The sequence below is a fragment of the Herpailurus yagouaroundi genome, unplaced genomic scaffold (genome assembly GCF_014898765.1).
Source record: "Herpailurus yagouaroundi ecotype Mexico unplaced genomic scaffold, PumYag 161, whole genome shotgun sequence".
NCBI classification, from domain to species: Eukaryota; Metazoa; Chordata; class Mammalia; order Carnivora; family Felidae; genus Herpailurus; species Herpailurus yagouaroundi.
This window is the reverse complement of record NW_024412402.1, coordinates 20,084,933-20,154,271: the sequence shown is the minus strand read 5'-3', so window position 1 is coordinate 20,154,271 and position 69,339 is coordinate 20,084,933. Positions and strand designations below refer to the sequence as shown.

General features: G+C 47.2%; 1 protein-coding gene and 1 long non-coding RNA gene across 6 annotated transcripts in view; both read left to right on the top strand.

The window, feature by feature from the left end:
• Positions 1 to 20,803: 20,803 nt before the first annotated feature.
• On the top strand, positions 20,804 to 51,254 carry KCNJ1 (potassium inwardly rectifying channel subfamily J member 1). Of its 4 annotated transcripts, XM_040483520.1 has the most exons (5): positions 20,804 to 21,000; positions 23,372 to 23,427; positions 31,489 to 31,530; positions 32,603 to 32,754; positions 48,853 to 51,254. In XM_040483520.1, the coding sequence occupies exon 5, from the start codon at positions 48,874 to 48,876 to the stop codon at positions 49,990 to 49,992; it is 1,119 nt and encodes a 372-aa protein (XP_040339454.1). In that variant the 5' UTR covers positions 20,804 to 21,000; positions 23,372 to 23,427; positions 31,489 to 31,530; positions 32,603 to 32,754; positions 48,853 to 48,873; the 3' UTR covers positions 49,993 to 51,254. The 4 variants fall into 4 exon arrangements, 3 of the variants coding, with proteins under 3 accessions (XP_040339454.1, XP_040339455.1, XP_040339452.1); XM_040483521.1 differs by lacking the exon at positions 31,489 to 31,530; XR_005793001.1 differs by lacking the exons at positions 23,372 to 23,427; positions 31,489 to 31,530; positions 48,853 to 51,254 and adding an exon at positions 39,806 to 39,953.
• Positions 51,255 to 61,823: 10,569 nt separating this feature from the next.
• The window catches only part of LOC121035632 (uncharacterized), a 7,998-nt gene continuing 482 nt past the window's right edge, over positions 61,824 to 69,339 (top strand). Inside the window, exons 1-3 of one of the 2 annotated variants that reach the window (XR_005793000.1) lie at positions 61,824 to 61,996; positions 62,181 to 62,320; positions 64,129 to 64,223. This is a non-coding gene — a long non-coding RNA (uncharacterized LOC121035632). Of the gene's footprint in view, positions 61,997 to 62,180; positions 62,321 to 64,128; positions 67,515 to 69,339 lie in introns of those variants that run through there. The other variant, XR_005792999.1, reaches the window with a different exon arrangement.

Below are 69,339 nucleotides of genomic sequence, written 5' to 3'. Positions count from 1 at the left end.
CTGACTTTGAGGCAAAACATAGGGTGGTCTGGGAAATGTTGCTCTGTAAATATTCTCACAACGATGGGACCTTGGGCCAGGGGACAGAAAACCTGGGTCCAGTTCTTGGCCTGGATCTGAAAAATCAGAGATATGGGGGTTCTCGTCCTGACTGGTTTTTGCAAATTTAGGTGAGCCTTCACTTTTCCATATGCCCAAGTCTCCCAGAGAGCCCGGGCAACATCTGAGGATAAGAGATGCAATTGAAGAATGGCTCTGGGGGCTTGGAAGATGCTGGGTGCGTCTTTCAGTGTCCAAAAATTGATGAGGCAGTACTTGAAAGCACTGAGAATTCAAGGGTGTTATCACTGTTAATTAGAGTACTGCCTCCGTCCACCTTTATCAGCTTCTCTTACCTGCCTTCACTGAGTGGGAGGTGAGTCACAATTAAAGTTTTCTTTTTAGAATATGACACACAGGAAATTATCTTTTCTCCTATTTATAGAAATTCGATTTGCATTTATGAGGCTGGTAATGTCTCATAAATATTTCCGGCCAGCTAAAATATTAATTAAAAGAGCTCTACTCTGAAGTCCTAACTAAAACTCTTCTAAGACAAATATTGTAAGTGTTTTCACTCATGGCAGAAGATTTCCTCACATATTAGTTGGATATGTTAATAAGTCAACCTAGCAACAACAGACATGTGTCGACTAATGAGCATTAACTTGAAATAGTTAAGAATTCAAAATGGGGGGCGCTGGGTGGCGCAGTCGGTTAAGCGTCCGACTTCAGCCAGGTCACGATCTCGCGGTCTGGGAGTTCGAGCCCCGCGTCAGGCTCTGGGCTGATGGCTCAGAGCCTGGAGCCTGTTTCCGATTCTGTGTCTCCCTCTCTCTCTGCCCCTCCCCTGTTCATGCTCTGTCTCCCCCAGTCCCAAAAATAAATTAAAAAAAAAAAAAAAAGAATTCAAAATGGTATGAGAATAGTATCACAGATAATTGTGAAGATGCCACCCAGTCAAACAGCAAAACACAAGATTACCGAGATTGTGAACCCACCCTGGATTAGCTCCTCATCCTTCAAGAGAGAATCAATAGCCTGAGTTTGGTGTTTTTCTTTCTCATGATTTCTTTATGCTAAGACCACACACACACACACACACACACACACACACACTCTTATTCAATCAGTGAATATTGCCCACATATCAGTATTTTTTGCACTCATAAACTCCTCTGAGCACATTGATATGTGCTGTGAGAAAAGCTAATAAGTATAATGGCGGCTTTGATCTATGATGTCTCACCATTCAGTTGGGAGGGTCAGCCTCTATGCAGGAAAAGTTAGCAGACAAATTAACAACTTGGGTTCTACTTCATAGGTGCTAATTGGATGGGATGATGGTGTAGAATAGAGGGTAATGCTAACCAAGCTTGGAGAGTCGGAGCTGAGAGCTGACATCTGCCTAAGGACTGAAGGAGCATCTGATGTGAGCCCTGAAGTAAGACTAGGCTTTGAATATGGAGGGGAGTAGGGTTTGTATGAAGAAAGGCGAGGGAAGGCAAGGCTTACGTGTGTGTGTGTGTGTGTGTGTGTGTCAGGGACCTGAGGGAGAGACTGGTGTCAGGGGATAGGGCAGGGAAAGTGTGAGGGAGGGTTGATGTCAAGTGACTGTAATGAGCTGAGTGCCTATTACCTCTGAGTTCATCTTAAGACCCCAGGGGAAGGTAGTATCATCATCATTTCTCAGATGAGGAAACTGAGGCTCAGACAAGTCAAGTGTCCCCTTATGGGCACAGTCATTAATAGTGACTTTCATAACCCAGCTTTGTGAGATTCCAAAATCATATTCCTAACAGTTATGGGTGAATGGTGTTCCCCACCCCACTCCCCAGATTCGTATGTTGGAGCCTGAACCCCGAGTATACCCCCAGGGGTGCTGTATTTAGAGACAATGTTTTCAAGAGATGATTAGGTTAAAATGACGCTGTTGGGATAGACCCTGATCCAGTCTGCCTGGCGTCTTTATAAGAAGAGGAGATTGGGGCACGCAGACACCGGCGGGGGGGTGGGGTGCACGCAGAGAAACGGCCACGTGAGGACGCAGAGAGAAGACAGCTGTCCGCAAGCCGAGGAGAGAGGCCTCAGGAGAAACCAGCCGTGCTGGCCCCGTGATCTTGGACTTCATCCTCCAGACCCGTGAGAAGTAAATCTGCTGCTCAGGCCCCTCAGTGTGTGGTGTTTTGCTATGGGGGTTCTAGCACACCAACACACGAGCCATACTGGCTGCACCTGTGCCTCTCGGAAGCGCCTTGTGTCCCAAGCCACGGAGCGTGGACTTGCTTCGGCAGAGGGGAGATGACCGGTGAAGATTTCTGAGTCGGGGAGAAATAGGGGAAAGTCATTTCTCACGAAGATTTTCCCCGAGGCGTTTGGTACATAACTGATTCGCGTATTCGTTTCAGCGAATGATGACTGAGCACCGATCTTGGGACCTGTGCTGGCCTAGAGGTCGTGTTCGTGCTTTTCACCCCTACAAGCTCCGCTGGTCCCAGCTGCTGGTGCATAGTAGGCGACGAATCAAGTTTTGTCAAATGAGAAAACGGTTACGGGCTAGGTTCTGGGGATAGGAAAAAATGGCAAGACAAACACAGAGTTTGTCTTCAAGGAGCTTGGGGTCTGGTGAGGGCACCAGGCCGTATGTAACTAGTTCCGCCAGTGACCAGCCTAGGTGCAGAGAGAGTAAGCAGCGCCACCCAACGGAACTTTTGCCACGAAGGAAACATTCCATATCTGTTCTTCTATAACACGGCACGTGTGGTCGTTGAACATGTGAAACGTGGCTACTGCGAGTCACAAAATGACTTTTCAATCTGATCTCATTTCTTTTAAATAGGCACTATGGTTGGGGGCGGGGGGGTAGTGCGGGCTGCCGGATGGCACTGTCTAGGGGTCAGAGGCAGGGGTGCACGCTTGGGCTTTGGTGGTCGCAAGAAAGAACCCCACGACCCGTAGGGTGTTCACAGATCAGCGGTAGGAGCCCCACTCCGGGGAGCTTGTACGAACTACTGAACTCCAGCCTCCACCTCAGTCCTGCTCAGAGACCAGCTTCACTGAACAAAATCCCTAAGTGATGCCTACGCACGCTGGGGTCGGCGAGAGAACACGCGGTAGAAAACACAGCCGAGGCAGACTCAGCAGATCCAGTGCCTGGTAGCATCTGGGGAGCGGGGAGAAGAGAGGGTGGAACTGGATGGCTTGTCGCTGAGCTGTGCCAGGTAGGCTTCCCGGACTCCCCTGGGATCAGGAGAGCACCGTTCCCCTTCCGCTTCCCTCCGCTAAAGCCCTGATCGCGGGGTGCTGGGAGTTCCTTTACCTGTCTTCTTCCTCTGCCTACAATCTGCAAGTGTCTTGGGGGTGGGGACCTTGGGGTTTCAAATCCTTCCATTCCCAGTGTCTGGCGTCACGCCTTTTATTCAGCAAATGCTTACTGGATGTATGTGTGGCTCGTGAAGGGAATCAGGAGATCGGAAGGCACAGGTGGCCCGGGGAAAGAGAGACACAGAGTCTGATTGTAGACGAGGTGCCTGCTAACTTAAGCCTGACAAATCTCCTAAAGAAAATTGTCTGAGAAGAGGAAGGACTGAAGGCCTGAGTTGAGGAAGGAGTCAGGGACCCAAGTGCAGGTTTCCGGCTGTCATCTGCAGAGAGGACAAAGAGGCCAGAGCTGGGGACTGGGCTCACATCCGGCTTGAGGGAGGAGGAGGGGGAGGATCCAGAGCAGGACAAGATGGCTGGAGGGTAGCTCTGGGCGTGGGGGTGGGGGGTGCACCACGCTGAAAGGATGAGGGGCAGGAAAACATTGCGGTTCGTGTATCAGGTTCATTCATTAATAAAATATTTCTTTAGTGGTGCTTATCTTAGGAAGACTTGTGCTCAAGCACAGCAGAGTGTAAGAAATGTGTACCCACAGTTCCTGCAGACCACGGATCCAGAAGAGTCAAGGGAAACAGAACTAAGGGGGGGGGGGGGGAGAAACAACATCAATTGGGCTATCAAGGTGTCATTAGTAATTGCAGAATGTATCAAATAGGCCTTTCTTCATGCCTGATTTCCATGCCTATGTCTCTGCTTCCTGAATAGATAAGTATCCCAGCTGTCACTGGAGGATCCCAACTCCAGTTTTCTTTGAATTTCTTTGATTTCTGACATTGGCACCACCTGGCTCTTAGGCTTTCCTAAAACATTAGCTTCCCGTTCCTGAATTTCCTCTTATCCATGAGTCCAGGCCCCAGGGCCCGAGAGAGACATTTACCACAATTGGCTGCACAGTTGATTTTATTGAATCAGCATCTGTGCTCCTAGAAGGTGGGGCACTCAACAAGCTAGAAGGTTCTGGATTTTGTCCCCAGCGTCGCGTTTTCAATTGTCACACCACCGAAGGCAAGTGATTTTTTCATCCAGGTCCATGAAGAAGGATGATATTTGAAGATGAAAGAAGATAAACAACTTAATTTTTTTTCCTAGTTTTATTGATAAAATCTCATTCTGCTTTATGGAAAACTCCCTAGAAATGCCTGACCAGCGGGGGCCCTTTCCCAGGCCGGTTCCACAAGTGGCCAATAGCACCATCTAGTGGTTGGAAGAGATTTTTCTCTCTCTCTCTAGAACAATTAGGCGTTCATTCATTTTCATCTTTAGTTTTGTTTTATTAAAGTAATATGTGCGTATGTTCGAAGCACATGTGCATATGTTCTGGATAGTTAGGAAAACAGCCAGGCCGCCCCCTCCTCCTCCCCCATCTCCCAACCTGCAGACACTCCTACTTTCGTCTCTGCTGTTTTTTCCCCTTGGTTTCACCACACATCTCTAAATGACACACTTGTAGTAATACTTCTAGATGCTTCTGTTTTAGAGTCTCTCCAACTTCCCAGAAGTGTTGGATGGAACACTAAGATGGAACTTAGCTCCCATTCCTCCCCCACCTCTACCACATATGTTCTCCCTTCTCATTTCCCATTTTCCCAGTGGAGTTTTGTCAGAATTTCCATCAGACAGTCCATGTTAATACTCATATGTCTATAAAATTCTGGTTGGATTGTAGCTGATCTATGCAGTCAGACTACTTTTTCAATCTCGCACAAGTTTTGGGTTTCCCTGGCATCACTAACTCTTCTTGGTTGGCTCTTATCACCAACCTCGGTGAAAAAATTTCCACCTACACTTTCAAGCTCTTCTCAAGATGTCCCCAAATAAAAACAATTTTAAAAGATGAAAAAACAAATGTCCAGATACATCAGGTGTTCTGTTGGTTTCAGCCCTTGGGGAACTCTCCTCTGGAGTCTTGTGCTCCCTTTGGTCTACATGGGTGGCCCTCTCTGCTGGGGATATCTCTTGTCCCTTCCACTCTCTCTTACTGCACCCCATTTCCTGAGTCTCTTGTTTGCTTATTTCTTGGTTCACTCTCTCACTTTGGAGGAAAATATTCTACAGTTCTGTCCTGGGAAAGAGAGCACGTGAGGTACATTTTTTTTTTTTTTTTTTTTTTTTGGAGACTTTGCATACCTGAAATATCTCTATTCTGTTCGATTGACAGCTTGGCCAGGTATGGCATTCTAAATCAGAAATCATTTTCCTTGAGGGGCCCCTGGGTGGTTGCTCAGTCAGTTCAGCATCTTACTCTTGGTTTCAGCTTAGGTTATGATCTCAAGGCTCACGAGTTTGAGCCCCATGTGGAGCCTGCTTAGGATTCTCTCTCTCTCTCTCTCTCTCTCTCTCTCTCTCTCTCTCTCTTTTTCTCTCTCGCAAAATAAATAAATAAACTTTAAAAAAAGGAAACCATTTTCCTTCAGAATGTTACAGGGATGTCTTAATTTTCCTTCCATCTTTTGATGATGTTGAGATGTCCAAAGCCAGATTCATTTTTGATCCTTTTATATGTCCTCTTTTTCCTTTCTGAAAATGAGCATGATCTTCTCCTTGCCTGTAGTGTTCTGAAGTGTCCCAATGATGTGACTTGTGGTGGGACTATTTATATCCATTGTCCTGGGCATTAGGCAGACCGTTCCATCATTGCCTTCCATTCTGGGCCATTTTCTTGCAATGCTTCTTTGATGATTTTCTTCTTCTGTTTTCCCCATTCTCTTGTTCTGAAATTTCTGTCACTTAGATATTGGACCTCAGAAGCCTCATATTTCCTTATCTTTTCTCTTCCAATTTTATCTCTTTGTGTTTTTTGCTCTGTGTTCGGGAAGATTTCCTCAACTTTGCCTTTCGAACTATCCATTGAGATTTTGGGTTTTGCTATTGTATTTTAATTTCCAAGACCCCCCATTTTTATTCTCTTAAGATTCATTTCTTTTTCTTTTTTAAAATTTTTTTAAATCTTTATTTATTTTTGAAAGAGAGAGAAAGAGAGAGAGAGAGAGAGAGAGAGAGAGAGAGCATGAGCAGGGGAGAGGCAGAGAAAGGGAGACGGAGAATCTGAAGCAGGCTCCAGGCTCTGAGCTGACAGCACAGAGCCGGACGTGGAGCTTGAACTCACGGACAGTAAGATCATGACCTGAGCCAAACCAACTGAGCCACCCAGGTGTCCCTTAAGGTTCATTTCTTGAGGGTAGCATTCTTTCTACTTGAAGCTTTCTTCTTCCTACCTGGTCCCCACTTCCTCCAAGAGGCTTTTACGTGTCTGTCTGTTTTAGCTCCTTGGATATCGGGTAACCTGCTAAGAGGAAGCTCTGGGGCAGAAGATGGTGTTGACAAACTCTGGGCCATTTCGTTGCAGGAACCCCTGATAGCAGTTTTTTCTTTAGGACATGATCTGAGTTTTCAGGAGCAACTCTTTCAATCTCCTGTTTGGAGTGTCTGATAGCCTCTGAAGTCAGGCTGGGGAAGAGAACTGGAGACTATCTACTATGCATATGTTTACTTAGTTCTTCTTTTTTTCAGGGTATGATAAGCCCATCCTTAATGGTGCCATGTGTCCCTCTGTCTAGGGGCCATTTGCTTTACCATTTCGGGGAATAAATCTCCAGACCAGTGCAAGAGAAGGCCAGGAGAAATTTTTGTTTTTGTTTTTGTTTTTGCCTGGGCCTATGCAGGGAGGGGATCTGGAAATCTAACTGCTGTCTTTCCTGAACAGCCTCAATGAACCCTCCTTGTGTGAGCTGCTTCGTTCATCTCCTACCCCAACTTCTGGAGGTAGACAGTGTTATAGATAGCTAAATCTTTTGGGATTCTAAAGGGTGAATTTGCTGGTTCCTGTTTTTTTTCCTATACAAGCATAGAACACATCTGTTTTCTGGTTTTCAAAAATGTTGTTATTGTCTCTTGTCCAGTCTTCTTACCCTTGAGGGTTAATGCCTTTTCTAAAATTGTTATTTTATTGGGGTTTCAGGGGAGAACAAAAGTAGAAGCATTTCTTTAATTCACCCTCTTTATACTCAAGTCATGCATTCATTTTTAATCATCTATTCTGCAGACATTTGCTGACCCCTTGCTATGCAGAAGGCTCTGTGCCAGTTCTGGATGTGCAGTGATGAATGAGGCTATATTCTCTGCCTACAGAGGGGCCTACCCTCATGGTAACAAATAAATAATAAATAGTTATACAAGCGTATATGGAAAGAGAACACAGCTAATGGTGATGGTTGGGCGTCTCCTGTGAGGTTGAGTCTCCGTTGAGGAGGGCAGATCTCTGCCTTTCCAGAGACCCCAAAAAGTGACAAAGCTTAGAACATCTGTCAAGGTCCTTGCAAATTCAGTCACTTGATTTCAAGCACAGCCATCTCCCAAGGGCACCCATTAAAATCTAGCCTCTTAATGTCTAGACAAAAATGCTAACTTATTAATTCACAGTGAACACCAGAAACTAGAACTCACAGACGGCATGGTCAACGAATTTCTCCCTACAGGGAGAGACCTACATGGGAAGCCATATCATGATTGGAACATTGCTAAGTGCACCTGGAATCCAGTAAAGGGCGTTAGTTGTAGGTAGACTGGGTGGTTATTAGTCTTGGCTATTGAACAAGAAGGAAGGTCATAGTCAATGGACTAAGATATTGAAGTCTGCTGCCCTTCCCCTAGAAAATGCCTGATTCACAGTGCACTTGGGGTTGTTATTTTCTTTGCATACATCCATCACTCTTTGTGTGAAGACCCAAAGGTATTAGGCTTTTTCTAGAGTACTTTCAGACTCTCTCCTCCCTGCATTCCCCCTCTCCCTGCCCACAGATGCTCAGTTCTTCCCCTGACACTTTGGCAATGTTGACATTTTTATTGGGTCATGGGACATGGTCACTTACTAGATGGTGGGTTTTGGATGAGCTGCCCTAAATCTGTCTGATGGTGGGAACACCTGCTAGGGGATTGGAGAGTCATATGAAGTATCTGTCAAATTCTACAGGGACACAGAAGATCACCCTACTTCCTTTTGTAGTAACATTAGAAAATACTTACTGGGCAGTTTTAAGCTTCCCGTTATCTCAAGAGAACCTGATGATCATTTGCCCCAGTGTCCTTTTGTAAAAGAAGAAACCAAGCCCCAAAGCTGTTAGTGAGAGTGGCTGGGTGGGCTCTTTCTCCTCTGCTGAAGGATTTGCGGGCCAAGATAGGACTACAGCAGTGGGCATTCATAGCCTCTGTCTCATGAGCCAGGGAGGATGGGTGAGGTCAGGAGGAAAAGGGGCGGGGTTGCACAAATAAAGGTGGGAACAAGAATTGCCCATGCTCAAATCATTTGTTTTCCAGGACACCAGGGCTGCTCGGGTAATGAGGACAAGATTGTTAACCTAGCCTCGGGTCATGAGGCCGGGGTCATCACATGCCCTTCTCTGCAGCTACCTTCCTTTGTTTAGATGACCACATAACGTAAGGGTCATGAAAGTGTTTTTGGATGAGACAGATAAAGGGAAGCTACTGTGATGGTTGTGTTATAAAGCAATGCTAAGTCTTTTTCAAAGAGGAGAGCTCATTGCTGGGATTCTTTTACCTGAGGGTAGCAACAGCCTTATATCATACTACCTGAGCCTAGGTCAGGCCCTGTTTGTGTTCTTTAATCTCCAAAGAGCATCCCAGCCACCCACCACCCCCATTTCCACAGCCCCCGGCAGTCCCTGGGGCCACTGGGGACAGTTGTCCCCATCCTCACATCCCAGCTGGGGAAAGCATAGTGTGGCCTCCGCTGTGCATCGGTGGAGGACTTAGGACTCAAACCAGGATCTCTTACTCCCTGGTTAAATTTGATCTTAGTATTACACATGATAATAATAATACTAAGTGATGTTTATGTAGCACTTAGCAAGGAACTTGTACACAATATTGTGTAAATAAGGCAATTATAATTTGTCCCTTTTTCAAATGAAGAAGCTGAGACTCAGGGATTATGTAACCACCCCGTCATACTGCTATGACGTGGCAAAGGCAGACCTCAAACCCAGACTTCCTGGCTCCAAGTTCAGTGTTTTTCCTACTACCCAAGTTCCCTGAGGTTGTCACCCTGAAATTTGGGGCTCTTATTCTAAAGCACGTTTCCTCCCCTTGAATGAGATCCTCATTACCTACACCCAAGGTCACAGTGGGATCTAAGAAACAGCAGGGGCCTGGCTGGGAAGCCAGTGAAACCCACTCTTTGGGGTCCAAGTTCTGAGATATTCTGGGAGGGCCTGGGGTTTATGGTCCTATAAGCACTATGGGTACTGAAGGCTGAGCGACAGTATTAGTTGTGGGTAAATCTCTGAGCCATGTAGTGAGGACAGGGCTGGTCACCATGGTGGGAAAGGACTGTTCACGTCACATCAGCTAATGTGGTGGAAAGGCATCAACTTCAAGGTCACAGGACTGGCCCAGGATACTTGTGCTTTGTCATGGCAGAAGTTGGCAATTTCCAGAGCCCGGGTTTGTGCCTGAGTTCAGGAGCTGAGCCTCACAAATATGTGAGCCTGGGAAAAGTACCTGCCCGGTATCTGCGCAAGGGGAATTTTCTACCTGCCCACCCCTCCCCCCTTCCCCAGAGCATTCAGTGAGCACAGGGGTGACCAGCTGAACACATGCAAACTCATTTGTCTTGACTTCTGATTTTATGGGGACACCTGTGAGCAACCGAGAATCTAGAACAAAGTATCTGAGACATTGGCGTGAGAAACCCTGGAAAAGCAAAGGCCGGTGTTGCTGCAACATTGAAGCCCTTCCCTCTGCAAACATTTCCGGCATGACTCTGGTCCTCTGTCCTGCCGTGTCCCCAACCCAGACCTGCTCCCCAAACAGATGAGTATGAAAGGCAAGGTCATCCACCACCCCTTCCTTCTCTGGTCAGCTGTCTTGTCTTGAATTGCATGCTCTGTGGGGTTCTGGCAAGTCTGTACATGCCAGAGAGAGCGGTGAGGGTATCCTCCAAGAGTCTACTGGATACCACAGGGGCCGTAGCCCTAAGGGAAGAACGTTGGCGGGACTATGTAACAAACTAGTCACCGTTGGTCTTCAGAATAGAGGCATGGCCATGACCACTGTTGGGGGTGGGACACTCAGCGTTGTCCTTAGCTCATGGCATGGTATGGGGGGCCCTGTGTGTCATGGTGGCCCCCAGAAGGAAGGCACGGATTGCACGGTGGCCCCCAGTAGGAAGGCACTGAATGCATGAGGGCCCTTAGTAGGAAGGCACGGAGTGCATGACGGCCCCCAGTAGGGAGGCATGGAGTGCTCTGTGGATATGACGTCACTGCTGGGGTGCCGAGGCAACCGAAGAAGGAAAACTACAGATGCCACATACAGCTTGTGCCTGATCTCGAGCACACCGCCTGAAAGTCTTCCAAGAAAGTTTCTTTTGGAGGATGGTAGTGCTTGGCAGAGGAGGAGGCATCCAACGTTATAACAAGGTTATACGAGGCAAAGGAGGGACACTCAGGCTTAATCATTCATTCATTCTATGGACGAGCGATCAAGCTCTATAGCTTTGGAACTTGAGCAATTCTGGAGGATGGAATGAGGACTCCGATCAAGAACAGGTTTCCCGGGAACTTTGTGTCAGCAAGGGAGAGAGCCATGTTCATGGACGAAAGTGGTAAAAAAACAAAAAACAAAGTATTGACCAGGGACAGTAAGAGGGGAGAAAGATGTGTGCTGACTTGGGGTCTGAGATTCTTCTTGAGAAGTGCAAGGACAGAATCTTCTGGAGGCTGCCCTCTGTCTTCTCTCCTTGCTGGGGAGAGAGGTCTGGAAAGCAAGGATGCTGAGTCTTCAGAATGCAAAGCAGGATTTCTGTGGAAGCTTCCCCGGGGGCTCTTAAGCGGCTCCTTGCCCTATTCGTATTCATTGCTTCCGTCCACCAGACATCCTCTCTGCGCAAGTGCTAAGATGACCTATATCTATTTCGTCCTTTCTCAAGGATGTATTTTTATATATTTATTTTTTTATATATGTTGATACATAGTGAGCTGCCCACGTTTTTGTCTTTGTTTTTATTTTGCAGGAGTTATTATTTTATATATATAAGAACAACCAAACCCAAATGGTTCAAAAAGAAAAGAAATTTAAAAAAAGGGAAGAGAAGGGGCGCCTGGGTGGCTCAGTCGGTTAAGCATCCGACTTCGGCTCAGGTCATGATCTCATGGTCCGTGAGTTCGAGCCCTGTGTCGGGCTCTGTGCTGACAGCTCAGAGCCTGGAGCCTGTTTCAGATTCTGTGTCTCCCTCTCTCTCTGACCCTCCCCAGTTCATGCTCTGTCTCTCTCTGTCTCAAAAATAAATAAAACATTAAAAAAATAAATAAATAAAAATAAAAAAAGGGAAGAGGAGACTCTGTATAACCCGGATGTATACTCTCACTCTCAAGCCCAGGGCTCTGCCCCAGGCACTAAGGAGATGACTTCTTGGCTCCTTGAGGCTTACCGAGTTCCTTGCTTAGTTCCTGGAAGCTCAAAGAGCAGGGAGGATATTGGAGAAGGAGCTTTGTGATTTGTTTAATATTTATGCCTCCCCAGCACAGTGGAGTTAGAGTCTTGGATTTGAGTCCCAGTTCCTTCACATATCATCCGTGTGGTCAACTGAAAACAAGCCGTTCAAGGGCAGGCAGTGTGTGTGGGGGGGGATATGTGGATTATTTAGCATCTGTAAACAAAACAAAACTCATCTCCAGCTCAATGTGAATCACCCTATGAGTTCTAATGGGTGCTAATAAGAGCATGATGTCTACAACGAAGGAGGCAATGGTCCATTTCACCTGGGTTGGCTGGAGAGCACCTCTGGAATGCTGGGCTCCCAGGGCCATGTTTTTCAGAAGACTAAGAAGGCTGGAGTGTTTGGATAGATGTCATTGAGGGGAGAACACGTGGGAAATGTGGGCAAGTCAGAGTCCTTTTCTTTTTCTTTCTTATTTATTTTTATTAAACATTTTTTTAACATTTATTTATTTTTGAGAGAGAGACAGACAGAGCGCGAGCTGTAGGAAGGGCAGAGAGAGAGGGGGGGGGGGAGACAGAGTCTGAAGCAGGCTCTAGGCTCCAAGCTGTCAGCACAGAGCCCACCGTGGGGCTTGGACCCATAAACCATGAGATCATGACCCAAGCCAAAGTCCAACTGAGCCACCCAGGTGCCCCGCCAGATTCTCTTTCAATGCAGGGGGTTTGTGAATCTGGGAACCTCTTCTTCCATTCCAAGAAGGAAACTGCCTGACAAGATGGGGGTACAACACTTTTCAGGATGCCGGTCTGGTATCTAGCGATCAAAAATATCAGAACAGCCAAGTTCACATAGCAACTGAAGCCTGTCTCAACCCCAGGGCCAACTGCCAACACCAGGATCTTTCTGGGAAGGCCATTCAAGGCCCTATAGGAACTGGTCTTGCTAAGCCTCTGTTTCCTCACATCTAAAATGAGGATTAGAGGGGCACCTGGGTGGCACAGTTGATTTAGTGTCTGACTCTTGATCTCAGCTCAGGTCATGATCTCATAGTTTGTGAGTTCAAGCCCCAAATCAGGCTCTGTGTGGATGGCATGGAGCCTGCTTGGGATTCTCTCTCTTTCTCTCTGCCCCTCCCCTGCTTGTGCGCTCACATGCTCCCTCTCTCTCTCTCTCTCTCTCAAAAATAAAATACATAAATTTTAAAAATAAATAAATAAGTAAAATGAGGGTTAGAAAAAATACATGTCTGCCTCCTTTACACAGACACAGACAAGAGAGAACAGCAAAACGCCTTACCCACAGGCCAGAAAGATTATTCTCTTTACCTGAGGACCTTACCAGCCTCGAGCACTCCTGTGTTGCTCATGAGTAAAACCTGTAAGAGAGCAGGTCTTGAGGAGAGGAGTGGGTAGCAGAGCACAGACCCAGGAGCCCTGAGTCCAGCCTTTTTCCAACCAGAGCCCAAATACTGGCCTGCAGAGGGCAGACACCTGAGGACCCACTCAGTTGAAAGTGCGCAGCCTTGGGGAGGTTTCCATTCTCAGGGGCAGGACATCAAGTCCAGTCGCGGTCATTACCCAGTCTACCTAGCAGAACAGCCTGCAGCCATGTCCGACTTATCTCAAAGGGCCGGGAGAGGGAAATATACTGGTTGCTGTTTAGTACTGATGTAGCACTTGCTCTAGGAGAACTGACTAAAATCTGTTTAGTGTCTGGAGCTTTTCTGAGCGGCAAGAAGGCCTCCAGGCACTGCTGAAGGATGTCTTTTTCTAGAAAGCCTAGCAGAAAGAGGAACCGGCCAAGGCTGCAGCCTTTTGGCACCTTGTCTATGTTTAGGGGCACTTTCTGACTGGTGTGACTGGCAGGGCTCCATAAATAGCACATTGTGTGTCTTTGTGTGTGAGATTTGGGCTTACCGGATGTGCCCCCACAATGTCCCGGAGGAGGAAAAATTTTATATTTGCCAAAAACGCGGTAAGGATATCAAAACAGGCAATGATATATGTAAACACAAAATTGTGAGTGAAGCATGACAAAATTCCTCAAGATAGAAAATTTAAAACAAAGAAAAACGGCAAGCATCATCTTCTCCAGCGACCCATCACACTGGCATTCCAAGCGTCTGTCTCCTCCTTCAAAGCCACGTTGGTCACACAGTTGGAAATGGATACAAGGTCAAAATCCCAAGCACAGCATGCTGTCCTTCCGCCATCTTGTTCCCATCTACCTTTCTCCCACTTCATCTACCAGCACACCTTTTCTTGAACCAATATTCTTCCCCTGAGTCTTCCACACTTCCCAAGCCTACCTTTGCTCTCCAGCGTCCAAACTATTTCTCCTTCATCCACTCCCCACCTTCGACGACCCCCCAGTTGAATTCTACCTTTCTGGTAGCACCCAGTCTAAACATCGCCATCGTGGTAAAGCTTCCCTAAGTAACCTCTTCTATTTCCTCATGACACTTTTCATGCGTTTATGCCTCATTGTGTTTGTGACTGTCTTCTCTACAAAAAGTTAAACTCTTGAGAAAAAGGGCCATGTTTTATTCATCTCTATAACTCCCCAAGTGCCTGGCACTGTGCCTTTTACTTAGTAAGGTCCTCAACAAGCTTTTAGTGGATTAAATGGAGTCACCAAAATCCTCCCTTCATTGAATTCTATTTTCTTTTTTTAAAAAAGTCCCTTGACCTGGAATTTCTTACAGAGCAATATGCTTTGATCTTATCTTCAAGGGCAGTAAGTGTTTCAGAGGAAAAGCATTTCATCTCCTGCATATGGCCTTCTTCAAAACCTTTCTGTGGTGAAACCTGTGTAGAAATGCTCTTTCCTTTTTGTCAGCATGATGGGATTTTCTGCTTCCCCTCTGTAGGAAACACATTCAGATTTTACCATTAGACACGGATTCTCAAGAAAATCAAGGCCCAAAGACAAAAGAAGATATTTCATCAAAGGGTCCCTCTCTCCGGTCCTAGTTAGGATCTGGGCAGCCCATCTCACCACCTGTAGGAGGTGGCGGGTAGGAAGATGGTGTGTTAGGACACAGGAAATCTCCTCCCTTACCTACAGATGGAAGACGGCTTGTGTGTTTGTGGCTCTCTAGCTCAGTCTCCCTGTATTCAACTGCAACAAGTCAACGTGCTTGTTTTTCACAAAGAGCGTGAGATTTTGGTGACAAAGTCATGTATCAGTAAGTCTCGAGACGGACCCTGCTTGGCTCTTACTGCCTGGCTTTGGGAACACATGGGGCTGCCCAGGGTGTTGTCCCTCTGGCCAAACAAGCCAGAGTCAAGGAAATGGAAATGTTGTCCACCAGAAAAAAAAAAAAAAAATTGCAACCCTGTGGCCCAAATATTGAGTATTAGCCTTGGAGTAGTATTTCTGAGAAAGGCCCCTGTCCTCAGGCAAATGTTTGGAGGGTTGGTGTGGGAAAGAGGATAACAAAATGTTCACATGCCCGTGACGGTGACCGTAGTAACCCAACATTCATCTTCTTTTCCTTCCACCCAAAAGGGAATATGCTGAGTGCAAATGCCCCTAGTCCCTCAGTGTTTGTTATTAGGAGCTGTCATTTTCGGCTCTTCCAGTGCTGGTAAAAGATATTCATTTAATATTTACCTCCTTATTTCTAAATAACGAGTTCATACTGTATCGATTTCCCTTGTTTGACTCACTTGACTTCCTCATCTGGGAGGTGAGGAGTTAGCCCTCCATCAGCCCTATTTCTCTCTATTTCTCTTCTCTCCATTCTCTCCCTCCAATTACATCAAAAGTCTTATTAGCTCAATACCCAGTGTTGACATCATTACCATCCTCTACATGTTGTTCACAGCTGAGCCAAGTGGCATATTCTTTTTAACCTTTTTAAATGTTTGTTTATTTTATTTTATCTTTTTAATGTTTATTTATTTTTGAGACATGGAGAGACAGCGCATGAACAGGGGAGGGTCAGAGAGAGAGGGGGACACAGAATCTGAAACAGGCTCCAGGCTCTGAGCTGTCAGCACAAAGCCCCAGGCAGGGCTTGAACTCACACACCATGAGATCATGACCTGAGCCGAAGTCAGAAGCTCAACCGACTGAGCCACCCAGGCACCCCAAATGTTTATTTATTTTTGAGAGAGAGAGACAGAGGGTGAGCAGGGGAGGGGCAGACAGAGAGGGAGACACAGAATCCAAAGCAGGCTCCAGGCTCTGCACTGTCAGCACAGAGCCTGACACAGGGCTTGAACTCACGAGCCATGAGATCATGACCTGAGCCGAAGTCAGAAGCTCAACCGACTGAGCCACCCAGGCACCCCCAAGTAGCATATTGTAAATATACTTTCTCTTCCTTGTAAATGTTAACAGTTTTCTCATTTACCTAGCTCTTCGTGTATTATTCATTCCACCCGAAAATCTCCTTCAGAACCATGAAACCTCTCTTAAGATCCATCGGGTGACACTGTTTTCCCTGAGAGGCAGCCACCGCCCAGGCCTGGCTGTCCTTTTGCTGCTGGACAGATGTCCTCCAGGGTGGCCCCCCACCTCACCGGACAAGCCTTTCCATATCTCACCCATGCTGGGTGCCTATGTCTGGGATTTCTCATATCCCTCTCTCAGGGTTTCTGCCCTCTGTTTTGGCAAACGCATCTTCCGGTAACTTTCTAGAGTACAGTCCATGAAAAGTATCATTGGAACCTTGTGTGTCTAAAATGGCCTTTATTCCACCTGCACATGGAGTTATAGCTTAGACTCGGTAGAGAATCGTTTCTCTCCCCTCACAAGTTCAATGGGGAGTCACTCTGCCGTTTGTAGGATCCTATGTTGCTACTGGGGGATTCGGGTGTCACATTGGTTCAAAATCATTCAAAATCATTTATGTGTAATATCGTTCCCTCTATTGCTGGTGTTTTGAAACGTCCTAAAATTGCCTTCATGTGGGTGTTTAAAATTCCTCAACTCTCATTTCGGTTGACTTCAGGAGGGAGCAAAAAGAAACATTTGCTTCATCTGCCAAATTTTCATCTTAAAGTACTTTTTAATGTCTTTGCCGGATTCTCAAAATGATGAGCTCAGTGCTTTGTGGAGAATATATACAGTGCCAGAGAGGGTACAGTGAGAACTGCTTTTTTATTTCTAATTTTTTTTAACGTTTATTCATTCTTTGAAAAAGAGAGAGACAGAGTGCAAGCCGGGGAGGGGCAGAGAGAGAGGGAGACACAGAATCCGAAGCAGGCTCCAGGCTCCGAGCTGTCAACACGGATCCCCACGCGGGGCTCAAACTTGCGAGCCGTGAGATCAGGACCTGAGCTGCAGTTGGATGTTTAACTGACTGAATCACCCAGGTGTCCCTAGAACTTCTTTTTCTTTTTTTAATGTTGAGGTACAGTGGACATACAATGCTATATTAGTTGCAGGCGTATAACAAGATCCGCTTTTTCACTAACTAGAGCAGAGGTAGGACAATGACTCAGACTTCTCCGTTCCCTCGCAGGGGAAACTGTGTCCATCTGAGGTGTCCCTCACCTCAGGGAGGTAATGGTTGGGAGGAGCCTAGGCCTTAAAGGTAGGCCTGAATTTGCTTGTCCCCTCCCTCAACCCCCAAGCTTGGGTACATATGGAATGCGTACCCAGAGACCGGTGTCCTCACCACTCCATTGGTAGGCTGTGTAAAATAACACCTATCCCAAAGGTTGTTAGCATGATTCGGGCCAGTGTGGGCAAAGCCCTTGACACACACCGCCAGCTTAGCCCACGTCGGGTTCCCCCTTTCCTCAGTTCGGACCAGGAAGAGCTCGCCTCACTCAGCAGTGTTGCTGCGATTTGCTCCTCTCGCCTTGAATCTCCACGCGTGCCCGCTCTCGGGGCCCAGAACGTGGCTCCAGCTTTCCGTGATGTCTGCTTCTTGCCTCTCAAATTTTTCATCATGTGCCACCCTTTCTGGTGCGAATGGGACACCCTGCCTTTCCTAAATCAGGGGCCTCTAAAGACCTGTCCTTTATTCCAACCGCTCCTGTTAGAGCATTAGTCATGAGTAGAATACTTTCTTTAAAGAAAAGAAAAAGAGGGGCGCCTGGGTGGCTCAATGGGTTGAGCGTCCGACTTCCACTCAGGTCATGATCTCGCGGTCCGTGAGTTCGAGCCCCGCGTGGGGCTCTGTGCTGAAGGCTCAGTGCCTGGTGCCTGCTTCAGATTCTGCGTCTCCCTGTCTCTCTCTGCCCCTCCCTTGCTTGCGCTCTGCCTCTCTTTTTCTCTCTCCCTGTCTCAAAAATAAATTTTAAAAAACATTTGAAAATTTTTTTCAAGAAGAAAAGAAAAAAAACCGCACCATCCACTCGGGGCCTCCAGCTCAGGTGCAGAGTTGGGGGGGAGGCTCCAGGCGGCTGGAGGGGTAAATGCTGGTGAACAGCAGCAGGGTTAGCAGAGCAGACGGGACAGAGCCAGGGGACAAGTCCAGAGTGCAGGACCGCTGAGGACTTTGTGACTGCAGCGGGAGAAGCAGCAGACTGGGAAGCAAGGGCGGCGTTTCTCCACGAAGCAAGGGCGGCGTTTCTCCACGGGGAGCAGGACAGGCTGAGAAAATGAATCGCTTTGCTTCTATGGAAGAGGCCGCGTTCCATCAGGTCCAACATCTTCACTGGCACCTTATAAGCAAGATTCCTGGAAACGGAAGAACGCAGCAGCCCTTCCCTCTCTGTCACTTAGCAACGGCCTCTTTCTCCTTTCCAGCAGGTCCCAAGGGGTCCTTTCGAGGGGGTAGGGGTGGGGGGGATGGATGGAGGTAAGATAATTACCTGGTGTGCATAATAATAAGACATTCGGGCTTCATTGTGCAGGGAGTGCTTGCCTTGCAAATGAATAAGACACTTAAGAAACCATTTATTTTCCTCATTTGGGTTTGTGCTGTGTTGTGTTGTGTGCATGTATGTGTATCTCCAGTTGTCTGGTGGCTGCCTGGGAGAGTGAAAGGCCTACCCACAACTCCCACTCAATCTCAGAACTCAGCCTCCGCCTCCGCTCTGCAAATTGGATGGGAAAAGCCCTTTTCCTGAAGCGTCCTGTGCCTCTCCAGTGTCCCTGAGTGTCACAGCTCTCTGGGAGCTCCCAACCTAGCTGAATAGCAGGGCCCAGCCCAGGGCCTTGGAGGAGAGACACCAGGATGGGATTAACGGTGTAAAGACTTTATTTGGGGAAATATCCAGGTGAGGGAAAATAGGAAGGGGGCCAGGCAAGTCATTGGATAAAATTCAAGGTTGACTCCGAGTGAAGGAGAGAGGGAGGCAAGACTGAAGCATCCTAACCAACCCTGGGGGAAGGTACCACATGGCCATACAGTTCTCCAGAGGAGAGGAGCCCTCTCTCAGAGGAGTCCCCCCACCCCCACAGCGGCCTTCCCATGTGGGTGCTTGTGCTCAGTCATTTGGACCTGGACAGTCCCTCTCCCTGTCCTTGGACATCTGCAGGGCGCTTTCTCCTGGTTCCCACACCCAGACTTGGGGGAAGTGCACTGTTCAGAGGTGGGCAAGGGGGCAAACTGGGTGCAGGAAGGTTATCCTACTGGTGCAGTTGGGAGACCTGCTTCGGCAGGCAGAGGACCACACAGCTGGAGATTGAGAAAGGAGGTACTTTTGGAGAAGGGCTGAACCCAAGGACAGAGGAGCAAGGGTGGAAATTGGTGTGTTCACAAGAGACCTTCTGTGAAGGGGAAAAGTCATATTTAGCACGAGCTTTGAATCTCTCCTCTTGTCCCTTTTGCTGTGCTGTTGTTCCACAGACTAGGTCTTTTAACGATCAAACTTCACACGGGAAATACTATTATAAGCTGTTTACTGACACCTGCTATATTCTCTTTCTTTTACTGAGATAACTGATTATACTTACAAATGTTTGAAAAGAACATTTCCTTTTTCCATGTAATCATGCATTCATTTCCATTTTATCCTCCCTGTGAAAATCGTGATCTATTAACTCTCCTGTGTAATTGAATGGCGTCAGAATCGCTGACACGTGGCCTCGAAACTATGGTGCCACTCTTCAGTTTCTGCCATTCTTTCAATCGCTGAGACAAATAAAGTCCGAAACCTCGTAACGTCTAGTGTGGTATTGATTGAAGAAGAAGGGGGCAGACAGTAAAGGGATGTGTGACCTGCCCATATCCTTGCCTCCACCCCCCCAACTCCTCCATGAAAACAATGACTGCTTATTAAGGAGACTGTTTTCTGATGCTCCAGGGAGTGACCCACAGTGAAACGAGTGACGGTCCATGGAGGACACACATGACAAGGAGGAACACTAAGAGAGCATCGCAAGGGGGGCAAGACAAGATCTTGTCTCCTTTAGGATGGTCTAGAGGGAGGTGGGGCCTACGGGGTGGGGGTGGGAAGGAGATAAGAAGGGTGATGCTTGGGGCATGTTGACTTCCATGAGTGTCGATGCCAAGTGCATTACATACATTATCTCACTCCCCACCATGGACTTCAGAGGATAAGAATCTAGGAATTTGCTCTCAGGTAACGTAGTTGGTAAAGCAGGGGGTTGCTCCCACCTAGCCAGTTCTGTAAAGTCCCTGCTACAAAGCTCTACATTGTGTTGGGACCAGGGAGACAGATGAATGGTCAAGGGAAGGTCAGGGCAGCTTGACCTTCTGTGGTCACTGAGTGAGCCATTGAGCAGGAAAGCTTTGGAGGGGCTCCCTGGGGACCCCCAACACCCACACCTGGGGGCACCTACCCTATGTGCACATGTGCGCAACCTCATGAATTTGACTTGGAAATCTGTCAGCATCAGAGAATTGACCTTGTGGTTCCAAGTCATGGCTCCATAAACAAATCTTTCTTAATTAGCCCTGGCAGCTCAACACCTCTGGTGTGTCTAGCCCATTTCACTGCCACGCCTACTCTTGTTGGATCCAGTTCTAAAGTAAACTATGTTCTTTGAGAGCTCTTGCGTACACATGAGTTGGCAGCCGGTCTGAGCTGACCCATAGACTCGTAAAAACCAACAGGGCCTCAGCACCCTCGCCTGGAATACCCAAACTCTTGGACCAAAGGTGCAAAGTCTTGCCCACATCAAGGATCTGGCTGCTTTCTTGGGGACCAAGAGATTGGGGTTTTGTTTCTACGCTTACTGTGGCAATCCATGAGGTAAGGGGGAGAAATGCCACACCGCCTCTGTAGAAAAGAAAAGTTAATTCTGGTGGAAATTTAACCCTCTTTTCTGTACCTCAAGTCTAGACAGACCACCTACCACTCCGGGGGATTAGAAGTGTGGTTTTAACTTGCTCACTTGATGCTCTCTATCTCCTGTCACATATGGATTACAAACTGTGAGCTTCATCCTGCTGCCTCTTGGCCATTTCTCAGCCCAGAGCTGGAGCACAGCAAGAACCTCTGGTCCCACCATGCCTGGGTCCATGGTCTTCCCCTCCTGGTAGTAGAGATATGTTCAGGGATTTGGTCCCCGATGGCATCCTTTCCATTGCTGCAAGAACTTGCGTAATAGTAGGACCTCTCTTAGTGCTTCTCCATCATGAAGATGGAGGATAAAGGTGCTAATGAGGTCTATTATGAAAAGGTGCAATGCTTACCTGGGTCAGATGTGTTGGTAAGACATTTTGCTTCCCTTGTCCCAAATGCCTTTCCTTCCTTTGATGAAATGTTACCAGATTAAGAGTGAATGCATTCGGATTTCTCAACATTTATTCAAATCCCTACATTTCTGCTGTGACAAGTGCTTTGTAGCAGTGAATAGCAAATGTTTCCCTATGCTCTGCTTTGTAGAAACCCCAGAGTGACCAGGCACGGAGCCCCCTTCTCCAAACATCTCTGTCGTACAGATTATGCATAGTTGCTCAGAAGAAGTTTGTCTTTTGCAACAGACAAGACTTTGGGGAAAAGTTTTTCTTTTTCTTTAGTTGGGCATACAAAATAGAGCAAAACATGGTGATTGTGATCAGGGGGCCATTTTAGACAAAAATGTATCCAGGTCTGCCAGTGGGTGCCCTTTAGTCATGAGCTTGGTTTGCCGTGTCTCACTCTATGCTGTTTTGTGACAATGTATTCTCAGTCAGCTTCAGTTTCTTCAAAGCAGGGTGAGGTAGGGGCATCTGAGAAGGTGTGAGCCATTGGAAAAACATTTTATATATATATATATATATATACACACACACACACACACACACACACACATATATAATGTATACACACATATATATGTATATATACACACACACATATATATCATATATACATATTTGATACTTAAAGGCATAAAGATTGATTTTCTTCTGTGTAAGGAAGCACTCCAAGTCAGTTTAGGGGCAGGGCTAAATTTGCAAGAAGCGCGGTAAGTGGATTACTTGTGAATGGTTCTTGGAACTTGGGTGACTTTCAGTTTTCTCTGGTTTTTTAAAAATTCAATATTCAAAATACTGTAATTGCCAAGAATGCTTTGCTCTACAGAGCCGAAATTCAGAATTTCTCATGCATGTCACTTTCCTGTTGTCGGCAATTCATTTTTCTATGCTAGGTTACAAATCTACCCTCGACCTGTTCACAGCTCAGTGATTTTCCAAAGATTTCGGCTTCGACTCTCATGCTTTACCTTTTACCTGCCCCGTGACTCCTGTGGATTTAGTGTTTCCTAATTCCTTCTCGTCAAGTTTTCACTGGGATGGCTTCTATATCTCAGCAGCTTGACCTTGAGTGTGACCCAAACTTCACCTCTCTCACTTCTACCATTTAAGATGCTAATGATGACTATTGCTTTTCTTCTCTTCAATAGTGTCCTCATTAATATTATTATTATACATATAGGTTTCCTTCCCTCATTTGCCTTTCAACAAGCTTATAACGAGCGCTCATGATGTGGGAATTGTGCTTGGTCCTGGGAAGTTACTGAATAGCTCTGGTTCTCACGGCACTTACAGTTTAGGGGGTACATACACGGAAACAGGTGATTACCCTCTAGCAGGATACATACGATGATGAATAAGTCCTGCTACACGCAGTGTAGTCGTGATTTAATTGTTGCATACACAGGAAGGACATCCTACTGTGCCTGAAAAAGACTTCATGGAAACATGATCCTCAACTCCTTGGGTAGACGGGATGGGGCCTGCTGGGGGCAGGGGGGAAAAGCATTCCAGAACAAGGAAATAGCACTTACAAAAATATGAAGGCATGAGAGATGACGGCATATACAAGGAATATGAAGCTGGTGTGGCTGGGGATGGGTGGTAGGGGAGGGGTGAGGAAAGATGTCAAGTGTCAAGTCACTATGGAATGAATTTATTGGCACAGAAATCAAAGTTTGCCCAATAATCAATTGAAGGTAGTTGAGTATAGTAATTAGTTTTAAAGACATCTATTTAATACCTTCTTTTTTCTCCACACTAGCTGGGTGTTTTCAGAGGGGGAAGTGATGGTCAGCTTGATAAGAGGCTTGAGGCAAAGAAAGCCCAAAGTGGCCATCTACCTTCATCTCAAGGCCAATAAAATCACTCTGATTTTACAGGTTTAGAAAAGAACGTACTGGACTGTGGAATGTGATGACTTAGTCTAAGTCAAAATGTAAGATGAAAGGACATAGACCTTCCCAGTCTGCTCTGTCTTTTGGAATCTATAAGATTCATGAATGCTATTAGCTCTGCTCTAGATAGCAAAAAAGTGGCTGGCTTGATTATGTAGTTCATAATCTTCATGAACAAACAGGGAGTATATGGAAACTGGAAAAACAAAACAGAATAAAACCAAACCAACAAAACACCTTCAAAAAAGAATGAAAGAAAAAAAGAAAGAAAGAAGGAGAGCAAGAGAGAGAGAAAGAAGAAAGAAAGAAAGAAAGAAAGAAGGAAAGAAAGAAAGAAAGAAAGAAAAAGGATGAAGGAAAAATTAGTGTGAAGACATATAAGAGGTAGACCCCTAGACAAGTCAATGATAAACGGAAAACAACCTTAAGGTCAAAGGGCTCATAGGAGTCAGTTCTTGGTTCCAGATGGAATGATCCTAAGCCCTCCTTGCTGAATTTACTATGAAGGATGTTCAGAGCAAGTGTCACTGTCTTTGCTGTTGCCTTGTCAGAATCTGTGAGCAAATAGAGAACATTGCCCTCACACATGAAACTCCCTGGTTCTGTTTGAAAATAACAGAAAAAAAAAAAAACAAGAATAATACAGAGTCTGGGCAACTTCAAGACTACTAAGAATCCAAATTGTTTCTCCTGGAAACTCTTATTAAGGGCTCTAGCTGTTAATAGAAAATTCAACCTAGTAACATCACAGTAAAACACCAGAACATTGGAACTAACTTTAAACAATAATTCTAAAGGTTCATCAAATCCATTTCACCCATTATGCAAAACAAGAAACTACAGTCTAGAGTAGTGCAGTGACTTTCTCAAAATCCCCAAAAAGTACCAGTCTGAATGCATCCAGTGTCGCTTTCGGTCAGTAACTTCCTCACTCAAAGAAGCCTTTTGTTATTTTCCCAAATTGGTTCCCCAGGATGCAACAGTCTGCCTCAGTGTGCACATATCTGTCCCACATTACATTACATTCTGTAGTTATCAAGCCTTGTAAATTCTGCATTCTAGTTAGATGCATGTAAATTCTGCATTCTAAGGTTCTTCTTGAATACTCTGTGAAACGCAAGCCAGAAATTTCCATTTATTTGCAATTTCCCAATCTCCACCACCCTCCCTCACTTCCAATTGCACAAACACCAATGTTTCTTTGCCTGAGTTCAAGAATTGTATTTATCAGGATGGATCAATGTGGCACCATATCCCCAGGGAGCAGATTTAGATATGCAGCTCGACCCCATTGGCAGCAACAGGTTAATATTGTCTTTGCATTTAGAACAACCAAAGCTCTCTCAGGTGACTACCCCTAGGGGAAGACTCATGGTTCACTGCCTTTGATTAAATTCTTGGGAGCTTTCTGGCTCTATCCAGATCTGCCATTTGTCCTTGAGGAGCGCGACAGTGTCTGGAAACTATGAATAACTGTTGCTACCTTCTCACAGGAAAAGACTCCCTGAAATCTGGCCCCTTGGCGATCAAGTCCGATGATGTTATGTTCAGAGAGATAAGAGTAATCCCAGTCTTGTGCTGGATGGCTCATTCGACCATTTCAGGGATCAAGGTATTCTGCTGGTTAGGGAGGTAGGCCACTGATGAATTATGCATACAGTATGGAGAGCTTGACTTGGATTCAGAGATAAGTCACAGGAATGGCCAGAAGGTCACCTTAGAAAGAAGCTTTCTGTATTGGGCTTTTCTAAAGTGTGAAGACCCAGTCCCTACCGTGCAGAACTTTCGGTCTCACTGGAAGGACAGGTGTGAGTGACAGGCAGAAATGAGGCACATTCTAACTGGTGGGGCTCTCTTACGGAGTCTGTTTCTGGGGTGGCCTGAGAGAGGTGGAGTGGTTGAGGAGACAAGGCTTGTCTCCTCTCCCAGCCACTCCATCCCCCCAGATGGGGGGAAGAAGAGGAGACCTGAGAGGCCCCAATAAGAATGCATACCTGGACTACGTCCAAGAATCCCTTCAGGGTCTGGGGATCTTCATGTTCCCTTGCATCGTCTTGAGGCATTGTGTGTGAGACTCAAGGCTTCCTTCTTCAGCCAACGCAAATGCTCGCCTCTGTTAAGACTCGGACGAGAGGAAGTCCACCGAAGAAAGAGGCTGGCTGAGAAATAGAGAAACATGTGCACAGGGCTTGGCTTTTATTCACCTTTTCATACATGTGTGCCTTTGGCTGGGTGTTTCCAGCCTGTGGTGGTATTTGCAGTTTTGGATTTCTACAAAGACGCTTCTTTAACTGTCTAGTGGCAGTGTAGGGAGGGGTGTGGTGCAGGCGGGGATGTGGGCCCAGTCCTGGCTGGCGCCTGGAACAATGTGAGGGGACAGATCCAGGACTCAGGGCGGGAAGCGGCCCCATTCCTCCCAAGGAGTCTGCCCATCGTGGCCTGGAAGTAAAGATGGGAAATGGGTCATCTTTTGAGAAGTTTGGCCAGGGGTGGTGGGCTAACATTGCTTTCCAGTGTAGGAGGGGGCTGGTTTTCTCATGCCTACTGAAGACAAGATGACAGTGGATTCAAACCTCAGCCTCAGGATTTGAGTAGATATCAAGGAGAAGCTTGGGCTGTAGCGGTGTTGACAGTTGGGGAGAGATCTCAGAGGGAACTACAATCCGTATGTAATCACCTGTGTCTGTTTGGGAAGTGGTTCAGGGGCTGCTCACCAATATGCTCTTGGAAGTCTCTTGTCAACCCCAGGTCCCAGAAAGGGGTGGAACACGAGCTCCTGACTCTTGTCTTATGTCCTTGTACCACAGAAGTGTACCTTCAATGATCCCGCTCTGTCTAGTGGCTTAGAGAAGCAGATACGTGTTTCTAATGACACACAGTTTAGGTATGTCCCAGGGACAGCCACCTCTGGCTACCTGTCCCATTCAGGCTTTCTTCAGGCTGCCTGGGCCTCCAGGATAAATAGGCCTTAGCTTTTTTCCTGCCTGAGGTCCCAAAGACCCCAGAGGTGCCATAAACCCCAGGCAGCCAATAGATCAAGATTTTCTTCACCTCCTCTGTTCCCTGCCTACTCTTGGCCCTGCTGCTCCAGGCTCTGGTGTCCTCACTCCTGAATGTTGGCAGTTCTGTTCTAAGTGATCCAGCCCCTCTAGTGGTGCCATTCTAACCACCCTGCTCCCACCCAGGCCCCCCATCCCTCCTCAGTTACCAGCGAGTGCTGCCGCAGGAAGCAGACCTCTTCGGTCCCCTCAGCTGGCCACTTCACTATAACAAAGTCTGGCGGAAGCTGGCCTGCAGTGGATGTGTCTTTGCCTGCTTAGCCACGCAGGCAAGGCGGGGCACGGGGACTCTAACAGCCAGACCACAAAAAGGCTAATTTCCAGATGCAGATACAGTAAAAACAGCACTAGTTGTTGATTAGTGACCAGATGCTGAGCCATTCTAGAGTCCGTGGCTGGGGATGGAGAGGAGGTACAACACCCAACAGAAAGAGGCTGGCTTCACCCCTGCGCTGATGACTCTCCTTGCCCTGGAGTCACTAAAAATAATACCATTGTTCACAGTGCAGTTTTGCTTTTCAAAGTAGTCTAGACAAGGCCAGCGATGTGGTCCCCATGTCTCAGGGAAATTACTGCACCGGGGCACAGGTTGTGAACGACCGGTCACATGAGTTGGTCAGGGGAGAGCTGGGTCACATGGTCTCCACGGATCTCCCTCGGCATCACACCTGGGTTTCAGAGCCTCTCAATTTCTGGAGCAGCTCCAGACTGGTTTCTTCTTTCCACTCTCCTTGCATCATGCTAGCTCCTGGCCCTGTAACGAGAACCCCCACGCTGTGGGTCTCCGGGCCCCTTGATCAAGCTGATGTGAACTACAAGGACCTACCCTTGCAGTAGCAGCGGGCTGCCACTTTTCTTCCGATAGAATCTTCTGGAATCCCTGACATAGTAATAGCAGAAAGACTTCCTGAGTTCTTCAGTGCTTCTCTTCCTGCAAATCACATCCATATTTAAAAATGCATTCATTTCCACACTTACTCACTCCATGCCACTACACCTATGGATTGTCAGGCACTTATCTGAGGCATATAGTTATTGCTTCTATTTTAAATTGTCAACATAGGTAAGATTCTTCATTGGAAAACTGCTATAGCATCATATTACCCTTTCAGTCAAAAAGTCCTTCCTTATGTCTAACCGAATGAACTCCCTATTGCTACAATTCCAACTCACTTTTGTATCACCCATCTGGATTTTCCCAAACTCTACATCATTTTATCTGTATGAAGCCCTTGGAGGTAGCTATTACTATTACTATTATTTGACAGATGGGAAAACTGAAGCTTGATCTGTGCCCATCCTAGGGTGGAGGCAAACCACCTTTCAGAACTCTCCTGACATTCTAGAACTCTCTGAGCAATGCCCTGGGAAGGAGTCAGCAAGTGCTGCTGCAGGGAGTGAGGGAGGGTGACTCTGAGCTTACCCTTGGCCCCAGTGAGTACCTTCCCTCTCTCATCTTGGCGTTGCTACCCTCACCATCTTTGGTGGCCCATGCCCTCCCGATTACCAATACTTGTCAAGGTTACCTGCATGTACTGTGACTTTCTTAACCCTCATCATGATCTATATTATTGTGTTTATTTGGTTTCTTTTTTATTTTATTATCTGTTCAGCTCTCTCCACCCCCCTGAATTTCGATCTTTTTAATACTATATCCCAAGTGCCTAGCACAGAGCCTAGTAAGTGATAGACTCTCAATAAATATTTTTTGACAGAGAGATAACAAGGAAGAATAAGAAAAGGAAGAACAAGCAAGAAGGACAGAAAGAAGGGAAACAATTAGAGAGCCTGCCTTTTTCCCTCTGCCTTTCTGCCTTTCCTCCCTTACCATGGACATTGGAATTCATCCATTAAATGGGCCAAATCTTATGGGACTTGTGGTAGAAGGATCTAGAAGACTTGGGCTCTCATCCCAGCTCTGCCTCCTTGAAACCTCCCTATGCCTCAGCTCCTCTCCTGTAAAACAGAATAATTATATCTACCTCACAGGGCCATGGTGAGGATAAAATAAAATAAAATTTTGCATTTCTGCAAAACCAGTTTCTGGCACATGGTAGACAGTCAGCAAAAGTTGTTCCCTTTCCCCTGCAGTAACTTCAACCTTTTGACCTCAATCCTGCAAAGTAAAATCAAACCCTGCAGCATGCCTCCAACCACATAGGAGAGGCTATCTTCCCAGCTGGTATGAGGATCTTATAGAGAATACACCGCCAGCCTTCTGTCTGTGCCAAAAAAGTCACGTTGGAACGGATGCATTTTAATGAGCTGCTTCTGGTAATTAAACCCAAGGGACATATATACCAGCTGAAACTACAGTAGGCTGAATTCTAACTTTCTAGCTCTGTGAACTTGGATTAATAACTCGGCTTCTCTGATCTTTGGTTTTCCCCTCTACACACTTGGAATAATAATGATGGTGGAACTATTGAGTGTGAGCATGGAGAGGGTCTGGAACGTAGTAAGGCCATAACGAAACTTTATTTATTTATTTATTTATTTATTTATTTATTTATTTATTGTTTTTAGATAGAGAATGAGAGAGAGAGAGAGTGCACAAGCTATAGAAGGAGAGAGAGAGAGAGAGAGAGAGAGAGAGAGAGAGAAAGAGAATCTCAAGTAGGCTCTACGCCCAGCATAGAGCCCACCATAGGACTCCATCTCACAACCCTGAGATCATGACCTGAGCCGAAATCAAGAGTCGGCTGCTTAACTGACTTAGCCACCCAGGCACCCCAAGTAAGGTCTATAAATGTTAGTTTATGTTGATCCACGGGTTAGAAGAAAAGCTACCCTCAAGACTAAACTAGATGCAAGAAAACTTCAAGGAACATTAATTAATTGCCAGTTACTTTTATACATCTTGTCTCCTTTCATCTCTGAATAACATGAAAAGATATAGCCCCTTCCCATTCGCCTTCATTCATCAGTTCATTCATTCCACAAACACCAGCTGTAGCCAGAGAGATAACGGGTCTTTCTAATAGTGAAACACGGTGGTGTGTAGTTGACTTATTTAATGCTATTCTGGATATCTTTCCTTTCAGGGTTCAGCCCTAGATTGCACAATTCCTGAAGGAGAGGGGCTTTTCTCTGGGTGCTTCTGCTTGGCCAGTAGAGTACCCCCTCTCCTTGCTTCCAGCTGCCCTTGCCTGCTAATGGGAACCATCATCCCAGGGCCTCACTGCAGGCTTGCACTCCGATGGCTCTTTCTATTTCAGCCACATTTTCTTCAGCTTCTCTGAGCCTTTGCACATGGTTCAGCTGCTTTTGCACTCTTAAAACCTCCAAACCCACGACCAAGTAAATCGATGCTAAAAACGGGCAGTTTTTTTTTATCCCGTAAATGAGTTCTCAAAAACACATGCATTTCTTATACACATTTCCAAGCACAGTATTGAGTTCATAATACATGAGATGTATGTGCCACTACACATTGTAGAAAACCTAAGCTTAACTTTGAAAGATGAGAGAACAAAAGCCCACAAATGCATGCAATGCTTGTGAACATTCGAGATCTCCCTGCTACCTATCGGCGTGGGCGTTTATGAATTTACCACGTGTCATTTTCATGCCATCGCTGGATGTTTATTTGGTCATTAGTTGGGTGAGAAAATAAAAAATGTGTTCAGATGCAACTTGGAGGAAAATAACTTCTCTTTCCTTCTCTTTCCCTCTCTCTCTTACATGCACAGCCCAGTGGGTGCCTTGGATATAAAGCGGTGAACAGATCAGAGCGAGTCCTCAGACTGCTCTTTCAGCCAGGGGAAGACACAGGCTTTCACTCACTTAAGAAATATTTCTTTTAATTTATTATTTATTTAAAAATTAAAAAAAAATTTTGTTTATTTTTGAGAGAGAGAGGGAGACAGAGCATGAGCAGGGGAGGGGCAGAGAGAGAGGGAGACACAGAATCTAAAGGAGGCTCCAGGCTCTGAGCTGTCAGTACAGAGCCTGATGCAGGGCTCAAACTCACGAACCGTGAGATCATGACCTGAGCTGAAGTCAGATGCTTAACCAACTAAGCCACCCAGGTGCCCCTCAAGAAATGGTCCTTGGGTTCCCACTATGGATCTAGGTGCTGGGGATTCAGAGGAGAACGAGGCAGGCTGCTCTCTGGGAGTGAATGTTCTAGCAGAGGCGAGATAGGAGGTAAACATGTAGGAAAGAGGGAAACAAACAAGATGCCATCTGTAGTGACAAGATGGGAAGAAGTGAAAGCGGAATGGGGTGGCAGTGATATGAGGGGGTGCTGGGGAGAATGGCAGAGTCCGGGGTCATATAGAGCCTTGAGGTCATAAGGACGAGAGGAAGGCAAGAGAGGCTTTAGCAGGGTGGTAACTTGATCTGATTTACACCGTTAACACCTCACTCTGATGGTGGGGAATGTATCATGGGGAAGACGGAGAGATAGCAGAGAGATCCTATAGCCCCCTCAAGAACTTACGTGGTTTGGACAACAGGGTTGGGGTGAAGAAGACAGACAGGTTCTGAACATGGTTTGTCAAAAGAGCAGACGAGGCTGGCTGATGAATCGTGCTGGTGCAGGGATGACAGAAAGGGAAAGGATCAAGACTGAATCAAGGCTTTGCTTGAAGTAGTGGGTGGTTGTACCATTGACAGAGCTGAGGAAATCCCCGATTAAGAAAAATAAATGTAACGTAGGTTGTATTAGGTGCTGAGAAGGAAAAGAGGAGGGTGCTAGGAAAATTTTTTTGGAGAATTCTCAACCCAAGATGACTGTCCCCAGGTGTGATGTCCTGGTACGTGGTTGGGGGAAGGTACACTTTTCACCCCCAGCGCAACGGTCATGGGCAATGAACCTCTGCTAAGAGCTTCTAGAGAAAGGATTGTGCCAGGCGCATCACCAAGGCCCATGCTGCAGCTGCTGCTGTATCTGGAAATCTGGTAATGCTAACCTCAGAGGGGATTCAATTGGTTTGGCACAATTACATCTCCATGCTCTAATCCAATTTCATCAATTTATGGCCAGTTTTTTTTCTTCTGTTCCTCAGCCTTTTCTCTCCTTTGTTAATTTTCCCCTAGAAGCCAGCCAGACAGACAACGTCTCCTCCTTCTGGGTCTCAGGTATGCAAAAATACGCCGCATCAGTCCTCTTTAAAGCAGCCCGGAGCCCCTGTCACCCTCTCCTAGAGGTTCTGGTGGGAGACCCTTTTAGATGAGCCAGTGGGGACAGAGACGTGGGAGGCAGAAGGATGTTACCCGAGGCCTGGCGTCTCCCCCCAGGCAAGACTGCATGGCCTTCCCAGCATTTCCTGTGCAGCTCGTACAGACACTTCCGAGCTGGTCCTGGAGCCAGCCGCCTGCTCAGATCCAGACTGGGAATTAAAATTATTCCCCAAATGCCAACTCAACCTTTGGCTGCCTCTTCACTAGGAGTCCTCGACCCTCCAAGCAAAGGGACCCAACATTATGAAGTTTTTAATGTACTGGACCCTCTGCTGGGTGTCCTGACACTGATTCCTGCCTCAGCGTTGGGAAACTGGTATTCCTAGTTCCATTTTTTAATGGTGAACACTTGGGTTCAGAGAAGCAAATTAATTTATTCTTGCCGACAAGTGGAAAGAGTGGAGTCCAGGCCAAGGCCTATACCCCCCCTTACGGCCTGCTCCTTCACAACCTTCCGGACGCCTGTTGGACCCCATCTTTGCTTTGCCCACCCCACCCGCTGGACTTTTGCGATGATGTTCTCAGTCTTAGTGCTACCCACGGCTCCGACCTCATACCCTCTGGGTGCCCGGCAGCGAGCATTGCGGTCAGTGCTAAGCCCTGGAGTCAATCTCTTTGTCATTCCTAGCGGTCTTCCTCTTGTCTCCTCCGTCTTGACCGGCGCAGCATAGGGGAGACTTGGCAACATGGGTCGGGGAAGGACGAAAATAATGGTGGCAATACCCATCACTGAAAATGGGGACAGCTATTGGGAGTCTGGTGGGCATATGGACGGACAAGAACCAGAAAACAGTGGCTTTGGCTGGAGGGTATACCATTCAGCAGAGTCATAAGACCTACACATCAAAAAGAGAAAAAGACACAGAGAGAGAAGGAAAACAAGCAAACATAAACAACTCACGATGAACTCTAAGATCTTTACTGTTCCTCAACTCTTCTTAGTGACTTTTCTTTCTTTTTTGTTTTCCAGGTTTAATGAATTACGTGGGGACACCGGCCATATAAAAACACAAGCAGGCACTCAGTCTCGGACCAGTCAACCACGGAGTTGGAATTCAGGTCTGACCCAGGACCACGGGTTCCAAGGCGAGAGACTCTGGGGCACCTGCACGCACTCTCCAGGTAGACTGGCCTTGTTGCTTTTCACAGGAATCAGTGTTCCTAATAGGACAGGGGCTATATTTCAGTCCCCCACCCCCAGTCTCATGTATTTATGATTCTTGGTAAGATCAGCTTTGGTGCTGATATTGTATCATCAAACAGGTCATTATGGTCTATATTAATCCAGGTGAGGATTTTTTTTTTATTTTAAGGCAGGCAACTGAAAATAGAAACAGGGTGGACTGATACATTCTTTCTTGCTCTTTTTTTTTTTAAGTTTATGTATTTATTTTGAGAGAGAGAAAGGGGGAGGGAGGGGCAGAGAGAGAGAGAGAGAGAGAGACTGGGAAAGAGAGAATCCCAAGCAGGCTCCATGCTGTCAGCGTGGGGCATGATGCAGGGCTTGAACACACATGAGATCATGACCTGAGCCAAAATCAAGAGTCAGACACTAAAGACACTTACCCAACCCAGGCGCCTCTCTTGGTCTTGACAGTGGTGCTTGTTCAAGAAGGGTGCAAGGGAAACCCAGCCCTGCCTTTGAGAAAGGGGTCGACTTCTGGGAACACACAGTGGGTAGTTTTCTGTCATTCCCCTGAGAGGCTGTGAGTCCGGGCTCCACACGGCTCTGCCCTCAGCAGTCACCCACAGAAGCAGCGAAGACACCGCCCCCCTGACCCTGAGCCAGTCATGCTCCATATCCCCTCCTTCTCTCTCTTTGGTGTGTGGGGGAGTAGGGGGAAGGAATGATATGGAGGGACTTGGGGGCAAGGAGGGGCTTTAAATGGTCGCATGGGATTCTGGCTTGTCTGTGAGGTAGTACTGAATTTCCAGAGAGGTCATTGTAAATGAGACTTGAGTTATTAATGTTACTGGCTCCAGAAATCAAAAAAAAAGGGGAGGGAGGCAAGAGGACGAGCAAGTGATGAGGAGCATGTGAGCATGGGGGGTTGCAGTGAGGCCAGGTGGTGTTAGCACAGAGTGAGGTCAAGGCCACCTCTGGGCATCCCTTCAGATAGCCTGGGAGTCCATGGACCTGCCTGCTTTGGGGAACCGTAGATCTGGCTCCCCATCACACGAATTTAGCCGGAACTCCAGGCCTGGGATACGTGAGGGGCAAGTGGGCAGAGCTGAGATGGCCCTTCACCCCGGATCTGCCAGGTCAGGGTCATACCGTGTGCGGTTCTCAGTCCCGTGGAGCCCAGGTGAGGATGGGCGAGCCGGAGGCACCCACGCTCTGCCTCAACCACTCCACCCATCACCACCTGGCCAGGGTAGGGAAGAAAAATTTCTCCCCCAGATAAGGGGAGAAGAGACATCTCTCCATATTCTAGTAGAGATTCTATATAGGAGCGAGGGGAAGCAGGAAAATCTCCCTGTACCTCCAGGCTCTTGTGGCCAAGAAAATCATTTTGATGGTGGGGCTTCCAAAATCACAGTGACGACCTGCTGTAGGAGGGAGGTGCCACCTCCAGCCCAAGCCCCAGAAAAGGCCCTGGGGTAGCGATTCTGGATACAATCCACCCACTTCAAGTATGCCATGGTGGTTGGCTTAGTATGTTCACCAAGCTGTGCAACTCTCACCACGTCAATGTTAGAGCATCGTCATCCCCACAGAAAGAAAGTCCATAGTCAATGTTGGAACATCGTCATCCCCACAGAAAGTCCATACCCATTGGCAGCCATTCCTCTCCACCTGCTACCCTGCAACTCCCAATCCGACTTTCTCTCTCCACAGATTTGCCAACTGTAGACATTTGTACAAGCACAATGCTTTCAAGGTTCTTCCTTGTTGTAGCATGCATTAGTACTTCCCTCCTTTTTTATGGCCGAACAATAGTTCATTGGATGGCTGTGCCCTGTTTCTCTTATTGATTCATCGGTTGAGTGACACCTGGGTTGTCTCCACTTTCTGGCTACTGTGTGTGACGAACGCTGGTATAAACATTCGTGTGCAAGTTTTCATGGATGCGGTGTATTTTCCCTTTAATCCCCATGACAACAAATGGGCATCATAATCCTGATTTAGTAGGAAAAGCTGCAGCTCAGAGAGGTGAAGCGACAACTTTGGAGACAGAGAAGCTTCTTTCGATTTGGTCTGATCATGACAGGAGGACAAGTAAGAGGAAATAAGGTGGGGCTCCACCTCGCCTTTCCAGGTCATTATACACACCATTGAGTAAAAAGAAATGGCAGGAATGAGAGAAAGTGCGTCAGCAGGTCCGCTGTGGGCTCCACTGGCCTTCTTTTGGGAGCCAGGTCTCGATGAGAGCCTCACGCTTGCCCTGCCCTGGCATGGTTCTAAGGTCTGGGAAACGTCCCCCCTTTCCCAATCGCCTCCTTGTTTCGGTGGCAGACAAGAGGAGCAGTCAAGAGTGGCTCAAAACAACTGCTGGGGTAGCGCGTTAGGCTTGTGAGGACTCAGGTGAGACGTCTGTGCAGCAGTGCCCATTTTGAGAAGGTTCCTGAGGTGAGCTCTGCCCAGTCCCAGGAAGAGCCCCAAAGAGAAGAACTCAGCATGGGCCCAAGGGTGGCTCTATGGCATGGAACAAAAGGGTCACAGAGGCTGCTGGCTCTGCTTGTCTCTGCCCCCAGGGCTTTCCCAGAAAGTACCTGGACCTGAGAGTGTGGGTGACGTGCCGCCCCATTAATGTAGCTCCGATGGCTAGTTGGAACCCAAGCCAAAGCTGGTAATCATTGACCCTCAGAGGCTCCCTGGGGCACAGCAGTAGAATCAACAGGAACACTGGCTCTCCAGCTAATCCCCTGCTCTGTGGTTTATCCTAGAGGCTTGCCCTTCTCATCACCTTTCTAGGACGCATGATGTTCTTGTAGCCTGGACCCTGGTGTAGAGAAGCCCAGCATTAAAGGCATTGCAGGTGATGACGCAACTGGGTCTGTCAATCTGCCGGCTGTAACTTGAAAGGAAATTAGTGTTGAGATGCTAGCACTGCGGGTGTGAACAGCTTGATCCCTTTCCATAGCCCAGTGTCGTCCAAGCCCTTTCCAGCCATTTGCAAGATTGATACAAATGGCCCCATTTCTTTGATGAGGAAATCGACACACCGAGAGGTTAGGCAGTACCCAGGGTTCGAGCTAGTAAGTGACCGACACCAGATCCAAACCCCACATACTGACTTCTTAAATCCTTCCTGGGAGTCACTTGATGCAGCTCTGATAGGGAAACAAACATAAGCTAGAATGTGAGACCAGAAGGCATCCCAAGTTCCCTCCAAACTCAAGAACCTGGTGTTCTTTTTTTTTTTTTTTAATTTTTTTTTTTTTTTTTTTAATGTTTGTTTATTTTTGAGAGAGAGAGACAGAGCACGAGCAGGGGAGCAGCAGGGAGAGAGAGGGAGACAGGATCCGAAGCAGGCTCCAGGCTTCGAGCTGTCAGCACGGAACCTGGCGCAGGGCTTGAACTCACAAACCGCAAGATTGTTACCTAAGCCGAAGTCGGACACTTAACGGACTGAACCACCCAGGCGCCCCCAAGAACATGGTGTTCTGTCTCTTGTCTTTTGCATGTCTATCAGAGCTGGGTTATACCAACATGATACCCTTTACCTTGGGGACAGCATCATGAATTCTAGTCCCCAAGTGCCATTACTCAGGTATTAGTTGAATTAGTCCCCTAATTTTAAATTGCCATTTGGAATTCTATATGTTTTCTTAAAAACATGGGGCGCCTGGGTGGCGCAGTCGGTTAAGCGTCCGACTTCAGCCAGGTCACGATCTCGCGGTCCGTGAGTTCGAGCCCCGCGTCGGGCTCTGGGCTGATGGCTCAGAGCCTGGAGCCTGTTTCCGATTCTGTGTCTCCCTCTCTCTCTGCCCCTCGCCCGTTCATGCTCTGTCTCTCTCTGTCCCAAAAATAAAGAAACGTAGAAAAAAAATTTAAAAAAAAACAAAACAAACAAACAAAAAAAACAAAACAAAAAAAACAACAAAACAAAGTGCACTTTCTTGCTGCAGATGCTCAGGAAAGTATGTTCAGAGCCTACAGACCACACGGAATTTATTCGTTTCTGGGCTGGAAAGACAGTTGATGTAATTAAACCGCAGGGAACTAAAAGGGTCAGATTAATGAGAGAATTCCCACACTAATAACAGTGTGGGATGAAAAGATGAAATTTAAGAATTATTTCATTCTGGATGTGTCTAGTTTGCAGAAAAACACACTCCTCCCAACACATCCCTTTACAAGATAAACATGTGAGAGGGTGATTATTTTATTTGCCAAAATCATTCTTCACTTTATAAATTATTCCGTGAAGGATTCCTTTAAATATCTAATATCCTAATGCATATGTGATACGACTTACTGTATATAAGCGATTTCTGTTCTCATACCACCTTCCGAGAACACCATAGAATTGGTTCCAGGATAAGATTACCTGTCAAGACATGGACAGAGACATTTGCCCTGTCATGGAGTTCCTTTGAATCGTAATGAGGCTAAAAAGGCCATGAGACTAGAAACATCTTTGGATTGTTGTGTGAATTCAGTTTTCTGTCACAGGTTCACTAGAAACTGGATTCAACAGGTAGAGCAGCACTCAAGAGGTCCGGCCTGCGTGCACAGGAGGGGTCTTAGAACCCATCCATCTGCCCATTCCTTTGTGGCGAAGTCCCATCTGTTCCTGGGACAGACGGACCCAGGAGTCTCTAGGGATCTGTCCTCTCTCTCCAGACGATAACCATATTTGCTGTGTTTCACTAGGTGTCTTCCCTACTGTGATTTCACCCCAATATGGCGTGTGTCCTGATAGAGGCAGGTCGGCATATTCCACGCCCAAGCCCAGGCCAGCTCTGTTGGCCACGGCAGGTTTCAGTTATACGTGAAGCTTTGAAAATCATCTCCTTGCACCTCTTCACACAGAGGCAGGTGGCATGGACTTCTCTGTGAACAAGCCACGAACCACCCAGGCTAGAAGAAACCAGATAAGGGTTTGGTTATGAGGAGCGTGAGGCCACAAGGCTGGATCATCTGCCCTGTCCTGGTGCTGTGGAGACGGAGTCCCGCCATTAGAGAGTGGCATTAGGCTCTATTACCCTCCCCACATCCCCTTCTGGAAAGTAAGCACTTTGAGCCATTCACACCTCACTGTATTGATTAATCTCCTTGGCAAATACTTACTGAGCATCTACTGTAGGCTGGCACTGAGCAAGGAGGCACTGGGGATATAGCAGGAGAGGAGATGGAGGGGGTCACTGCCTCCAAAGCAGCATAAAAGTAAACGCGTAGGTTAAAATGACTGCAAATACTACCCCCAAAAGTCAAGAGTGCAATCAACTATCGCAAGGGGGAGGGAACCTGATTTAAATGGGGAGGGGCTTGGCCAGGGACTCTTCCCTCTTTGAGAGACAGACATTTATGTTTCTTTCTGAAACCAGGTAGTCAGTCTGGGGTTCGGAGGAGGGAGAGCAGAAATCCAGGTGCTCCCAGCAGGGGAAGCGGCACATGAGGCCAGATCGGAAAGGTGAAGTGACTTGTCCCCATTTCTGTAGTTGGTGTGAGGCAGAGCCGGCTGCCCAATGTCTCCTCCTGTGTGTGTATCCCCAGCTGTTGCCTAGGTGTGCCCGTGGCGCTCAGTGAGTGTCGTTGAACTGACCGACTCCGAGGCCAGGGTGCTTGGCCCTCCTGCTCAAGCAGTGAGGACCCAAGGTTCGACTCACCATCACTGGCAGATTCTCCTCTTCCAGCGGGGAGGAAGCTCCCCAGCCTCCCTCACTAGCCATCACTCCCAACGAACCTCTGACCATGGAAGATGAAATGGCCGCACCCTGTGGAGATCCAGAAATATCTCCAGGCGGAAGATGGCATTGCCATAACTTCAGGCCACCGCCTACAATGAGCTCAAGCTAGGACAATCTAGAGGTTAGGACAATCTCTAGAAGCTTCCAAAGAAAGCGCGATGCTTGACAACACATCTTCAGCAGCTTCCAGGGTTGTGTCCTAATCACTTTGGCATCATGACCTTTCTGAACTCCATCTGGCGTTATGAGGTCCTTCTGGTGACATTGGGGTGCATGGCCTTCTCCCCCAACATGCACTATCAGATCCAATCCAGTTGAGCCTGGACCCTCTCCACGGGGGCCCCCATGGCGTCGCACATACTCTGCCTCCCTCAACTTTTCTGGTGCTTTGGCCCATGCTCTTTCTTGTCCCTGGAAACCTGTCCCCAGTCCGCCAATCCAAACCTTCAGGTTTTGTGTCTTCCAAAAAGGTTTTGTCTCTTGCTGGTTCTTACCTTCTATGTGCTTTCTGCATTAGGCAAGGAAACATGTGGAAAATCACCATGCCTGGTGCAAAGTAAGTAGGTGCCGAATAAATGCGTGCCTTCCCTCTGCCTTGTTCAGTAACTATTTTGAGTATGCCCCTGGGCTTAAAAGCAAGGGCTTCTCAATCAGGCAGAGCTACGTTCTTCTAACCTTTGCTCTTTGGGCTTTTTGCTTTGTGACCTTGAGGAAACTTGCTTAACTTCTCTGAACCTCAGTTGCCCATCTTGTAGGGTTATGATGAGAATCAAATAGTAACATGTACATAAAAGATTTCTCTCTTGTGCCGGCGCCGACCTTGTAGGCTTTCTGGGCCCCACAGTTTCACGGCTGCAACGGGGCACCCTCTGCATCATGCTCTAGAGGGCGCTGTTCACACAGAATGCAGGAGAGGCGGTCAACAGGATCCTAAAGCCCTCCATGATGTCTTAATAGCCATTTCCCACTCCCTCTTGGGACACTTTTCTCAGCCCTAGTCTTTCTCTTCATTCAGTTTGAGCTCTGCAGCTTCGTTTTTACCTTGACTTCCTCTGTTAGCTGTGGCTCAGTCCCCTCATACCCAATGCCTTCTTGGTAAAGAGCCAAAATCTGTGAAGTTTAGAAGAATTCTTAGAAAAACCTCCAGCACAGAAACCAAGTAGATCCACCTGTGTGGCTGTGAGTTTCTCTTATCTTCTAGTGCTTTCTCACTCTGCTGTCGCCACTCCTCGCAGCCCCCAGGGGTGCGTTGCTCTCTCTTCCAAACTGTGAGCCAGGCAGAGATGAAGTGCCTCCTTTTGGTCCTTCTCTGCAGAGCTGAGACATGCTGACATTTCCTAAATACCTGAAGTTGCAATGACAAAGAACAACAAGGAAGCAGTATTGAAAGTACACACAGAATAAACGTCCAGCTTCCAAAGCATAGGTTTCCGACTCCAAGGCAAATGCATGCTGTCACCAGAGACTGGTAAGACCCGCAGACGTCTTGCTTGCATCCAGCTTCACTAGTTCCCGGGATGACTGGATTAGTGGGAACATCACACCTCTTGACACTTGCTGCTGGGACCCAATCCAGATGCCATGAAAAAATACAGGTTTTTGCGGTGAGAGTGTCAGGATCTTAGGACGACCAATTGTCGTGGTGAATAAGATAGCTAGATAGAATTTAAAAGCTGCACCTGAAACTTTTAACTCCTTTTAATGACTTTGGGTATTTCAATTTGGTTATTTCCTTGATTCTGCACATCCGGATACAAAAGCAAACAGATGTGTAAAGTGACCATATGGCTTGTAAAATGGCTCTATGACTTCTTAGCTATACCTTTTCTTCTGTGCGCTTTTCTGTCCTTTGGTGGTGTCAGTGCCTTCCAGCCGAAGAGTGCCAGGAACATCCCCGTAGTTGAACAAGCTGGTTTTTTTTGCAACTAGTGAGAACACAGACCATGAATTGTGGGAAGCCTCGTGGAGTGTTAGAAAGTACTTAAATAGGGGGCACCTGCATGGCTCAGTTGATTAAGCGTCTGACTTCGGCTCAGGTCATGATCTCACAGTTTGTGAGTTCAGGCCCCACGTCGAGCTCACTGCTCTCAGTGCAGAGCCTGCTTTGGACCCTCTGATCCCTTCTCTCTCTGCCCTCCCCCACCTCGCACATGCTCTCTCTCTCTCTCTCAAAAATAAACATTAAAAAATTAAAAAAAAAAAGAAGAAAATACTTAAATAAGATATAGGCGAGTTTAAGCAATTTGGGGAAGATTTAAAGAAGTAACACTTTGCTCTGGGTTAGATGCCAGGAACGCAGAGTAATGTTATGGTTGAATATGTCAGTAAATCTCATCATCTAGAAGCGGGGGGTGGGGGAGAAGACGGGTGTGCGGCCCAAGTTGTTATTGGTGAAGAAGCAGTGATCACTTCTATTAGCCAGGACTAGGGGGATTGGGGTCATTTTTGGGGTTTGGACAATGTTCAGACGTGATTACGGAGTCGCCCCGTGTGATGCTGATGTTTCGAGAAACTGCGTTCACCCGAACACAGAGCCCTCGCTGGGAGAGCCGGGACCTAGCTGCCAGAAGCCAGGGCTGCTCTTCTTTGCAGTGGGCATATGCGCACGTATTCAGTAATACGATCAAGTCCTAGTCAAGGTCTGTGGTGGGAGAAGGACAGCGCCACCCCCCGTTCCACTCTTGGGGGTGTCTGGGTAGGCTTGTTAAGAATAATTCTCATTCCTTCTATTCTCTTTCCACCTCTGCAAGGTAAGGCTTCTGCCCTGGTTATAGACAAATCCTTCCTTCATTCATTCATTCATTTAATTTTAGAGAGAGAAAGAGAGAGTGCAAACAAGGGAGAGGGGCAGAGAGAGAGAGAGAGAATCCCAAGCTGGCTCCGCACTCAGTGCAGAGCTTGATGTGGGGCTCGATCCCACATCATGACCCTGCAATCATGACCTGAGCCCAAATCAAGAGTCAGACACTCAACCAACTGAGCCACCTAGGCACCTCAGACAAATCCTTTATAAAAGCATGTTCGCTATTCCCAGGTTTTCGGTTCCACGTGGGAAGATGGGCTCTGGAGCCAGTACAGTTCACAGGCGTTGATGCATTGGCCGAACCTTTGTCTCTTTCCTGGAAGCCTTTGCCTTCCCCTGGCTGCTGTCTCTAATATAGCCCATTTTAACTCCACACAGCATAGACTTCGCGTGGCCTGGGTCAGTGACACCTCGTTAAACTGTTACACACATTTACATTTGTAGACTAATAGTAACAGTTCTTACTATTTATTGCCTAACCGCTGCGTTCTGGAAACTTTGGAACTCTATGTATGCGATGACATTTAAAACGCACTGCAACCTTTGAAAGTATATTTTAGCAGCCATTTCAGAAGTGAGGAAACTGAGGCTCAGAAAGACTAAGTGGCTTTCTCAGGTCACCTGGTCATTAAGTGGCAGAGCTGGGATTCAGTCCATGTCTGTGTTTACCCAAGCTGGAGTTCCTTCCACCTGCCACGCTGCCTTTGGTTATCACCTGTGCCAGGAACATCCTGGACCAGGTTCTCCCATCCTTTCTTGGTCCCCATGACTGGCACACCTCTGCAGTTATTCAGATAATGCTACTGGACCAGCTGGCTCCAGAAATGTCTACAGAACACGGTGTCCTTTATGAGAGCACTGATACCCTCAGATCTTGTGGTCCCCTGGCTCTTGTTCCCACACTCTTTTCATTGGAAGGAACCAGGCACCCAGGAAGGCCTGTGCTGCATTCTCACCCTGGACACAAGCAGACTTACGGTTTCACGGTGGGCACGGTCTGGGAGGACCTTTACCCCAAAGGAAAGGTGAGGTGTTCCTGAAGAGCACTCCTTAAAAAAAAAATTATTGATTTATTTTGATAGAGACAGAGACAGAGAGACAGAGAGATCACAAGCAGGGGAGGGGCAGAGAGAGAGAGGGAGAGAGAAAAAGAGAGAGAGACAGAGAATCCCAAGCAGGCTCCACGCTCTCAGCACAGAGCTCGACGGGAGGCTGAATCTCAGGAACCATGAGATCATGACTGGAGCTGAAATCAAAAGTGGGACGCTTAACCGACAGAGCTACCCAGGCGCCCGCTGAAGTGCATTCCTGAGTCCAGCCTGGAATGTTGAGGTTCAGGTATCCTTCTACATGCCATGAGGCCAGGAGGATTGGTTTGTACCGGCGTGCCAAGGTCTATTTGAGAAGAGCCCACGTTGACCCCAAGTGAGCTGCCTGATGGTGCTAACGACAGACATCAGCAGTAACCCTTCCTGGAATTACGGAACGAAAGGGAAACCACCCTCTGTCTCCAATAGGTTCTGCATAGGAAAGGGGTAGTCCGGGAGCTAGATGATTCAGTCAGGGCCCTGAGTGTTTGCAGACCCAGCTGGGTGGCTATCCTACAATAGCTTGAGATCACTTTCATAGAAAACAGGAAGTTCTCTGTAGTAGCGGTTAAGTGCAACATACCTTAGCAAAGGTGTGTGGAAGAGTGTTTAGGTTTGATGTCCAACCTGTTGGGTCTCCTCTTTGGTGGCTGCTTTAACCCCCTGTCCTCAGCCCTTTCAGAGCAGCAAACATGCCACACTGCGATTATTCAATCAATCTGTGAGCAACTTGAGAGCAGGGACTGTTGTCATTAACTCTTCTGTTTCCTAGCAGAGCACCTGATACATAGCACACGTTCAATAAATGGAGCGTGTGCTTGATTATGTTAACGAAGGAGGCTGCGACTTTGTCCCATAATGCCACTCTGCACCTCGCTCTCATAGGTCCTCAGCAATGTTTGTTGATTCAGTTGACTCTTGGCTTAAAGCAGTAAATTCTCATGGACACTTGAATTTCTCCTCCACTGCCGTGCAAAGGAACTACAGAAAATCATTTGACTTCCGCTCTCAGGACCCATAACTCATAAGTTCTACCTCTAACATAAAACCTCGCTTCTCAGAAACGTTCCTCAGTGGGATTAAGGCGGTGAGAGGTTTGATGAAAAGGCAGACTAGAGTAAATGTTTTATCATTTCTCTTTAGGAATGATGACCTTTGTGATTCAAGTAGGAGGCAGTGAAAGCAAAGTTTTGCTCTCCCCCCTCTGATATTGTGGCTGCCAAAACGCGTGGGGGCGGGGGTGGGGGGAGAAAAGGAGGTGGTGTGAAAAGTCCCCTAGGAAGCTCCAGGTCCTTACTGGCTTGTTCTCAGGTGGACCCCTCCAAAAGAACGGCTTCTGTATCCATTCTTGGAATGTCACTAAGGAGCGCACACCGTGGGTACCTTGCTTAAGGTGACCGGAGTTTGGGTTGGTGTGGGTACCGCATGCAAATGGATTGGGCACTTTTATGGACAAAAAAGAGATCTGGGAGGAAGAGATGTTTATTTCCAGGAATTTGAAGGGCTCTTAAACAGAAGAGACTTCAGACTTATTTGGTGTTATGGTGAGTTGTCACTGAAGCGGAACTAGACCAGTGGTCTTCGTAAGGGTTAGCCATCCCGGTTTACAATGAAAGTATCTCTCGTGGCGCTCTGCCAGTGAGTGTGTGGACCCTTGCTTGCCTTTCCCGGCACCTCTTTCCATCCCTCCACTCTCTCTTTCTTCTGTTGCTTCTTCCAGGGTCACACACAATTACAGTGCAGTTGGTTAGTACTACGCCCACAGGTACGTCTCCTCTAAAACATCCCAGAGGGGGACCCATATAGCCAACCCACTGGTTTTATGCGTGGGTTGATGAATTTCTTTATCACCGCTCAACAAATACTTATAGTTCCTACCACATGCGAGTCTAACACCATGCTCAGGCCTTGCCCAGGAGAGCACGTCTCTGCCTCTCAGATAAAATGCTGCCCGGGGCGCCTGGGTGGCTCAGTCGGTTGAGCGTCCGACTTCGGCTCAGGTCACGATCTCGCGGTTCGTGAGTTCGAGCCCCGCATCGGGCTCTGGGCTGATGGCTCAGAGCCTGGAGCCTGCTTCTGACTCTGTGTCTCCCTCTCTCTCTGCCCCTCCCCCATTCATGCTCTGTCTCTCTCTGTCTCAAAAATAACATTAAAAAAATTTAAAAAAAAAAAAAAAGCTGCCCAGAGCATTCCCACGGTTTCTCATCGTGGCGTCTCCCACCCCCACGCTTGACTGGAAGCTTCTTCACAGTGACAAAGACTGCCCGTTTGGTAGACGATCGTGTGCGTCTCTAATGTCCAGCACAGAGCCTGGCATAGCAACACAACATTGTTGAATGATGATAGATAAATACATTAATGTGTGCAAAAAGGCAACGGGTCTTCTGTCAGTTGAAGGATTTTGCAGGGGCTGACTACCCATCCCATAGAGGTCTTTTAGAAAAGATGTTCCTCTTGGGCACATACGCACCACCCCACCCCACATCGTAATTGCTGACTTACTGAGCTCACTTCCCCATTTGACTGTGAGCCCCTCGAGAGTGGGAACAGAGTCCTATTTGTTTTTGAAACCCTACACGGTAAACATAGCCCCAACGTTTGGAAAGTGTACAAAAAGTCTATTTTCTGAGAATGGACTCTTTACAGAACAAGCATACTGGAGCCCTGAAGGGGAGAAAAATGGCAATAATATAATTCACCTGCCCTACCAGGCTACTGAGAGTACCTTGGTAAATATTAGCCAATGCACAGCCCTTTGCTTGCTGTTAAGATTTACTGATTTCAACAGAAAGTAACTTACAAACTGTACATGTTATACAGCCCAGACACCAGGGCCGACCTCTAACCACCCAATGGTACAACAAATACATATTGGCTCTGTCTGTGGTTAGATTAAATGCCGTCGTCTAAGCAAAGTAGGCTATGTGCTGAGTATAATGGGTCTGCCATGTGAATGATGGGTTTGGTCAAGGGGTGGATTTGTCCTGTATTCTTACATTCTCTGGGTATAATTCTTCTCACTCTTTGAATAAATAAACCAAAAGCATTGGCTCACTTAGTACATGTAAAAAGTACGTTCAGTAAATGCCAGATTTTATGAAGTAAGTCCGACAATAAAGGCCGCTTTTAAATCTGTTTCTTACCTGACAGGGACTATTGTATAGAGAGATTATCATGGTGTCTTGTTTCTTCCTGGTGTCTCTTACTTTCATCTTACAAATATGTACTGATCTAAGTCTACATATTCACGCGTGTCTTTGCGAACACTTGGAGATCTCAGTATCTCAGTGTGTTTCAGAGAATAGGCTGAGAGATTGACGATAACTAATTCTTTCTGGTGGAAAGCTAATAGGCATGACCTATGAGAAACAGTAAGAGAGCTATATGGAGCGTGGCAAAGGAGAGGAGGAAAATGCTGGAACTCAATCCATGCCTGCTGCCCAGAGACCTTGGCTGGGGGTTTGTCATGTCTTAGCATGACGGTATTCAAGCCATGTGAGGTCTGAAAAAAAAAAAAAAAACATACCCAGCTTGGGGCTTAGTCTGAGAACAACCAATTGCTTTGGTTTAAACCACACAACCCCACTATCAAATTAAGCGTTTTCAAGCTAATACAAATTAGCATCAGTCCACTGACCAATGCCTGAAATAAATTAGGCTGAGTCTAAAAGAAATCAGCCTGCATACAGAGGGCAACTCTCAAGGCCACTTCCTTGCTTTCCCTAGGCATGGAAGCTCCGGTTTGGAATATGCTTAGGATGCTGGTAAGTGCAGATGGTCTGGGGGAAAGTTTTATAAGCTGACATTTTTGTTTGAGCTCTTTAAAAAGCCAGGAAGATATTTTATTAGCCATGCAGGCATGGAAACCCAAACGGATCCAAGAGATAAATCAGAGGGCACTTGCTCCCTTTACGGAAATGTTCTTTATCAAAATGAAACGAACTTGAGACTGGAAGAGAACAGTCGTGAGGAAGAAAAACTCAGAAGTTGCGTTTTTGGAGCCATCTCTGGAAATGCAATGCGTGATGGAGAGAATGTGGATTCACTTGATAAATGTTGGCTTGGGAATTTAGCATTTTAGGTGACATCCACTCTATGAAGAGCTTTTAAAACAGTGCGAGCTTCCAGGAACCCAGGAAAGGGAGAAGTCCCCAGTGAATGTAAGCCAGGTTTAACTATGTGTGTGCAGAGAAAGGAGAGAGACTGGGGAGGGGGTAGACTCTTCTTCTTCAGTGTGCCTCACCTGGGACCAACCCTAAGAGTCTTTGGGGACTTGAGGTCAATGAGGGTTGGGTGGGATGTCAGCAGGGCCCTCTGAGTGTGTGCACTGCTGTTTGCTCTCCTGGTAGCATTTTCTTTTTTTATATCTTTAGAACTTGTCCTCAAAATTTCAAATCACCACAGCTGTGGTTTTCTCTTCACTACTTCTACCTGGTGTTGGCTTCTTGTGTTTTCACCTGCTTTAAGGCTGTGAGCAAAACACTGTGGGATAGGACTTTTGTTTAAAATCTATCACTAAGTTGGTTTCGCTTCCCAGTTTGTATGAATAAACACATTTTTGAAGGGGGTTTTGAAATCTATTTTAGAAACATATTTGCATTTAATTAAAAATACCACGAAGACATTGCTAACCATGGTGGACACACCTTGGGATGGGGGAGGGCACACCTAGGGGAGAGGGAGTCTAGTGTTGATGACCATGGGTTTCATCACTGTAGGCTGTTTAGGGGAAAATCCCTTCACTTTTTTTGCTAGAAACTGAAAGTCACAATAATGTCATCAACAAGAAACCATTGATCAGATAGTATTTTGAAGAGCTTAACCCATTCACTGAATTATTCCATTTATGTTTATTGAATAACTAGTAAGTGCCCATAGACTGTGCTGGCATCTGGAAGAGAGGAGTGAATAAAGCATGGTTCTAGCTTTATGGAGTATTATTGAAATCAGAGCTCCCTTCAGCTTAGGAGCAGGGAAGGAAGTATGAGATATTGAGGTGACCGTCATACTATTCGTTTTAGGAATCTTGGCATACCGTGGAGAGAGACAGGAAACAGGTTTATAGCTCTATTGAGAAAACTTCTGAGATCATATGATAGGACTTGACCAAACCATATTGAGGAGCCCTGTTCTAAATAGTCTCAAGCATTAAAGGGGGAGAAAAAAAGGAAGTTGACCAATATTTGTCTTAAAATGTTTGAGGCATATCTGGCTTTAGAATATAAAAGGTAATAACTGAGATGCAGCCTGGTAGAGTCTCCTCTGGGCTGGAAGCAGGGAACCTTACGTTTTATGTTTTCAGTTGTCACCCTGCCACCGGTTAGTACAAGGCTTTGGATAGGTCCTTAAAATTTTCTGGATCTCAGTTCCTTCATTGGACAAATGAGAAAATTTAATTGGGTCAGGATTTCTTTTGATAGTGAGTAATAATAACAGTGTATAAGATGCTTTAGGTAGTATATTGATGAGCCTTTTTTATACTTATTTGTTGTCGTATATTACCAAAAATGTAAATAGTGCTTCCAGCGCCTGCTTTCACAGATATTTTTGCTTAGCATAAGGCTAAGTTTATTAAAGGAGAAAGAGTATTGATTTAAAGAATGATATCAAGGGGCGCCTGGGTGGCGCAGTCGGTTAAGCGTCCGACTTCAGCCAGGTCACGATCTTGCGGTCCGTGAGTTCGAGCCCCGCGTCAAGCTCTGGGCTGATGGCTCAGAGCCTGGAGCCTATTTCCGATTCTGTGTCTCCCTCTCTCTCTGCCCCTCCCCCGTTCATGCTCTGTCTCTCTCTGTCCCAAAAATAAATAAACGTTGAAAAAAAAAATTTTTTTTAAATAAAAATAAAGAATGATATCAAATAAATCATAGTACAGGACATAATTCGTTATCACAAACATTTTTCAGTTTGTGTGCCACTGACTAAAGGCAGGAAACATTTGAATATATGCCCTTTTAAGTTCCTTCCACTTGTATCTCTGTGTAATTATTTTTCTTCTTCATATTTAAGCACTATGGTGTCCTAGTGGAAAGTTTTTACCGAAAATAGTGTTGTGGTATCCAGAATAAACTGTTAGCTTTCCTAACTTGATCAGTAATTGAGATCCTTTTGAATGGTCTTTCATATATAGTTAGCTCTTTATGTGAGTCACCTAGTTTATAGTTTAAAAATTTTTTTTTCATCATTTATTTATTTTTGGGACAGAGAGAGACAGAGCACGAACCGGTGAGGAGCAGAGACAGAGGGAGACACAGAATCGAAAACAGGCTCCAGGCTCTGAGCCATCAGCCCAGAGCCTGACGCGGGGCTCGAACTCACAGACCGCGAGATCGTGACCTGGCTGAAGTCGGACGCTTAACCGACTGCGCCACCCAGGCGCCCCCACCTAGTTTATAGTTTATAAACTGCTTATAGCTGCTGCTATAAACATAATTTCGTTTTGCTTTGTTTTGTTTTGTTTTTGATGTGTTTCAGATCAGAGTGCTGACAGAAAGAATGTTCAAACATCTTCGGAAATGGTTCGTCACTCACTTCTTTGGGCATTCTCGACAAAGAGCGAGGCTGGTCTCCAAAGATGGAAGGTGCAACATCGAGTTTGGCAACGTCGAGGCACAGTCGAGGTTCATATTCTTTGTGGACATCTGGACGACTGTGCTTGACCTCAAATGGAGATACAAAATGACCATCTTCATTACAGCCTTCTTGGGGAGTTGGTTCCTCTTTGGTCTTCTGTGGTATGCGGTAGCCTACATTCACAAAGATCTCCCTGAGTTCCATCCTTCTGTCAACCACACCCCCTGTGTGGAGAACATTAATGGCTTGACCTCAGCTTTTCTGTTTTCTCTGGAAACACAAGTGACCATTGGATATGGATTCAGGTGTGTGACAGAACAATGTGGCACTGCCATTTTTCTCCTTATCTTCCAGTCTATACTTGGAGTCATCATCAATTCTTTCATGTGTGGTGCCATTTTAGCCAAGATCTCCAGACCCAAAAAACGTGCCAAGACCATTACATTCAGCAAGAATGCGGTGATCAGTAAGCGGGGTGGGAAGCTCTGTCTCCTAATCCGAGTGGCTAATCTTAGGAAGAGCCTCCTTATCGGGAGTCACATATATGGAAAGCTTCTGAAGACCACCGTCACTCCTGAAGGAGAGACCATTATTCTGGACCAGATCAACATCAATTTTGTAGTTGACGCAGGGAACGAAAATTTATTCTTCATCTCCCCACTGACAATTTACCATGTCATTGATCCAAACAGCCCCTTCTTCCACATGGCAGCAGAAACCCTTCCCCAGCAAGACTTTGAATTAGTGGTGTTTTTAGATGGCACAGTGGAATCAACTAGTGCTACCTGCCAAGTCCGGACGTCCTACGTCCCAGAAGAGGTGCTCTGGGGCTACCGCTTTGCTCCCATAGTATCCAAGACAAAGGAAGGGAAATACCGAGTGGATTTCCATAACTTTAGCAAGACAGTGGAAGTGGAGACCCCTCACTGTGCCATGTGCCTTTATAATGAGAAAGATACTAGAGCCAGGATGAAGAGAGGCTATGACAATCCCAACTTCGTCTTATCAGAAGTCAATGAAACAGATGACACCAAAATGTGACAGTGGCTTTTCAACAGGAGTAATGGAAAGTCTTGAAGATACCCGGTGACTAGAAGTATGACGAAGTGATCGAAAATTTGAGGGTATGAAATTAAGACAAGAGCCTTCAACGTCTACCAGCACCATGCCCCTGAACTCCATAGCCATGATCTTGCAAGACACATAGCTCTACAAGGCACCTGCATTAGAACATGCAATATATTTCTAGAAAACTGCAATATGGAAGCCATAGGAATTCACTTGGAATCTTGAATATGATTATTTGAAATCATGCAATGTTGATAGAAACGGACAAAATCATCGACAGTTTCATGGACAGGACAAAAAAGATCTTAAAATTCTCTTTGAAGAAGTTATGAGCTTTAGATGGGATCAGAATTCTTATTTAGATTCTACTGATAAAAAATAAGCCACTTTTAACATTGGCTTTTGTCAAAGAAAAAAAAAAAAAACAGTCTCCTGAGGATGGAGAGAATGAACTAATCGAAGATGGCAAGAAAAGACTGATACTCAAAGAACATCTGAGGCTCTGCGCTTCTCCAGCCCTGGTTGTTGGAGTTTTGGTCCTAGTCTGGGTCATGCTGTGTTTACTGAAGATCAAGGGGAGGCTGAGTCCACGGACTCTCCATCTCTATGTATCCAACGTGGGGAGGAGCGCTGAGCTCCATCTACTTTCTGGCCCCGCCAGACACTGCAGCCCAAGTTCGGTCTGGGCCCAAACGATCTCACGTGGCACGTTTAGACAGAGGCTAAATCACCACTCTAGAATCTCAATGAACACCTTCCTGCAAGGAAGAATGGTTGATTTGAAAATGGTGATGTTATTTCTTCCAGTTTGTGTGAGGTGGGGTAAGGGGCTATGAATTGGGGGAAAAGAGTATTTCCTGATCTTCCAAGAAGGCAGTGAAGAGTTTGAAGGAGCAGCGTCAGGGTAGAAGGGACAGTACCGCCAATGCTTCTGAGAAAAAGAAAAAAGTATCTTGTGTTCTTCTGCCTCGAGTTTGTACCGAAATGCTGTTTCTAAAGGAGATGCGTGGGATGGGCTGTGACCCCACAGTGAGGAAAACACGAGGTCTCCCTTCCTCAAAGGGACCAACTGAACATAAAGACGGATCTGTAGAGAAAGATTTTACTGTGAATGTCTCTTTCAGGGCTCCTCTGCATTATTGTGAATATATTCTGGAAGGAATGGTACTCAAAGCTGCTTAGGAATCAAAACGTTCCCGGTGTGTTGATTGATCTATTAAATTTCTGAAACTGTGCGCGTGCTTTCCAAAAGTGTCAGTTACAGTGCATGAACTGTAACAGACCAACAGGTGACAGCCCTCTTGCTGAGGGTGGACTTTCTCCTGGGAGATGTGGGAGGGGTGGGGGAAGATGGCAAACAGGACCATATGTTGTCTCGACGCCAGCTCACCTCCGGGGCGGGGGCGGGGGGGGGAAGTGACCTTGGCTACAGACGTGCCTCTTCCTGTGCGGCTCCATCGAATCACTCCAATGTGTCTTGGCACATGAAGCGGCGGCTGTGGCAGTTTTCACCAAGGATGGTTCTGTTTTCCGGGGCCCGGGGATGAGTTTGATCAGATTCACACACACGCTTTGGTCCCCCTGACCAAGAGCAGTAAGAAGTCTGATGGGCTAAGAGTTGTGCACTTTGTCCGTGGCCGTAACACCGGAACAACTAGCCTACACGGGAGATTACTCTGTGCCTGGAGGTATGCTGGCACTGCAATTTGATCTATTGACAAAGCTAAAGGAAATGAGGGAGCTAGAATTCTCTGCTGGCCACTGTCGTGAGGTTGTATGACTCCGTAGTCCCTTCATTAACCTGGGGGGGTCAGAACACATTCCTTCCGGTCTGTTCTGCTCCGTTAGCAGCATGCTTGGGGATTGCCGGAAGTGAAATGATCTTATGCAATCTATTCCTTTAGACTGCTGAAGAGCTGAACAACTGGAATCTTTGTGACTGGTGTCTCTTTCTGGGTTATTCGGGGGAATCCATGCTTTCAAATATTCCTTTATTAGGATTAAGGCATTCTCCTATCTGGAGTCTCTTTCCACCTTTTCTTTTTTTAATGTTTATTTCTTTTTGAGAGACAGAGAGCGGGGGAGGGGCAGAGAGAGAGGGAGGAAGAAGATCCGAAGCAGGCCCTGCGCTGACAGCACAGAGCCTGATGTGGGACTTGAACCGATGAACCATGAGATCACGACCTGAGCCAAAGTTGGACGCTTAACTGACTGAGTCACCTAGGCACCCCTGGAGTCTCTTTCTTCATGCAAATCCCCCATGAACCTCTAGCAATCATTAATATACTTATATCCAGGAAAGCCCTGAGGAAATGAGGGCCCACAGGTACCTTTTAATAATCTTAAGGGGTGGCTGGAACCCCAAAACAGCATAAAACCCCTGGATGTTTAAAAAGAGGGGGAGGCCAAGGGCATAGGAGCTCAGTGAGTAAAGAAAACATATGGGAAATAGAAAGTTCCAGAAGGCTAACTTGCCTATGGGTTAATGCCAGTGCTAAAGGCAGGCTTTTTACTCCAGTGAGGTAACATGGTTCCCAGCAGGACCTGACCACGTTAGTATTGCTTTTGTTCTAGGTGTGCCATGTTCTATTTACCGAATTATCAATCCATTCTAAAAGCAATTCGTCGCTGTGTATTCCTTTCAAGAAAAACTGCATCCGTGATGCTGTACCATATTCAAAGTTTTCCTGGTACTCACTTCCCTTGAAGTGCCTCATTTAGCTCTGTTGCTATGGGGGTTTGGGGTTGGAGAGTCTCAACTTGGCTTCGTCTTCCAGGGCTTAGGTGGACTCAATATTGCCAATATTCAGAGTTAAGGTTTGGGAGATGGTCTAAAAATGTATTCCACAAGAGAGAAAGTGAAGAAGGAAGAGATGGGCTGTAAGCAGCCAAATCTAAGAAGTGAGAGGATTAGAGTGTCTGTTTCTACAGCTTATGGGTGGGTGACAGGACAGCAAAGAACTTTCCCCGTGCGCCGTGCGGACAGTTGAGGAGGTGCCTTCCCTGGAGATTTTTCACAAAATGGGACATGGGTCCTCAACAGGGTGGTCCGGTGAGTAGCATGGGGGATCTTTCCCCGTCCAGAACACACGTGAAAACCGCTGATGCAAAGGATGCAAATGAGCCCCTGACCCCGCCCCTGGGCCGTTGTTGTCTGCCATTACAGGAAGTGCATGTCAATCAAAGCTTGACAGGGGAGATAGAGCATTTTATTTTGGAGCCAGAAGTTTGAGAACAATGACTGGAATTTCCTCTTTCTGTCCAGCAAGGGCTGTTTGTCACTGGGGAGATAAAAGTCCAGGGGTAGGGAATAAAGGTTATCGGGAACAGCGCAACACAGAGCCGCGTGGGGGGGCGCCGCGGGAGGAGGGGTTATGGAGGAAATCTATTTCAATGCCTGTCATTGAGTTTCCATTAAAAGAACATTCAGTTAGGAATTCAAAAATAATTTAATCTCCCCAGCCAGATGCACCCAGCTGGACTCCTTGGAGCCGAGCCCTGCAGACGGGGAGATTTGTACAGGGGCTGCAGGGACTAGAGTTGCATCTCGAACCAATACATCCTTGACTGCCCTGGCTGTTGTAGAAGACGTAGGTGGCTTTCAGACTACTGAGAAACCCAAGACCTGGGCTATAGCAGAAGAAACTTACCGTAGGGGCTACTTCCTGAGTTCCTTGTATGTTTCAGGTTCTGTTTTAAACATCTCATATACATTACCTTATTTAATTTCCCCAATGACTCTATGATTCTATTTTTGCATTTATTTTTCACTTGAGGCAGCTCAGGTAAGGAACTCGTCCAGAGTTACTAGCTGGTAAACGGCAGGGCTGGAATTCAAACCCTGAGCTGTCTTGAAAGCCCATGTGTTGAAAATCGTTCAAATCTGCATCCTAACACAGCCTGCCTCTGAGGGGACTCACCAGGGCCATCAGACATTCACATTGAACCCAAGGAGACTTGACACATATTCCTGGTCCTGTCTTACACTTTGGGAGAAACCCCTCATAGTTTAGCACAGAGTGGAGCCTCTGGCTAGTGCTTAATAAACACCTCTGGACTTACATGTTCTAGGAAGAGGTAGTGTTTAACCAGGGCCTCTGGATAATCTGCTAGGTTAGCATCTGGAAATATCCTGGGTACCCTGAAGATTTGCCTCGCCTGTTGGTGCAAACTATCTTTAGGCCTCCTGGGTATTGGATAGACTACGAGTTGGGGGAATTTAGGTAGAATCCTGGGGCCTGGGACTCCATTTCAACACAACAGCTGCTCGCGGGGGGCCTACTGTGAGCCAGGCACTGAGGATGCAAGAATGAGGAAGGAAGGGTGGTTTCTGCCACTGCTGTAACTGAGGGGCTCAAAGCAGCCTGGTGGGCGTCAGCTAAATTGGAAAACTGCTGATTGTGGAGAAAGTAATTCCCTCCTCTTATGCAACATACATATAATAGTTTCCATAATGTGATATTGACATGACTGTTAACAATAAGACTACTGACTGCCTTTCTAAAGTGATTAAATCAGTTCTTGGGGGCGCCTGGGTTGTGGCTCAATTGGTTAAGCAGCCGACTCTTGATTTCTGCTCATGGTCATGAGATCGAGCCCCATGTCAGGCTCCCCCCTGGGCATGGAGCCTGCTTGGGATTCTCTCTCTCTCTCTCTCTCTCTCCCTCCCTCCCTCCCTCCCTCCCCCTCCCTTGCTCGCACTCTCTCTCTCTCTCTTTCTCAAAAACAAAATAAAAAAACCCAAAACAAAAAAAAACCACCACAATTCTCTATAATATGTCCTTCTAGGGATGTGGAATCAACAAATGGTTTTAAAGTTACTTGAAGTAGTTCTTTTCTCTGTGGTTACATACCCACTTGAAATAGAGTTAGGTCCAATGGTTTCAGTTCATTTCCAATTATGAGAGCTTGTTTATTGTTTTCCTTTTTGATATAACTGTTTTCTTAGATTAATTATGCAAAACAAAAATTTATGTGGTTTCAAAAAATCATAGGGCAGGGTATAGTAAACTCATTTCTATTCTCGTGTCTTCTCTGTTCCCTTCCTCTTATAGAAAGGTAATGGTTCTTAATAGTTTTATCATGCTATTGTGTCACTTTGAAAAACATGAGCAATACATTGGGGAGATATATTGATACCCCCCCCATTCTTACACAAAGGCAGCATTGTAGAAACACTGTCCCCCAGTGTTTTGTCCACTTAACAATATATCCCGCAGATGACCATGTTACGATAATTGCTGATGATACCCCACTTTCCTTCTCTGGCTTTTGCAGAAGTTGCTGGAATCTTGCTCCGGAGGCCCCTGCCCTGCTCCTGTGGGCCTGAGAGATTGTGGATGTGGCTGTTTTGCATTCCTAAAAGACTGCCTCCCTTTGCTGAAAGCCTGCAAGGCTTACCCTGCCTGTGAGCCTGGGCTCCCAGAACCAGGGTTCTTAGCAGGAGATAATCTGCCTGGGACCAGCAGCTCTTTAGGGATCAAAACTCCCTGGAATTTTGGTTGGTTGGAAAGTCAGAACAGGTGCCCTCAAGGAAAACACCCTCATTGCGGTACACGGTCTGGGATGTCTGCTGAGGGAGCGGCCCCCCCCCCCCCCCCCCCCCCATTCAATTCCCAGGGCATTCTGGGTAATCTCTTTTGATTAGGATCCAGGGACTCTTCGGAGGCTGGGGGTCCAGGAAGCCACCATTGTGTGCAAAATTTCATGCACAAGTACTAAAATTAAAACAATTAGATGAATCAAATAAATAAAATGCTCGTTTGAAGCACGAAAAAAGTCCTGAGGGAAGTAGAGGTAGGGGTAGGCTTCTTGGGGATGGCACCTGACTGGGCTTAATGCATGGGAGAGGTTTGAAATAGGGAGAGGGGAGGGGCAGAGAGGTGGGCAACCGGGTGGGAGGGTTAGTCCTAGGCTAACAGAAGAACAGGATGTACATTTGCACGGGGCTTCTGGGAGGTGATGGGTGGTTTATGTGGGCCACAGCATGGGTGTGCAGAGCGGAGGGAAGTAGCACTCTATGGTCAAGAGTCTGAGGTTTGGTGTCAGCCCTGGGTTTGAATCCTGGCTCCATCAGTCAACCACGGTCTCTGAGGGGCAAAGACATGATTAAGTGAGTATTTTAGAAACAGAGCTCCAGTGTTGGTGTGTAGGATGGATTGGAGAAGAAACTGGAGGTGGAAACTAGCTGTCAAGGGAGGGCAGGAAGGTGCCAGCATTCCCACTGTTCAGGAGGATAAACGTGCTCAGAGACCATATGACTTGCCCAGATCACCTAGCCACAGCCACATGCGTACAGATGGGAAAGCAGGGGCCGGACCCCAGAGCTCCTATTTTCTAGTTAGTTTGGTGTTCTTCCCTGGGCTTCCCACAGCCTTCATGCCCAGGGATTACTGGTCCTGAAAGAAAGCTCACCAGGAAGGTGGCAACCGAGGTCAGGGGACTGCTCACCAGGACCAGAGGGCTGGGAGTCTGTGTCTGGGCAATGGAGAAGGCACCACATACTTGAACCGTTTCCTTGGGGGTACACAGAGGCCACCTGCACCTGCCTTTGCACCTGGCATCCAAGGAGCCCAGGAAGAAGGTGAAAGGCTTGTCTCCACTGTCACAGAAGTGACTTCATCTAACCCAATGAAGTGAAAAGTAGGCGACTCACTAATTAGCGGGCTCTTGGATCACCAGCAAAATTGGTTTCGGCTAGGGGCGCCTGGGTGGCGCCGTCGGTTAAGCGTCCGACTTCAGCCAGGTCACGATCTCGCGGTCCGTGAGTTCGAGCCCCGCGTCGGGCTCTGGGCTGATGGCTCAGAGCCTGGAGCCTGCTTCCCATTCTGTGTCTCCCTCTCTCTCTGCCCCTTCCCCATTCATGCTCTGTCTCTCTCTGTCCCCAAAATAAATAAACGTTGAAAAAAAAAATTAAAAAAAAAATATTGGTTTCGGGTGAACCAAGAGCGACATTGGAGACCGTAATTATCTCGATGGCTCTCTCGGTGCCCCACATCACAACTTGAATCTGTGACCACCTCTTAAGGATAAACCCTGATGAAAGCATGAAAGAAAAAGAAAAAAAAACATAGATAATAAAGAAAGAGATTTTGAAGGCAGGAAATACAATATGAAGTTCAGTGGCTTTGAAGGCAGATCTGCCCAAGCTTCGCTCTCCCATTTACTGGCCATCTTATCTAAAACTAGTTCTTAACCTTTCTGAACTACTTTTTTTCCCCAGTTGTAAGTAACAGTAGTCAATACCTATGTTAAAGAGCTACTGGAAGGACAATCGTATGAAATACTATTTAACGAAATAATAGGTGAAGCGCCTAGCACAGTGGCTACTACCATAGGCTCCCACGGGATGGTAGTTTGAGTGATGCTAAGGTGATGGTTCCGTTGATGACGGGCAAAGACAAGGAAAGGCAGAACCTGACCACAGTGGTTCGTCCCACCCTGTGCCTTCACCCTGTGCCTGAGTCTCATCATTTCCTACTCCCTAGATTCCATCCTTTGCTTTTTGTTCCCAGCCTCGAACTTAACCTGAGGCAAGGTAGCTCACCTTCCTCCCATCACTGCTTCTGCTTCCACCTGCAGATGCACAGAACCTTACACACTTAACAGTGAACAGGACCTACGATCCTGTTCCTGATCCTACCCTGTTAGTCTACAGGTGGAGAAACCAAGAGCTCCAGAAGGAAATGACTTGTCCAATGTGTCTTAATGGCCCTTGGAAAGCATCAGTTGCTTCTGATATCCCACCGCTTGACTAGGAGAGTAGAAACAGGTGATATTATTGAACTAACTAGAGAGGAAGGCTAAAGGGAGGGGACGCTGAGACAGTGGTCTGTCCTAAGGGAGCCTGCACTTTTCGTTAGTGCAGTGTGCCTCTGGCCAGGAGGTGGCGCCACATACCTCCAGATCACAAAGTGAATGCCGGCCCCAGAGAAAAGTTGGCCTCTGGCTGTTAAGTGGTGCAGAGGCAGCCGTGGCATACCCCAAGGGAGCTCTTTAATAGGCACTATGTTTAGAATATTTAAGAGAAATATTCTGGGTCATCCAGTCATTGCTGGGCTGACAACATGTCCGTGAAAGATTTTGAGAAATGAAATTGCGAAGTCCAGGACTCTAGAGAGGTTAGGGTGGCGGCGGAAGAGAAAGTTATCATTTATTATGAGTCCACTAGAGCTGAGGTCCTTTGACATTTTCTCCACAATGAGCTGAATTAATATCATTATCTCCCATCTTACAGATGAGAAGACAGGGGCTTGCCCGAGGTCTGTGTGTGGGTACTGAGGGCAGAGCTGGTATGTAGGTGTGTATTACACATTTATATTAATTTCCCCATATAACCCTCACCACAGCCCGGGAGGCAGGAACAGCCCAGCTATACAAGCGCAGGTCATGCTGTGTGCAAATTCCTGGGCCCTTCCCCAGCTCCTCTCTCCTGGAGGCCTGGGTTCCAATCCTGACTCTTCCCAGTGGCTTTTTTATGACTCTGGCAAGCGACTTAACCTCTGAGTTCTAGCTTTCTCATCTGTAAGATGAGGACAATAAGCAGGAAAAGTTGAGGAGAAGATCAATTGGGAAACTGTAGGAGAACACACAGTCTTCATTATAAAGCAAGATTCTAATTTACAGTTCTTTTCACTGCAGATGTCTAATAGCTTAATTCACATAAAGACGTACACAAGGCTAGGTGTCACCAGATTATTTGTAGTGATGAAATACCTAAGCGTACCACAATAGGGAAGTGGGTTAAAAGCAGTGTGGACCCAGCTAGAGTGTAATACCATGCTACTTTCAACACATATGTGGGCACTCAGCAAGGTCCTGGACATGTGCAGGAGAATAAAATGCACAAGGAGCACCATGGAGCTCATCTTCTAGGGGCAGCTGACGGGAGACACAGTTGTCAAAGGGGAGATAGGGCACAAGGGGTCCTAACCTAGTCTGGGGCACCTATGAGAGCCTGCTTGAGGAACAGACATCAAGGTGAAGCCTGAGGCATCAGGGAGAGCTAGCCCAATGTTGGGGGGCAGAAGGTATGGATCAAGAGAGGGGAGTGCTCCTGGAACACATCCAAAGTGCAGGATGTGAGAGCACAGTGCCTTACAAATCACATTTAAAATACACGTGATGATTGTAGACAATGTTCCCCCAATGCAAAGTGAAAGAAATGTGGACCGAAAATTATACAGACTTCAGTTTTTTAAATTTTAAATCTGGAATATTTTTAAAAACACACAATTTTGTTGCATATGTATATGTGCATATGCATATTTATACATATGTGTATATACACATGAAGACTTAGAAGTAACCATAAATTCACTTCATTCATTCATTCATTTATTCATTCATCAAATGTGTTTGGAGGGCTGGTAGTCCTGAGATTGCTAAGTACAGAAGGGATACAAGTATGAAGAAGGTGGTCAAGAGCCCACTGTCACAGGCTTACTTTCCAATGGAGGGAGATGGGAAAAAAACAAATACATGATCCGTAAGACAGGCTACAAAGAGCATTAAAAAGGGTCCAGATGGAGATGACTGGGTGGGCGGGGGGGGGGGGAGGGGGCTACTTTAGGTAAAGTCATGAGGGAAGTCCTCTCTGAGGAGATAACACTGAAAACCGACCCGGGGATGGAGTTGGCTATGCAAAGATACAGGAGAAGAATATGCTAGGCCAGTGGTCCTCATGGACATCATCTGGGGGGCTCCAAAGAATACTGATGTTTGCCACCCCCACCTCCAGATTCCTATTTAATCCCATAGGGACACAACCTGGGCATTAGGATTCTTCAAGCTTCGTGGGGATTTTTACCAGGTTTCCTGGAGACACTGATAAACCGTGAGCCTGAAAACTACCAGTCTAGATAGAAGCATGTGGAGGTGATTCGCAGTCACTATCTCATCATCTGTGGATGGTAACACGATGGTTATGTTTATTGTCATTTTTTTAATAGTCTCTATTTTGCAGATTTTCTTTTATAGCCATGCATTTTTTTTTACAGTAATTTTAAGTAGAAGATAACTCAGAGAGAATACATTATAGGGTCGAGGGGTCTAGATAAGATAAAGGTCCAGGCCCCGCCTAGACCTAGGACATTTGAATTCTAACTGCTGCTGAATGAACAGCGGTGTGATCTTGGGCAAATTATTTTACCTCTCTGGGCCTCAGGTTTTTCTTCTCTCTACAATGAACTCTATAATTCCATGATTCTGTGAATTGGAGCTCTCAGTAAGCAAGAGCCAGCAGAGGCCTGAATAATTAGAAACATGACTCTATGTGTGGGGATGTCTCTAAATAAGGGCCATCTCTAAACTTCCAGAGTTCTAGAGGATCTGATCAGATGCTTCTTTTGTTTTCATTTTTTTTTAATGTAGTTTTCGTGTGAACTTAATATCTGTGGTTTTCTTATGCCGCCCCTGAATGAAACACGAAAAGAGGAACCATAGCCTTCTCTTTGTCCTCTTTGTCCCAGCATGACCAACCACTCTGCTGGCCTCCCTGTCCCCATCCTGCCACAGTGTCTCTGAGGCCCTGCACAGAATCGTTCAGGGCCAGCTGGCGAAAATGCCTTCTATTTGGCCTCTGAAATTTGCCAGGACTCTGCCCACATTTCCCAGAATTGTTCCCTTGCCTCTTTCGCTTTCCCCTCAAAGAACACAAACCCCAGGAGTTGGGCACTCAGGTTTTTTTTCTCCAGCCGGACCACATTCTTAAGGACTCCATTGCAAAGTGAAGAGGAAGGAAAGACAGACTGCAAGTGTTTGTTTCTTTTCTGCTTCCTGATTTCGTTCGGGCTGTGGTCAAAGCCATTAGTGTGAGGGGCTCACCCGTGGGCTCTGCGGTCACGATTTCTGCTTACTAAGAGGATAGGGAGGTATGGTGTGGTGCAGTGGGCAGAGTCCTTGAATCTAGCCTCCTCTCCTGCTTCTGCCCCCAAAGACCTATCACTTCATTGCTGTGTCTCTCAGGAGGGTCCCAGTTACAAGAGCCAGTTGTGAGTCTCTCTTCCCAGATCCGAGTTCAGACTCTTCCCATCGGTAGCTTGAAATTGGCTACCGTGCAAGCATTTGTACCCTGGAAATCAGCAAAGGCTGCAAATCAGGACCCTACCCCCGTCGAGAGCAAGTTGTCAGGCATTCACCAGCACACCACTGAGGGTATGTGCCAGGCCACGCTGTGTCCACAATCCTCTGAGAGCATTTGTTGTAAGTGCAGGATCCCTGGGCTCCACTGCTGACTCTGGAGATAGAATCTGTAGAAGTCTGAGGTGATTCCAAAGACCTGCACACTGGAGCTGGCTTTCTAATGAGTGGTGGAATCAACAAATTACACATCCTTAGAGATTGTTGTTGGTTCTTGAAAAAACTCTGCTTCTGGATGCCACACGACATATTTTCAGGCTCCGAGCAGTCATCACATCACCCACCACTAAGCTGTCTTTTTCTTGCAAATCTGGGGACAGCTTTGCTCATGACTGAGCCTGCTGACATATTTCTACCTTGATAAGGTAATTCCTGCTCCCAGGTCTTACCTCAACCTGATCCTACGATGGGAGGTCCCTATAATTAGCTGGCCCTCACTAGTCATGGCTTCGGGTCACCAGTGTTTCTTTTCAGAAGTGACTTCTCAGGGGAAAGCTGAAGAACACAAGGCATAATGAGGCACCTACCGATGTCTCTCCATGCCCTGAGTTCCCTTCTGGAATGGAAAGTCACGCTAACTCCACAGGGGCTGGCCTGTGGCATACTGCTTTATGCCACGTTGGACTTAATGGCAGCTCTTGCTATGATCTGGGGAAGGAAGGAAATTGGTGCCAAAGAGGGACAGAGGCAGGGATGTTGTGTCTTGAAATTCTACTTGACAACACTTAGTACACTGCCGGCAGAGAGACCGCGGCAAAGCAGCCACCAGGAATGTCTTCTAGAAGCAAGAGGACGCTGGGTTAGGGAGGAACCTGTTACCTGCAGGGAGAAGCACCAGGTCTGTAATGAGGGGACTTCAGAGCTGTGGGATTCCTTTCCGATCCCTCTCCTGCCTCAGTTGGCCAGGCGGGCCCTAGGCTCTCCTGCTGTCTGATCTCGACAGGAATGGCTTACTGTATCTATCTCTGATTTCCTTCCGGTCTCTCTACTTTCTGACCCCAGCTTTTCCATCTGCCTTCCAGAATCGCTCTGAGTTAGGCCCTTCCTGCTTCCTAGGCTCCGGTGTCTTTTTCCGCCTCCAGCCCTCCACCCTTGACGTTGGACAACCGCCTCTGGCCGCCGGGTGCGAGTGGAAGGCTCCCCAGAGCCTCTTCAAGGCGTGGTAATGGCCCGGCACTCTCGGTCTCCCTAAACTGATGGAGAGGCCAGACCCTCCCCACTTCTCGCCGGGGAATGGCCGCTGGCTCCTGAGAAGCTGGGTTGGGGATCTGGGGAGGCAAGAGAAGATTCCTCAGACCTGGGGAAGGGGGTGGGAACGCACGCCCGCTGGGGCGCCCCCGAGAGGCTGTCCGCGCTCACCCAGGACAGGAGGCAGGGACCCAGTCTGCAGATAGAACGAGAGAGAGGGGACCTCACTAGGGATTAAAGTTCAGGCTTCCTCCTGAACTGACCCCCAATCTCACCCCGAATTACTGTCGTCTTCTCCAGAAAGTGACTCTCCCGCCGCCAGGTCACGTGGGCCCCGGCCTGGGGAGGGGAGCCTGGCAGGGGCCCCCCCCCCCCCCGTGGCTGCCCCCACCTCGGCCTCCCCCCCCCCGCTCCCCCCCTCCCCCGCCCTGGCTCCGCCCCGCCCCCCACCCCGTCTCCCGCAGCGCGCCCCCCCACCCGGGTCCCCACCCCCGGCTGCGCCCTCCCCGGGTGCGGGCGGCCGGCGTACCGCGGGGCTGAGCCCGAGCCGGCTCCGGCTGTCTGCGCGCAGCGCTCCAAGGCAGCGGGGTGAATGGACGGCATCCAGCCCGGCCGGCAACTTGAAAATAAAAATAAAACAGAGAGAAAGAAATAAATAATAAGGAGCGCGCCAGAAAGCCAAAGAAAATACGATCGCCAGGCCCGAGCGGGCTGCGAGCCTGCAGCCGGCCCTCGGCCGCGGGCCTCTGGCACTGGAGGCGGCGGGGCCTTTGTGCTCCCCCGGCCACCCCCTGCGCGTTTCTGTCCTAATTGAAGAAACACAATCCCCGGGCTGCGCAGCGACGCGCCCCGCGGCCGCCGGAGGCCAGAAGGGGCCGCTGGCTGCTGGCGCGGCCGCCAGAACACCCCCGCCCCGCAACAGGGACCGGCTTGTTCTTTGTGCCGGCAAATATTTATTTTGGTTCAAGTGGACGCCTTTCCACAAAGACCACCTGGTTGTAATCAATAACACCTATTTTCAGATAATCTGCCGCTCTCTAGGCAGAGCCCACGGCACTCACCCAAACAGAGACCTTTTCAAAGGACATTTTAAATGGACTGGATTCAGAGGGCTGGAGGAGGGACCCGGGCTGGGGGGGGGGGGGGGGTTGGTGAAGGGCGGAGGGGAGGGGAGCCCACGGACCTGGGTGGTCAGGCCGGAGCTGGGCCCAGGCGCTGCCAGGTGGCCCTCTCCCCTGGGACCCTGATGGGGGTTGGGGAGAGCTTCCAGGAATGTTTCTCCAAACAAATGAAAACCTTTCTCTGGTGGGCCAAACGTTGCTGTAGACGTAGACTTCTAGAAACTCTGACAGTAGCTTCCTCTTCCATCCTGAAGAGCATCTATTTGTCAGATCAGGACTTGGGCTGGGAGCAGCACCAAGGGCACTCCGGCTGGCCAGCCTCCGAGGAGCACCTTGCTTGTAGAGTTAGCATCAAACTAAGAGCGTCTCACAGGACAACGGTTTGTGCAAGAATGTGTGCTGATCACCTCCTTGGGGCTGGCTGGCATGTGCGAGGTGTGGATGCAGCCTGGAAGGAGGTGGAAAAAACGTACATGGAACGTACATTCCACTGGGGAGAGACAGACGGTAAACCCGTCAATAGGTAACATACTCAGAGAGAGAGAGGCGTATTACAGGAACAAAGAGATATGTGAAGACGCTTTGAAAACTGTAGATTGCTTTGTGTTTCAGTTCAGAGGTGGAAACATCTCTCTGGGCTGCTTTGTCTCCTCTGCGGCAGGTGTCAAGGAGGTGAGTCCATGCAGGCGGAAAACCCCAAAAGAGTCGGAAGGTGCTGCTGGCCCCATGACATTTCAGGTGGAAACGCAGGCCTGGGTAAGACCACCTACTAACGTAATTTCAGAGCCTCAGAATCCTTCATCTCGGATGGGGCTCAGTAACACCCACCTGGATGGGTTGCTGTAAGGATTAGATGAAAACTGATAGCCTGCTTCACTCCATGTTACTTCCTTCCTCCCCAAAATGCCATGTTTTAGTCAAGGTCCAGCAGTGATGCAGTATCCTGGTGTAAAATGCCATTTTTAGACTTTACATAAGATAATTTCAGATTTCTAGGTGAAGCATGGAAACCAAGTAAGTCCTGGAAGCTGAAACTGGGGATTGCTTTCACGGGAGGTGCTGGGCTGGGTCCTTCTGCGCTCAATGTCATCTTGACTCTGGCAGTAGGATTGGCCCAGCCAGTTGGTCTGGGTGCCTGCCGAGCCCACAGCCTGACTCAGGGAAGAGCCAGGCTTGCTCTGCAACATGGGACTCTCCTGGCCACCACTGTTGGGCCCTGACCCAAGGACAGCTAAGCCATGAGCTCCAAGTAAACCTTGAGGTGCTCAGAGTGAGGTGACTAGTTAGCTTAGCAAGTAAATAACTCAGCGGGCCTCCTCTCAAATATTTCAATGGGAATATGGAGAGATCGAGGCATGACATAGTGGACGGCCACAAGGGAAGATGTGAAGCAGGTCTCTTAGTCATGGGAACTTAGGAGCACGTTCTCTTGAACTCCCTAGGCTCTAGCAGCTTTCTCGTTCCAGGGCTCCATGAGGCTATCTGTCCATTTTTGCCAGATGTCCGTCTTCCTCATTGCCATGGGTGTTTTAGAGTAAATTCCCAGTACTTGAAGAAACCAGAGTGAGTGCCTGTCCCTTACAACTCAAAGGCCCACCTTTTATTAGGCCTGTCTAAATAATGTAAGGCTGTTCTCTAACCATAAGCAGCCAGGGTGGGGAGACGCGTATAATGGGCACAATATAAAACCGTTCAGAAGAGTTGTCCTTTATCAGTTAGTAAGGGCCTCCCTGCTGTCAGAGGATCTGCTGTAAAATCTCAAGAAATAACTTCTCATATCCCAACACTGTTTTCTCTGTCCTTGGAGACGGTCGGGAAGAGGGGACAAGACTGATTTACTTAGTCCTTTGTGCTGGTGGGCCCTGGCTGGGGCTGAATTTATGTCACTGCTCTTCATCAAGAATGTGGCTTTCTCCCTCTGATGAGATGTCCCTCAGCATTGATTGTTAGCTCGGAGCTTGCTGAGAGATTAAACTTGGGCTCAGACAACCCGGTGGGGGTCGATGGCCCAGGAAAGATTATGATAAGGCAGGGGTGAGGGACAGGAAGGAGGGTGGTGTGCTGGAATTTAGGATAATTGAATTTGCTGTGCAGCCAGCAGTTATGACCTGGGTCATCCGCTGGATCTTGGGTCGTAAATCCACTAAGACCAGGAAATTCCAGGGTTAGGCCAATCTTTCCATTTTTTCTCAGAGACTAAGATGGTTGAGGATTTAGAGAGGAATGGTTTTCACCTTCTAAAGAAGCTGTGACTCTGAGCAAACTAATATTTTTGCATTACGATACTTAAACGTGTATTTCAGAAACCAAGTATCAGTCCCTCTGTTTTTTTGTCAAGTTTCTCCCAGGAAAACCAGCAGGACCTCCTATTTATGGACAATTGTCTATCTGCTCTGATTACCCAAAGTGCTGGAGGTGGAGTGGGCTCCCTCCAGGGGCCTACTGCTTGTGAATTATGAGACCCTGTTTTGACTCCAATTTTCTCTCCATTGCCTTTTGGGCATTTGCTAAGGCAAAGCTGTGGGACCATTTGTAATTAACCCACAGCAAACTGAACAGCTGATCTCCTGAAATCTAGATATTTCTTGCAAAGTCAGAGTTGACCTAAGCCACACTGTATGCAAGTAATTTTTATGGTGTCTCCAGAATTTTCTGGAAATGCTACAGATACTCCAGGATATTCCTCTTGGAATGAACCAAATTTCCCATAGGTGAGGTGCTTGAATCCTCTGGGTGAATGCAGGTGTCCTAAGAATGAAGGGCAGCTTAGGGGATGACTGTGTCTTTGGCCACACAGGTTATTGTGGGGATGGAAATCCTCACTTTCCTCTGCAACCCTCTCTTCACTTCCATCTGACCAAAATCTTCAAGGGTTGGCTTTGAGCACAACCACCAAGTCTAGGATTTGTTGCTGGATTGAAGCCACTTAGAAATTTGGATCAATGGGAGTTTTGTGTGTTGGATTCTGATAAGATGATCACTGAAGTTCATTAAATATTCAGCATGGAAAGAAGACTGAGAGCCATCTTTGACAGGTTTTAGCTACAATCCAAATTCAATTTGCTTTTCAGAATCAGTGGCAAGTTCCTATTTCTTCCCTATAGACTACGTCCCTTGGGAGAGACAGCTTGAATTCTTCACATAACGGTCTCAGGCGGATATCTTATGCGTTTTGGTTTCCAAGTAGTCAAATATTCTATTATGATTTTTTTAAGACAAAACTTTGAGTTATTCAGAAAAAAACTAGGTAAGTGGAGGTTCCTAAAAAAGACAAGGACCGAGCAAAGGGAAAGGAAGTTGTCAGGAAAAGCTGGGGTATCTGGAAAGTATTGCTAAAGTATGTGTGGTACTTGATTAAATATTTCTGAAAGCCAGAGCCTAGAGGCAGTACAAGAATCATTGGGAAAGAAATACTGCATATTCTGGGGAAACCAATCAGTACCAAACACTGGCTTGGTAAAAAATGCCAGCAAATTATAATAGTGCTCTGGTCTTATACTTTAACTGTATCTCTCACATGTTTATTTTCTCTGTGTGTCTCTGGAGTTAACCATAAAGACGCGGGATAGACACCTTACCCTGCCTCTCAGACCTGCTGGGCAGCTGGGCCCTGGACATGTTCTGCCCAGCAGGTGCAGTTTGACAAACAACAGGCATGTATCAGACCCTTCCATAAAGCCACGCACTTGCTAAGTCCTAGGAATTAAAAAGAAAACATTGGACACAGCTCCTGCCCTTCATGTCCTTATAGTCTAATGGAGGACACAGGCCTTCAAATACAAACAGATCTGGATCTGAGCACCGATTGATAATCAAAAGTAATTAAAAAGTTGATGCCATTCTTAACCCCAGCCTCCTCAAAAAACACTTGTGGCATATCCGAGAGTATTGTTTTTCCACACTGGCCAGACATATCCTTCCCCATCTCCTTCCACTCTCTCCCCTGGATACCCAGCTCAAGATTATTTGTTTCATTTGGGAGTGCCTGGGTGGCTCAGTTGGTTAAGTGTCAGACTTCCACTCAGGTCATGATCTCACGGTTTGTGGGTTCGAACCCTGTGTTGGGCTCTGTGCTGAGAGCTCAGAGCCTGGATCCTGCTACAGATTCTGGGTTTCCCTCTCTCTCTGCCCCTCCTCTGCTTGTGCTCTGTCTCTGTCTGTCTCTCAAAAATGAATAAATGTTAAAAAAAAATTTTTTTTAAGATTGTTTTATTTTATGCCCATCCCCAACCAGCTCCTAGCTCCTTGGTCTCTCTGGTTAACTCCTATATCTTTCTTTCCTTTCTCTTGTTGTACTCTAGATTCTTCATCTCAAAAGGTGTAGGTGTGTGTGTGTGTGTGTGAGAGAGAGAGAGAGAGAGAGGGAGTACAGAGACAAGCAGAAACCACATTAGTGAGATTTGTAGTCCCTTGTCCTCACCCATGGCCCAAACATACATACGTTCAGCAAGATTTGTGCAGTTTTAAATGTATATTTCCAGATCTTCCCTTTATCTGCTTCTCTACTTTTCACCTTTCCCTTTCCCTTCTTTCCCATTCATTTCTTTTCTCTCCTGAAGTATTTATTCTTGAAGCCATACAGGGAGCAGAATGAGGTAAGTATCAGAGTGCAGTGTTATCAGGGCCTGCCCTGGGGGACAAGGGCTCTCGTGTGGCATGTCCCAGAGTGCAGTGCTAGTGTCCAGGTGGAGCAAAGACCGTACCCATGGGGGACAGGGGTGCGGCCTGTCATGAGTCAGGGCTTGAGCAGATGGAGGAGGGTGTCCCTGCAGAGGGGTGGCCTGGCTTGGGGTGTCAGAGCTTGGACAGGATGAGGAGGACATCATCTGGAAGCATGGCCTGGTATGGGGTAAGGAAGGAGTCCATGTAGTGAGGTGGCCAGGGTGGGAACTGAGAGCCAGAGCAGGGAAAGGAATGTCACATGGGGGTGGGGGTGCAGCAGAGATAGGAGACAGTTGCACTCAGGAGGACTGATAAGTAAATGCCTAAATTATACTAAATGGAAGCCATGTTTCTCAATGTCAAATAAGGGAATTACAATATGGGAAGGGAAAAACTAGGGTGAACCCTGTGGTGTTAGATTGGAAATGGACGCATCTGAGTAAATGTCAGGTTTTCAATATAGATGGAGAGATAAAGAAATAACTATGGACATCAATGTCTAATCATATCTGATGGTTAATTTTAAGTGTCAGCTTGACTGGGCTGAGCGTTGCCCAGAGAGCTGGCAACACATTATTTCTGGGTGTGTCTGCGAGGGTGTTTCCGGGAGAGATTGGCATTTGAAACTGCAGGCCAAGTAAAGATCTCCCTCACCAATGTGGGTGGGTGTCATTCAGTCTGTTAAAGGCCAATCGGTTGGGTAGAGCAAAAAGGAGGAGGAAGGGTAAATTCTCTTTCTCTGCTTGAGCCAAGACATCCACCTTCTTCTGCCCTCAGACACTGGCATGCCTGGTTCTCAGGTTTTTGGAGTCAGACTGGGAGTTTTACCATTGCCCCGACCCCTCACCCCATTCTCTGGCCTTTGGATTCGCTTGGATTGAATTACATCACTGGCTTTCCAGGTTCCTCGGCTTGCAGATAGCACGTTGTGGGACACTTGGTCCTGACGATTGCATGAACTAACTCTTATAATAAATCCCTTCTTATATATATCTCTCTCTATGCAACCTATTGATTCTGTTTCTCTGGAGAATCCTAACACAGCATATGTATACATGTAGATATCTCTGTGCGTGCGCGCGTGCGTGTGTGTGTGTGTGTGTGTGTGTATGATGTATGTGTGTGTATGTACATATGCTACCTAACTCTGTCCCCTGGAAAGGCCTAGGAGCAGTGACCCTGCAATAGCAGTGAGCACACCTAGTACTCA

What these genes read in the sequence shown, in the direction of transcription:
- KCNJ1 (XM_040483518.1), top strand. Translation starts at nt 48,874, where the DNA reads ATGTTCAAACATCTTCGGAAATGGTTCGTCACTCACTTCTTTGGGCAT.